This window comes from Muscardinus avellanarius, assembly GCF_963383645.1.
Source record: "Muscardinus avellanarius genome assembly, chromosome: 13".
NCBI classification, from domain to species: domain Eukaryota; kingdom Metazoa; phylum Chordata; class Mammalia; order Rodentia; family Gliridae; genus Muscardinus; species Muscardinus avellanarius.
Window position 1 is genome coordinate 30879244 of NC_137799.1, and position 72089 is coordinate 30951332.

At 34.9% G+C, this 72089-nt stretch overlaps 1 protein-coding gene across 1 annotated transcript; it reads right to left on the reverse strand.

Moving 5' to 3' along the window:
- Positions 1–18973: 18973 nt before the first annotated feature.
- LOC308272415 (olfactory receptor 13F1-like) lies at positions 18974–19933 on the reverse strand (the record flags this gene model as incomplete). The annotated part of the gene is made up of 1 exon (XM_080709214.1): positions 18974–19933. The coding sequence occupies one exon, from the start codon at positions 19931–19933 to the stop codon at positions 18974–18976; it is 960 nt and encodes a 319-aa protein (XP_080565340.1).
- Positions 19934–72089: the final 52156 nt, after the last annotated feature.

Below are 72089 nucleotides of genomic sequence, written 5' to 3' on the forward strand. Positions count from 1 at the left end.
ATATGAGATTGCATGAAACTGAAGAGCTTGTACAGCAAAGGAAACTATCAAGAACCTCAACTGAGAGCCAACAGAATGGGAGATTTTTGCCACCTTCTTCTCCAATAGAGGACTAATATCTAGAATATACAGATAACTCAATTTTCAGCACCAAGAAAACAAGTAACCCAATCAAATAAGGGCATGTGAACTGAATAGGCACTTCATAAAAGAAGAAATTCAAATGTCCAATAAATGCATGAAAAAATGCTCAACATCATTAGTAATCAGAGAGATGCAAATCAAAACTACCCTGAGATTTCACCTAACTCCAACTAGAATAGCAATCATTCAAAACACAAACAACAAATGCTGATGAGGATGTAGAGAGGTGGTAACTCTGATGCATTATTGGTTGGATTGCAAATTAGTGCAACCACTTTGGAAAACAGTATGGAGGATCCTCAGAAGAATGATCAAGCAATACCACTTCTGGATATCTACCCAAAAGAATGGAAACCAAACTACCAAACTAATGCATGCATATCTATGTTCATAGCTGCAAAATTTACCATTGCCAAACTATAGAACTAGCCAAGATGTCCATCAACAGATGAATGGATTACAAAACTATTTACTCAGCCATAAGGAAAAACAGTTATATCATTTACGGAGAACTGGATGGAACTGGAGAACATTGTTCTAAGTGAAACTAGTCACTCACACAAAAAATAAGAAATCAGATGCTCTCCTTAATATGTGGAAGCTGGGAGAAAATGGATTATAGGAAGAACTCTGGATGAAGAAGTAGATACTATACATGAGAAAATAAGGTGACTTACTGAGGAGTAGGGAGGGATAAAGAGGGAAATTCCCTAATGTACATGATGTATATTCCCAAACATATCAAAGTCAATCACTAAGCCAAACATGAGAAGGTGGGAGAGGGGAGGGAATGTGGTGGGAATTGGGTAAGGGTTAATTGAGTGATGTGTGCATGTATGTCCCTACCATCTTGTACACCATTAAGATATATGACTTCAATGCACCAATAATAAAAAAAAGAACAAGAGGAAATGTGTACTGTTTCATGGTTCTCTGGTGGAATCAACTCACTTGTGCAAACATCTCTTGTCATGTAGTTGCCTTTCTGTGGGGATAACATTATCAATCATTTTACATGTGAGATCTTCGCTGTCCTTAAGCTAGCTAGCTTGTCCTTAAGCTAGGGTATATCCCTCAATATTATTACCATGGTGATATCAAATATGACCTACCTGGTTTTTCCACTGATGGTCATTTTTTTCTCCTATGTGTCTACCCTCTACATCATCTAGAAAATGAACTCAGCCACAGAGAGACCTAGGGTTTTTCATCATATTCTAAGGTACCATCTTATTTTTATATGTAACACCCAGGCCACAAGACCTCCTTGGGAAAGGCAGTTCACATTTATACAGGAGTAATTTATGTGTTATATGGTATATTGACTTCCATGCTCAATCCTATAATCTACAGTTTGAGAAATAAAGATATTAAAGCTTTTATGAGTTATTTGCCATGTATTAAAGCTGTTAATAACACCAAAGAGAAATGTAAGCCTTCCATGCATAATTAATTTTATGTAGCCATTCCATAGTGCATGCATATATCAGAACATTATTTTGCACATCATAAATATATATCCTTTTTATTTGTAATTTTAAATAAATTTAAAAGTAGAAATGACATTATTGTGTAATCATAGAGAACCTTGTTTGTGGAAAGCAATATTTTGGAGAGATTTTTATTCTTTGCTCCTTTTGTCCTGATTAGCTAGATTCACTGAGAATAGTTTGCTATTAAGTAAGATTTTTAAAAAATGGTACTGGTAATGGAACCCAGGGGAATTGTGCCTCTGAGCTATGTACCTCCAGCCCAATGTTTTTTTGAAACAGGGTCTTACTAAGTTGCATAGGTCCTCTCAAAGTTGCTGAGGCTGATCACAAACCTGTGATCCTCCTGTCTCAGCCTTTCATGTACTGGGATTACAAGCATGCACCACTACACCCAACTATTAAGTAAGATTTTATAAGAGGTCTTGTTTATCATTTTCAAAGACAATGAATTCCTTTGGAATCATATCCCTGGTGCTATTCATAATGAGATGCTGGTGTATTTGTGGCAAGAAAGTGAGAAATATTACATGTAAGCCTTTAATAGATGGCAGGAGTATAAATTCTACTGTATCACAAACTACTTAAGTTGTATTAGGCAAGTTAGTCATCTTTTTTAAATTGTAGTTTTCTTATTTTCTAAAAGCAAGTGAATAATGCTGCTCCTAGTGTTACTGTAAAGACTCAATAAATTGCACAAAATATTCAGTATAGTGCCAAGTTCATAGTAATTCTATTTGTAGTGGATGCTGAGGTTGACTTCCTATGTTTAAAAAAAAGTTTTTTGGTCATACATCTTAATGGGGTACAAGATGGTAGAGGCATACATGCACACATTACTCATTTAGCCCTTCCCCAACTCCCGCTCCATTTCCTCTCCCCCTTCTCATATTTGGCTTAGTGATTGACTGATATGTCTTTGAATATACATAATGTACATTAGGAAATTTCCCTCTTCCACCCTCCCATCACCCATAGTTAGGTCTCCCTATTTGCTGATATATGGTTTCTCCTCCTTCTTTTCGAATTCCTCCTATGACCCCTTTTCTCCCTAGCTTCTGCATATTAGGGAGAACATCCAATTCTTTACTTTTTGTGAGTGACTAATCTCATTTAGTACAATATTCACCAGTTCCATCAATTTTCCTATTGACTTGCAATTTAGGAACTAACTTATCAGATTTGAAGATGAAGAGTCCTAGGTAGCACCTCTTACTTTTGTCACTTACCAATTGTTAAGAGTCTGGCATCTCCCTCTTTAACTCTCTATATTAATATAAAACACCATTTTTTCTTGCCCTTTCCTTGACATATTGATATAAAGAATCAACCACAAAAACTGGGAGTTCCATTGTTCTAATTCAAGTAAAACAAGGAGGTGCTGCTAAAGAGCCTTTTGAATATTGGGGTGCCTGTAAAGAAGGAGAAATGATCTTTGGCTTAATGAGTGGAGGTTTGCTGAGCTGTCTTGTAGGTTCTTGACTAGCAGAGATGTGGGATGAGTACATTAGAGCTGAAAATAACCAGACCTTTTTGAATTCACCTGAAACATTTTACTTGGTCTTATTTAAAAGACTTGTTTTTCCCATAACCAGACTATCATTGTTAACATAGAGAATAATGCAACTATCACCCAATTTGATGTTAGAAAACAGTGGCTCTGGGCAAAATCTGGCACACCACTTGGTTTTCTGTCCCCCTCTAATCTAAGAATGCTGTTTACATCTTAAACTATTTGATTAAGAGAATAGTAATACTTCATGACACATAAAAATTCTATGAATATCAAATTTAAATTTTCATAAAGTTTAAAAACCTGTGCTTGGAAGTAATTATAGAGTATTACAAAAGTAGTATCATATATTTCTTCCTACAGTTTCCCTTAAATCTGGCAATTTATTATGGTAGTAAATATAAAAACCACAAAAATGTTACTGGTTTGATATTATTAATTACATTACAGAACTTTTTCAGTTTTACTCCTTTTAAAATGTATTCATGTATATGCATGCTTATGTCTTTGTATAGTTATATGCAGTTTTATCTATGTTCATAGTCTTGTAACTACTAATATAATTAAACTATCTCACTCTTTTATCATCACCAAGGAACTCTTTCTGACCATTTTATGATGGTTAATGTAATGTGTTAACTGCTAGGCTATGATTCCCAGTTGCTCACTCAAGCACCAGTGATGTTGTAAAAGTGGATTTTAGATATGATGAAACTATAAATCAACAGACTTTGAGTAAAGTGTATTAGACTTCATAATGTGGGTGGAGCTCATTCAGTTTTTAGCATTAGAAGGAAAATAATTATCAGAAAAATCAGAGATTTCTAGAAGATCAAATCAGGAAAATAACTCTAGAAATAATAGAGGTGCTTCGAAAAGAACTCAGAGAGAGCCAAAAAGAGATAATGGATGCAATTAATGAAGTAAAGGCCTCAATTCAAAGCACAAACAACCGATTAGAACACATGGAGAACAGAATCTCACTCTTAGAAGATGATCATTCCAAAAATAAATGCATAGTTTCTAATCTAGGAAAAAATATCCGACAGCAGGAATCTGATATTGAAGAAATATGGGCCCATTTTAAGAGAGCTAACCTAAGAATAATTGGAATAGAGGAGGGAAAAGAAAGTGAAACCAAAGGGATCAACAATCTCTTCAAGGAAGTAATAGCAGAAAATTTTCCAAACATAGAGCAAGAGGTTGATACACAGATCCAGGAAACTTATAGAACTCCCTTTAGACAGGATCAGAGAAGAGGATCCCCACGCCACATATTTGTCAAAATGACCAATGTGGAAGCCAAGCAGAGAATCTTAAAGGCAACAAAAACAAAGGGCCAAATGACATTCAGAGGCAAACGAATTAGAATCACTCCAGACTTCCCAAACCAAGTCATGAGAGCCAGAAGGGCTTGGAGTAACATATTCCAAACTCTGAAAGAAAACAACTTCCAGCCAAAAATTTCCTACCCAGCAAAACTTTCTATCAAATTAGATGGAGAAATAAGAAGTTTCCATGACAAACAGAAACTGAAGGAATTTATGTCTTCAAAACCAGCACTAGAGAAAATACTCAAAGAGATTAACTACAAAGAAGAAATAGGTAACACACACCAGAACTAGAGAAACAAGATTTTCCATCCAACAGTCAACTAAGATTGGTTATCTGTGGAGATTCATTACTTATGTTAGTCTTTTACCTATCTCTAAATGGTATTGTTTGCCTTTATTGTTGTTAATTTTTAGGATTTCTAGTTGGAATATTAATATACCTTCAGATATAGCATTTGGAAATATTTTATCCCATTCTATTAGTAACTTAACTCTGTTTACATTGTCTTTGGATATACAATATTTTTTTTTTAGGGAGTTTGTATACTGTTCTGTTGCCTGTGCCATTGAAATCATATCCAAGAAATCACTGCCAATATCAGTGTTGTGAGGTTTTATGACCCAGATTTTCTCCTAAAAGTTTATAGTCTTAAGATTTATATTTAGGTCTTTTATCTATTTTGAGTTAATATTTGTATATGGGATTAGGTAAGGGTCCAACTTTATCCTTTTCCATGTAATTATTATGTTTCAACAATATTTAGTTAAAATATTATTATTTCTACCACCAAATGTTTGTGGAAACCTTGTCAAAAATAACTTGACAATATAGGGAAGAATTTAGCTCTAGGCTTTTATTTAACTCCAATGGTTTATATATCTGCCTTTAGAATAGTACTACACTGTTTCAATTATTGTAGCTTTATATGGTTTGAAATCAGAAAATATATATCTTCTAGCTTTGTTCTTTTTCAAGATCGTTTTGAGTATTTAGAGTCCATATTCCATATTAGGATAGATTTTTTTTCTGAAAAATAAATATATAAATATATGATAGTTTCACCTAAAAAATAGGAAAAATATTCTCTGGTAAGAAAGAAAGTAAAAAGAAATATTGAAATGTTATCTTTAAGTTAACAAAAGCTTGGTATCAGACAAATGAAACTGTTATGTGAGATTATCATTTTTAATTTTGGATAAATTGCTATAATACTAGATGTCAACCACTAAGCCAAGCATGGGAGGGAGGGATGGGAGAGAATGGGGTGGGAATCGGGTGGGGGCTGACTGGGCGATGTGTGTATGTATGTCTACAAAAGTTTGTATCCCACTATGATGTATGAATACAGTGCACTAATAAAAAAAAAATCAGCTTATGGCATCATGAGAAAGGACCGAGTTCCACTGAAAAGGAAGGATTTCTGCCTCCAGACTATCTTTATACTGGAGATTGCAACATGAACTTTTGCTGGAATTTCAGACTTGCCAGTCCTGACAATTGTATGAGCCAGTTTGTTAAAATTCCTCTCTCTCTCCTCTCTCTGTCCTCACTCCTCTGTCCTCTGTCCTCTGTCCTCTTTCTTCTCTCCTCTCTCCTCTCCCCCCTCCCTCTCTCCATTCTATTTACTCTCTTCCTCTGGAAATCTTTGACTAATACGTATCCCTTTATACTTATACCCTTAGTTACCCCATCCCCAAGTAAAACAAATTTTCTCTTCTCTGTCTCTGTAGTCATAAAATCTTTATTGAACATTACATTTATTGAGTTACATTATCATCTATGGTTACTTCTATGCTACAATAGCAGAGTTTAATAGTTATGACAGAACTATGTGAAATGCAAAGGCCAAACTATTTACCCTCTGGCCCTTATTAAAAAAGTTTGTTGCATGCTGATCTAACTAATAACACTTATTCAGGTTTTACCAATTTTCAAAACAGGCTCTTTTAAGCAAATCACTGTTTTCCAGGTTGAGAAAGCAGCCCAGAATAGAGCATTGAGTGCTCACATCTCTTTAGATTCCTTTCATTTATAATGGATCCTAGCTTGTCTTTATTTTTCATTACATAAACACACTTAGTCGCTAGCTATTTTATAGTATTTTCTTTGGATTGAGCTTTGTTTTATCACAATAAAATCCATGTTGGGTAATTATTGCCAAGAACAACAATTTTTTTTGTTCTCAGTACCTTATATTATCAAACATGTCCTGTTGATTTCACTCATTACTGGAAGTACTAACATTGACCACTGGTTGTATTGAGGACTATTTGTGCAAAATCCATATTTTTCACTTTTATTTTAAAACTAAAAGAAATTTAAATTGATAAGCACCATGAAGAGAAGTACACTAGTATTACATAAATATCTTATTCCCCCAGATTTGATAGCAACATTTTTCTTTCCTGAGTCCATTCTTAATATCATATGTCTTGGTGATTTTCTAGTTTAATCTTTTTTTTTACACTTATCTGTTGCTACTCAACTCTAGGGAGAAATTTGAAAATAAATCCTTTATTTACTTATTTACCCACTGACTGATTGATTTAAATCCATTTGGACTCAAAATTTCTTATTTTATTCAGTAGGTTATATCCCATTGTTACCATTATTAATTTTGATGCTCAAATTATCTTTACTTTTCCCAGAGCCATCTCTTCAAACTGGCTCCCATGATCTGTGTCTGTGGTTCTTTGAGTACTTTCTTACTTTGTGGTTAAAACAAGATGTTTCTAGCTCATCTTATGCTTTTCAGTCTCAGTTCTTGAAACCTGCCATTTATTTTATTTATTTATTTATTTATTTATTTAGTGATATTGAAGATTGAACCCAGGGCATATTACCTCTGAGCTACATCCCCAGCTTGATTTTATTCTATATTTTGAAGCAGGGTCTCACTAAGCTGTGGAGGGCCTCAGGAAGTAACTGAAGCTGGCCGTGAACCTGGATCCTTCTGTCTCAGTCTCCCAAGTACTGAAATTACAAGTGTGCACCAGCATGCCTGGCAGACACCTGTAATTTCTAAGAGACTTGATTTTTTAAATGGAATATATACTTAACAACCAAACCATATTGCTTCCAGAGCATTGTTTTCCTAGGCTGTTTCAATAATTACAGCTATGGATTATATGCATATATCTACATGTATATATATTTTCCTGTCTATTTCTATGTAATAGATGAAAACAGCATGAATTTATTCCAGTGACTTACCACATTAAAATGTCCACTTTACCTTACCTTTTGTATTTTATTGTTCATCTCCAACAGTGACATATTTACAGGGCAAATGTGCATGCTAAGGAAAATAAAAATCATCAGCAATTATAAGCCAAGAAATTAGCAGAAATCACATAGGCTTAGAAACTTTCTAAGTCACTCCCAGAGGTCAGAGTCTTTGGCTTTTTCAGTGCATATTTAGTAGAAAACTATAAGAGTCTCATCTTAGTTGTGGGGTTAATGTATACTTTTGTTAGAGCTTACTTTAGATTTGCCTTGAAAATTCTTTGGAAGTGTCTAGAAATAAGGAAGCTAATTTTCAAATAGTTGATCTGTCTGATAAAGCAGGAGGTTAATTTTCAAATAGTTGATCTGCCTGATAAAGCTAAGTGCAACACTTCAACATTCTTAAAAATAAAAAAAACAGCACAACCCATCACTCATTATGGTATATTACATAATACCTGTAAAAACTTTCAAGGCTTACAAAATAGCTAACCAATATAAACTAGCCAACAGAAATAATGGAATTAGAGAACAAAAGATTTAAATGAGCTATGATGAATACAATTAATGTGTTGGAGTATTTTAAGGGAAATAGAAATGTAATGTGAAGGGATATAGAGGAAACACTATTTCTAGAGGTAAAAGATTCAGTATGTGAAATTTTTATTTTCTCAGCATACTAAATTTTTACTGGATATGGTTAATAGGGTAGAAACTATAGAAATAATGCTCAGTGAAAGTAAAAACAGGGCATTAGAAAACATCCTAAGTCACCCTAAAAAGTAAAGGGCTGAATAAAAAGTGAAAAGTGCCTCAAGAACTATAACGTTTCTCCACTTCTCAAATTAGTATTTTGAAATGAGTTGAACATACTAGAATTGAGCCCTTATGACACGTGACTGATTTTATGATGATGCCAAACATAACATTCATTGTAAATATAAAGGTCAAATATTTTCATAGCATTTTAGCTTGTTACCTAAAATGTTGCAACCTAGGTTGCTCTAATATCAATTTGAAAAAGTTCTAAAGAAGAAATTATCACAAATCTTGCAAATTCCCTTTAAAGTCAGAATAAGGCATTACTGCAATGTGTGTAGCTCTACATTTTCTAATTTATGAATGATCCTAAAATTGGCTTTTTGCGACAGTGACCATCAAATCTGTTACATTATTCTGCAGAAGTAAAAAAAAAAAAAAACTTCACATGAAAAGATTAAACACAGAAGACTTAATATAAAAAAGACTTAAATTGCCCAAGGTGGGTAGAAAAGTAACAGTGATCATAATTTCAACCATCATTACCTCAGTCTGAAAATGAATCAGATTGATTGTGGCTGTTTGTGGTATTGATTATAATGCCTTCAGAATGGGACACATGGACAAATTGCATTGTCTCATCTGCAGCAGGGCTTTTTATTACAAGTAATCTACATTCAGTGTAAATGTCCATTCTGATTTGGTTTTCCTGAGCTATTCAAATAAGGTTTCAGATAACAAGAGGTGAGAAGGCTAAACAGAAATGATAATCTCAATTTGATCAGGATTCCCGTTTCAGAGCATAGTAAATATGAAAGTTATTAGTGTGTATTTTATTCAACAAATGTTTTTAAATGCCTAATCTGTAGGATATTACAGAGGTATTTAAATAAGTTAAGATTTACATTTGTGTGCAAATCCTTAATCTCACTGAGGTTAACTTCCTTATCTATCATATAAGGAGAAAAACACCTATATCCAAATTTATTTGAGGATTAAACAAGATAACCCGTGAGGTGTAATGTTCCTGTTCAATGAAAGCTTATAAAATTCAATATGTAAGGCCATCATCCCAGACTTTTCTATCCCATGAAACAGCAGAATTATTGGTTCCTGATCATTTATATTTCTTACAATAAGGAGGACACATAGCTCTGTATTCATCTCCATAAACCTCAGAAGGAGTATTATTAAGTACAACCATTTAGGGAGTGTCTAAGATTCACCAAACATCTTAATCTTAAAATGATGGCTTACAGGTTATTTTGCTTAATCTTTATAAAGCTTTGCAGGTTGATATTTTATTCCTATTTGGTATGTAAAGAAATTAATCTCAGTGAACTTTAAAATTTGTGCGTAAAACTAAAAAGCAGAGGCAATGTATGAAAGCTTGGATGGATTTTAATATATGAGTACTATTATATGTAATAGAAATTTAAGAATTTTTAATGTGTCAGAGTCTTGGAAGAATGAGGAGAACATCCATGCAGAGTGGTCAATGTGGCCTGGGATGTCAGAGCCTGAGCAGGGTGAAGAGGAGGATGTACCCATAAAAATTAATTGATTAATAAAATTAAGCCTGTGGCAATCTATTGAAATTGGATATATCAGTATGAACTAGTGATTTTAAGTATTATAAATATGTTTGTATACATACTAGTAAGTATGTCCATGTGTGTTTATTCTAGTTCTGTTCACTGACAAAGGCTGGGGGCAGTAACTGCTGATTCCAAAGAGTTTCACATGTACAAGGTCTCAAATCACAATTATCATCTTCATTAACAATACTGTCTGCAGACCCCTTTGCTTCCCATTTTCAAAAAGTATGTCATAATCTTTTAGATGTTCTCTCCTTTCTGACCTTTCCCATCTGATTCCCGGTAAAAGAAATAGTCATTGAAGGCTTCCCAAGATGATCTTCTTTCTTAATTCTGTGATTCTGCATATCCTGACTTCTCCTGCCATGTGCACAGCTTCTCCCATGTCTTTGGAGCCTGTGCTATTTTCTTCCATCTCAAGATGAGTTGACCTGAGGCTCAGTAGAGTCCAGTGTTCTGGTCATTTATAGACATATCATGTCTTCTGCTTCTTGCCCTCTGATTCCAATGAACATTGGCTGGATTTCTTTCTCTCTGAAATGAATGTAATAGATGTTCATTTGGACGGACCATCCTTATTCTAAACCTGTAATTTATGACATAGCTTCTTGCTGTCTCCTTGTCTCATGGTCATGTAATTCTTACATCAACTTTTGGGTTGGCTTCCTTCAGTGAGTGCTTTCTCCTATAAGGTCTTCAGCATTGTGCCTACATGATTAAATAATGCAAAAGTAGAAACTTAGGGCATTTTAATCATATTTTTTTCTTCCTAGGCTCCTTTTTAAGGTGCAAAGCTATTAAATTTTGAGTAGGGTACTTTTTCATTAAAAATAAATTAAGTCTTTCTAAATTTCTTTTTTTAAAGAGACTTTCAATAATACTTTATTTTATTGCAAACGGTATACATTTAAACTGCTTAAGTTTCTTTTTTAATGTTTTATAATTTTCCTTGTAGAGGTCTTTTATCCCCTTGGTTAGGTTTATTTCTAAGTATTTAATTATTGAGGGTATATCATGAGTAGAAGTGTTTTCTGAATTTCTTTTTCAGTGGATTTATAGTTGGACTATAGAAAAGCTTTTGATTTTTTAAGATTGATTTTATATCCAGACACTGCTGAATTGTTGATCAGTTCTGTAAGCATTTTGGTTGAGTTTGTTGGGTCTTCCTAGTCTCATGTCATCTGCAAATAGGGATAGTGTTAGTTTTTTTTTTTTGTTTGTTTGTTTTGTTCTATTTGTACTCCTTTGATTTGCTTCTCTTGTCTTATTGCTCTGGCTAGAGTCTGAAGGACTATATTTGAAAAGAAGTGGTGATAATGGACCTCTTTGTCTTATTCTGTTTTTAGGGTGAACTCTAGAAGTTTTTTCCTATTTAATAAGATGTTGGCTGTGGCCTATTGTATATTACCTTTATGATATTGAGGTATGTTTCTTCTATTTTGATTCTCTGCAATGCTTTTGGCATAAGTTGGTGTTGGATTTTGTCCAGTGGTTTTTCAGCATTTATTGAAATGATCATATGATTTTTGTATTTGGTTCTGTTTATGTGGTAAATTTCATAGATTGTTTTTCATATGTTGAATCAGGCCTTGCATCCCTGGGATGAAACCAACTTAGTCATGTGTATAATTTTCTTGATGTGGTTTTGAATGCATATTGCTAGTATTTTGCTTATCAGTTTTGCATCTAAGTTCATCAATGGTATAGGCCTATATTTTTTTCTTGAGCTGTCTTTATTTGGTTTTGATATCTCTACTATCATGTAACTCATTAAGATGTATGATTGCAATGCACCAATAAAAATAGTAAAACTAAGCTAAATGAAATAAAATAAAGAGAAAAACCAATTACATTGGTTTTTCTCTTTATTTTTTGGTTTTCCTCTTCATTGGTTTTTCTCTTTCAAAAGTACTTTTAAAATGTACTTTTTAAACAAACAGGCCTTGTTTGTATCTAGAATCAATGCTTACAAGTCATGAATTGGCAATTTGTTTAGTCTATGAGCTTCATTTTCCTCCCCATCAAATAATAATAATAATAATAGTAATAATAATAATAAATATCTTGTTTTAGGGTTATTGATAGTCTTCAGTGGGGTAGTATATATTAATTATCAACCATAGTCCTTGGAAAAACAAAGTTAAAATGCTACACAAATTTTTTTTGTTATTTTTCTTCTTATTATTAGGCTTTTACATTTTTTCTACCTCTGTTTTTCACCAGTTAGTTCATAGACTATAGACTATACTTTATGGTTTAATTTGGGAAGTTTATTTATCAAGACTGACTGCTTTGTTTTCTTAAAAGGATCTGAAGAAACCAGAAACAAAGTTCACATAGTTTTTTTTTTTTTTTAGTAATAATGCAAACTAGAAAGAATATGAACGCTTTAATTATAAAAAAGGCAATTAATTTCAGCTGTATGATTTTCTAGCTATAAAACCTTAAGAGAATAAGTTAATCTTGTTGGACTTTAATCCCATCATGTGTAAAATTGCCATATGTATATTTAGCATTTAGGGTAATTGTGAGAATTCACTTTAAGAATTGAGCGGGTTTTTTTTTTTCTCTTATATTTTTTCTCCTCTTTCAACCCTTCTTCCATTCTACTATGAACCAAATCAAAGTGTTCATCTGTATTTTGGTGATTGTTCTTTATAGTGGGTGTTGCAGTGCAATGCCAATGTTCTCTCACAGTGACTGAAGGACTCATTTTCCTAGATGTTGGATGTTTTAATAGCTGATGGTCCAAAATGAGTTCCTCTTTAGAGACTACCTTTAGCTGGAAAGCCCTGTAGTGCCCAAGTCTTTATCCCTCCATAGAGGAAAATTTCATCTGGTCACAAAAAAAAAAAACAAAAAAACCTTAGCTTCAATCTGGGATGTCTCTAAAGTACAGTCTGAGTTTTAGAGATTCCTCTGGGATTAGCTGAGGTTCCTTATGGTGCTGATCGCAGTTAATTTCTCTCTCCCTTTGACAGGTGTTTTTTCCCAAGGGCATTTCTGTGGTGAACTTCCAATTGCAATTCTCTATCTGAGCATCTGTTGGCTAGAAAACTGGCTTATGAGAGCCTTTTTTTCATTTTGCAGCCCAATAGACTAAGAAAAACAATTTTACTCATCTGTTTAGAAAATTCAAGGATGAAATAGTGTAAATAAATTCTAATTATTTGGCTTAGGGAGAGTAATTGTTGTATCACCTTTTCTATTAGGCCCACTAGGGAAATGATAGGAGACCCAGAAAGGCCATTTCAGAAGACAAATATTGTTCATACCGGTGAATATTTTGGCTCCCTTCTTTAGGACGTACACCTCCTTTAGCAAACTCAAAAGTGACATCTCTGATCCCTCACTAAGAATGAAGATCCTGCTTTGATTTTATGCAGACAATCTACAAACTCATGGAAATCTGGCATCTCTTCTGGGCTGCCTGTGTGGAAGCCAACATGACGAACGCACACTGGTAGGGCCCCATGGGGTCTAAACCCAGGAAAGTGCATATGTATGTGTGTGGGAGGTTTCTAGGATTTAATATTGTTAGCTCTGATGAACTTTCCCTTCAAACTATATTAAAAACTGATTTTCGTGGTCAGTCCTCATCTTTCATCTTTAACCAGAATTAATCTACCTCCATGACCTCAGAATGTTATTGCTAACAGTATACACTGAAGCCAGTATTGAACTCTTAGAGGTAGCCAAAGGGTGACTTGTAAATCCTGACTTTTGATCCATTCATTGTACTTCCAGAGATTTAATTTCTAATTATGTAAATATTTTCAGTCTTGCGGGTGGGTCCAATTCTTTTCCAGTGTATCTGAATAAACACTAATTAATTTAATAGTAAGATGAAGAGACATATTGAATGGAATATTGAAGCAAATGAGCAAAATAGTTGTAGGTAAAATATATTGTGAGAAAAATATATTGTTTTAGACAATTTAACAAAATAGTTGAATGAAACAAAAATAGTTTCAACCCAATTAAGTTGAGTTGAATTAGTATTGCAACTTGTAATAAAAATATATATAACAAGTATTACATGTATATATTATATTACAATATAATATATATTATATATTATATATATTACAAAATACATATTGTATATATGCTATATATTTTATTTATTTATTTATTTATTTATTTATTTATTTATTTATTTATTTATTTTGTGGTACTAGGGATAAAAACCAGGGACATTCCACCTCTGAGCTATGGCCACAGCTCTATGTTTTATTCTTTATTTGGAAACAGGGTCTCACTGAGTTGCAAAGGTCCTCACTAGTAGCTGAGGTTGTCAGTGAACTGAGATCCTCCTGTATCAGCCTCCCAAATTCAGGGATTACAAGCATGCACCACCATGCCCAGCTCTGTATTATCTATTTTAATAGAGGTGCAGCATATAAAGTAAAGTGATATAACCCCTTTATTTAATTAATTAATTTATTTTTTATTTTTTAAACAAAATTTTTATTGAACATAAATGGTATACATTTAAACTATATTTGGTGCCCTCTCCCCCCCAAACCCCCGTTTTCTCTCCCCCCCTCCCACCAGTGGTTGTCCAGGTTAACCATGTCATTATTTATGTTAGTCTTTTACCTATCTCTAAATTGTAATGTTTGCTTTTATTGTTAATTTTTAGGATTTCTAGTTGGAATATTAATATACCTTCAGATATAGCATTTGGAAATGTTTTATCCCATTCTATCAGTAACTTTTAACTCTGTTTACATTGTCTTTGGATATACAATATATTTTTTATTTTTTAGGGAGTTTGTTTACCCTTCTTTTGCCTGTGCCATTGAAATCATATCCAAGAAATCACTGCCAATTTCAATGTTGTGAGGTTTTATGACCCAGATTTTCTTCTAAAAGTTTATAGTCTTAAGATTTATATTTAGGTCTTTTGTCTATTTTGAGTTAATATTTGTATATGGGATTAGGTAAGGATCCAATTTTATTCGTTTTCATGTAGTTGCCCATTTCTTGATTGGGTTGTTTGTTTTGCTAGTGTAGCATCTTTTGATCTCTTTGTATATTCTGGATAATAGCCCACTATCAGAATGGTGGCTGGTAAAGATCTTTTCCCATTCTGTAGGCTTCCTCTTTAGGTTATTGATAGTTTCCTTTGATGAGAATAAACTTTTTAATTTGATGCTATCCCATTTGTTAATTCTTGCTTTAATTTCCTGAGCTTTGGAGGTTTTGTTGAGAAAGTTACTGCCTGTGCCAATACGTTGTAGTGTTGAACCTATGTTCTCCTCTACTAACTTCACGGTATCAGGTCTAATTTCTAAGTCTTTGACCCATCTTGAGTTGATTCCTGTGCATGATGAGATATAGGGGTTTAGATTCATCTTTTTACAAATGGTTAGCCAGTTCTCCCAGCACCATTTGTTGAAAAGTTTGTCTTTTTCTCCAGCATATGAGTTTGGCCCCTTTGTCAAAGATTAATTGAGTAAAGATGTGTGGATTTGTTTCTGTATCTTCTATTCTAATTCACTGGTCAGTATATCTGTTATTGTGCCAGTACCATGCTGTTTTTACTACTATTGCTCTATAGTATAGTTTGCAGTCTGGGATTGTGATGCCTCCTGCATGTTTCTTATTGCTGAGAATTGCTTTGGCTATTCTGGGTCTTTCTTTCTCCATATAAAGTTCGTGATTGATTTTTCTAGTTCTGTGAAGAATGTCGCTGGTATTTTAATGGGAATTTCATTGAATCTATAGATCAGTTTTGGCAGAATGGCCATTTTGATGATATTTATTCTGCCTATCCATGAGCATGGGAGATCTTTCCATCTTCCAAGGTCTTCTTCAATTTCTTTCTTTAATGTTTTATAGTTTTTGTTGTAGAGGTCTTTTACATCTTGGGTTAGGTTTATTCCTAGGTATTTTATTGGTTTTGAGGTTATAGTGAATGGAATTGTTTTTTTTTTGTTTGTTTGTTTCTTTCATTGTGGATTCGTTGTTGGCATAAAGAAAAGCCACTGATTTCTTTAGGCTGATTTTGTAACCTGCGACTTTGCTGAATTTGTCAATCAGCTCCAGAAGTCTTTTGGCTGAGTTCTTTGGGTCTTCCAGATAAAGAATCATGTCATCTGTGAATAAGGATAATTTTAATTCCTCTTCTCCTATGTGAATTCCTTTGATTTCCTTCTCTTGTCTGATTGCTGCAGCGAGTCTCAAGGACTATATTGAAAAGGAGTGGTGATAGTGGGCATCCTTGTCTTGTTCCTGACTTTAGAGGAAATTCTTGCAGTTTTTTCCCATTCAATAAAATGGATATAATCCCTTTAGAAAGCCACTTGGGGGTATCTATAAAACGTCATTTGATAAAGAAAAAGTCAATTTCTTTATGGAGAGCCTAAAATTATTCATTACTTTTGATGATGTAAGATCAGTCCTATAAGTTTGTCATAAGATATATGAAGAAAAGAAAATTAAACATAGGGAAGGTGTTCATGTCAGCATTAGCAGTCAAAGTACTAATTGGCAACAATAGTTAAGTTGTGAAATGATCAGTATATGCATTTTAAATTTATGTAAATAAATATGTAGGCACTAAATATAATAAAATAGAGAATGAAAACTATTTTATATTTACACATGGGGGATGGAAAGGCCACACAATCACGGCATTTCTGCACAGTGACAGACAAAAATCTGCAGTATGAATGAGGGCTTAAATTCTTTGCTGTCTTTTAAACTTTTATTGATACATTGTAATTATACATCATAATGAGGTTCAAAGTGTTAGAGACAAATATGCACACAACACTTGGTGTGTTTCCCTTCAGCCCCAACCTGCTAGCTACCCTCCCTGTACATCCAATGACATTTGTACTATGCAGATGTCAATCCCATCCTGTATCTAGTTTTTCTTTTCTTTTCTTTGTTTTCTTTTCTTTTTTGGACAAGATGATTCTTGCAGAAACACCTGATGTATGTGGTTGTGCTGAGCCAACCAGAGGAAGCCATATTCTTGGATTTTGCCTCTGGACAGTTTCTTGTACTGCTCCATTCCTGCTAGCAATTCCACACTCATCCACATACTTTAAAATTACTGACAGATAAAAACAAGTGAAGATGTCATATGGAGCAAATAAGACATAAGACTTTCACTTTGATACTTTTCAGACAGGTTTTCTCTTTTCCGTATATATTATATAATATGAATATGCATTTGCTCAATGCTTGGATTCCTTGGAACTCATATTTTTGTAAATTAGTGTGGAGACTGGATTGCTAATTGATTTAATAATCTGTCCTACTCTTCAACCAAATAACAACATGACACTGTGGTCACTGTTATCTGATAGTGAAGTTCTTAGGATGAAATTAAAAATAATTGTGTTGCTTTTATTCATAAAATAAATTTCTAACCCCTTTTTGGAGAAGTTCTGAATGAATAGAGCTGGGCATTGGATATCTGAAAAGTTTTCTCATGAGAACTATGGACACTTGGTTCAAGATCACCAGCAGAGTTCCTACTTACTAGAGTCTTTCCTCCTTTCTAGCTCTTTCCTCAATCCATTCACCAATGATTGTGTTATTTCTTGCAAGCTCTGCCTTGCTCAGGCTGGGACTTCATGTGAAAATTATCTTACTTTTCCTAAAACTAAGCTTGAGGAAGTTTCTATCAATGGAATTGAAAATTCCCTTTTATATAGGATGAATCCACCATCAAAATAAATCCAAAAAACTTCTCTGATAAAGAGGAAATAATGTATACACCTTGGCCTCCTTATTCTTCATTTCCAGTTATGACATGAAAGACATAGAAAAACACATCAATTTGCATTACAGCAAAATTATAATTTATATATAATTTTATTCACATATATTAATTATGTGAACAAAATATATTCCTTAATATTTTTATTAGTAGATCCTTTTGCAATGTAATCATTACAGGGTAAGGTTTTTTCTCAGCTCTAATTTTTTTCAAACTATCAGCATACTTAAGAGAAAATAACATTCATTGTGAAGAAATGTGTTGATAAATTCACTAGATAATGAAGTACAAGAGTATTTTGACTTTTGCCCTTAGATATTAAGATATTTTTCAATTGTAACACCTCTTCCCTTCCTAATACACAGAATTATAATTGTTCATGGCCTTGTATGATATCTTTGTACATTCACAGTTATCTACTCATCCGTTACATACACATTCCAGAAAAATAAAATGCACTGTTTCATTAAACCTAAAATTATATTTTCACATTTTAGAAACTAAGGAGAGTTCTAAAATTGATGGAGTTTGGTATTATTAATTATGATAAATATACTTTTAATTATATCAGTACTAATTTAAAACATATTTCTTTTAAATCCAGAGAATTAAAAATCACTAAGAAGAAATTATATCAAAATTTACATTCTTGTCATGTTACTTATTTCCTTGGGTGTTCCATAGCTAAACTCTGAGACCATACAGTAAGCCAAATATGAAATAACAGACAATTATCTATTTTTTAATGTTATACTAATATTCAATAAATGCTTACTGCTTTCACAGAAGCAATAATTCTATGTAAATGATTCATTAATACAAAGTTTTGTTTGCAAGGCAATTCAGGGTGGAGGACATAATGGTGAGCTTCTATTAAAAATGAGTATTGAGCTGAGTGTGGTGGCACATGCTTATAATCCCCGTGCTTGGGAGGCTGAGACAGAGGATCACACAGGTTCAAAGCCAGCCTCAGCTACTTAGTGAGACCCTGTTTCCAAATAAAATATAAAATAGATCTGGGAGTATAGCCCGGATATAGAAAGCCTCTGAGTTCCACCCCTAATACCACACACACAAAAATGAGTATTGTCCAGAGATTTGGTTTTGACTATTATGAAATATTCCAGAAAATGTTGAAAGCTATCTAGATGAGTGTGCTTTTTCAGTATTATTTGAGGATGGAGATCAAGACATTACTAAAAGGATTTCTAGCCAGCAATTTACTCACAGCCACTTTTACTTCCTTGTTTCGTAGACTATAAATAATAGGATTCAACATGGGAGTTAATCCAGCATATACCAAAGCCATGAATTTATCTATTTCCTGTGAATTTACAGCTGAGGGCTTCAGGTACATGGAGAGAGCAGTCCCATAGAACAGAACCACCACAGTCAGGTGGGCTGCACAGGTTGAAAAGGCTTTGCCTCGGCCATCCACTGAGCTCATTCTCAGGATGCTGGAGAGGATGAAGGCATAAGAGATACAGATGAGTAGCATTGGCATGGGAAGCAGCAGCACACTGATCACCAGCATGATCAACTGCACCATGGATGTGTCTACACAAGCCAGTTTCAAGACAGCCAGAATCTCACAAGTGAAATGATTGATAATGGCATTGCCACAGAGAGACAGCTGCAGCACAGGCACTGTTTCCAGCAGGGCAGTGAGGCAGCCTGTCACCCAGGAGCCAGCTGCGATCTGCACACAGACCCTACTGCTCATGATGAGGGAGTATCTCAGGGGCTTGCAGATGGCCACATACCGGTCATAGGCCATCATGGAGAGGAGTACACACTCAGTGGAGCCCATGGCAAGAGAGAAGTACATCTGAGAAGCACATCCTGAGAACGAGATAGTGTTTTTCCCTGAAACAAAGTTTATGAGCATTGGAGTGAGAGCAGAAGAGGTATACCAGATGTCCAGAAAGGAGAGGTTGCTGAGGAAGAAGTACATGGGGGTGTGCAGGTGGGAATTCAGGATGGTGATGGAGATCAGAATGACATTGCCCAGCAGAGTGCTCAGGTACATCAGCAGACAAAGCACAAATATGATGATCTCAACTTTGGGATAGTGAGAAAATCCCAGGAAGAAAAAAACTGTTACAGATGTCCCATTTGCTTGGAACATTTTATTATTTTATGTTCATTTGCCATGCATAGGTGAATTAACATCACATATTATTTATAAAGCAAAGGATTACTCTTAACATTTTCTGACATTTTCTTCTTCTTATGAATCAGTTATATCTGCTCAAATGCTCCTCTAGACTAGTGATATAATTAGAATATATGTTGAAACAGTCTGTCTTTATTATAATTCAAGCAGGAAATCAACAAAAATACAATTATTATTTTTGCTGCATGACATTTTTTGCAATGCAAAGGGGAAGAGGGAAGAAAACTTACTTAGTAAGCTTCATGAATAAAGGAGAAAAATCCTAATTTTTTGCTTCATTTCTTTTTCCAAAATCACATTTGTAACTGATTTATAGTTATTTCATCTATTTACCTTTGAACTTTTGCAATAATTTTCATCTAGTCTTCTTACTTGGGAAAATTGTGCTTTCCAAGTTCACAGTTCTGCCACTTCCAGAGATAGGTTGAAAATGATTTAGGCAATTCAGTGATTAAAAAGAAATAGATTTCTTCCAACAAAAATGAATTAACTGAAGACCTTGAACATTTAGACATAAACCCAGAGTTTCCTTTTTTAAACCCAGGAAGATGGTGATAAATTTAACCATGATGGGAGACACATGGAAGGTATATCTTTCATATTGCTAAAGTTCTTCTAATGACTGCACTGCAGAAACATCTAAAGAAAGGGCTAGCCACTGGCACTTTCAGGCAATTTAATCTATTTGTTGTTTTTGAAAAGTTTCCAACTAATGCACCAAATTAAAGGTACACATGTATTTGTTCAGTATTACAAAATCTGAAACTCCAGGGATCATGTCCCATAGATCCAATTATGCTTAGTAGTTTGTTTGGTCTAATTGTCGGGTTATTAAAGTGAGACACAAAAATATTCCTGTCAACACTCTTTGGGAAGAGGGACTTTACTCTTCTGATTATGTTGTGAAATCAATCAGTCTGGTTAACTTAAGGGAAATGAATATCATCGGCATTTTCTCTTTCAGGTTCGGGGTGGGGGGGGGTTCATACTATGGTCAACATCAAGTTGTGGTAGATGTAGAACCACCAAAGATCAGGCAACGAGAGCTTAAGTGACTCCTCTATTGTTCATTGTGACTTAATGAGAAGACTTATGAAATTAAATGTTCTTCTTGGAACATGAAGTTACACCTGCTTTCATATAGTTAGCTTTACTATATAAAGGCATTGTTTTTCCAGAACTGGGGCATTCTACCTCTGAAGTGCACCCCCAGCCCTATTTTTTATTCTTAATTTTGAAACATGATCTCACTAGGTTGCAGAGGGCCTCACTAAGTAGCTAAGGCTGGCTGCAAACCTGTGATCCTCCTGTCTTAGCCTTCCAAGTACATGTGCCACCATGTCCAGCTTAAAGGCATCTTGACCTATATGAATTCCACTGAAGACTCTTTTTATGAGTTTTATAATCCCTATTTATAACTTGACTTTTTTTCCAGGTAGCAGAATGATGGTTATCAGTTCTATGGTGGCTTGGGGAAAACATACTGTAAATTTCACCACTGTGCAATTGTGATTGAATATCTTGTTCTCTTAAGTAGAGATTATAATTATGAACATTACAAAATTATTTATGTTACTTATATGTCTTCATTCTCAGAGGGTTTCCTTTTTATTGTCAAGATTTTTAAATGCACAACTCAATCCCCTCACCACTATCTGGAATTAGTAATCAGAATGCATCTGTTAGATACAGGATGTTCCTTGAAGAGGTCATGTATTAATGTTCAGATTTAATCTAATTAAGTCATAAAATTATAATCTCATCAGTGGATAAATTCATTGTAATGGACTTAATGGGTGGTATCCTAGGCAGGTGGGATGTAGCTGAAGACGGTGGGTCCCTGGGGGTGTGGCCTTAGGGACTGTGCTTTTATTTTGAATCCCCTTGCTTTCTCTCTCTTTCTCTTTCTTTCTCTTACTTTTGGCCTTGATGATCTGAGAGCAGATCCCTTACTCTCTCCCTCTCTCTGCTTCTTGCTGCCATGCCCTGAGCTTTTCAAACCCTGGCTTCACATGAACTCAACCCCCAAATCTCCAAAAACTCTGAGCAAATATGTCTTCCTACCTCTAAGTTGTGTGGTCAGTTGTTTTTTATTACAGCAGTGACTGCATCCTTTGGCCCTTTTATTTACCCACTCCCACAGGGTTATAGCCTTTAAGGCTCTGAGATCACACATGTGATTCACCCTAACTACAACATAGTGCAGTTCAGTTCATAGGAAATTCCCTGGGTGTTAGTGCAACAAATTGTACTTCACTTCATTTTTGTCATCTAAGGCAAGTTGATGATCTTCACTGAGATTGAGCTTATTTTTAAAAGGATAATTCCAATATTTATTTATCAGGGTTGTTGTAAGTAATAGAGATATTTTATGTAAAGCAACTAACTAACATTAGTATCTAATTCATAGTAGATAATCGTGTACTTATGTGTTAGTTTTTTCTCTATTCTATCGTTTTTGTTTTTGGTTTTTACTTGCTTTCAACACAGCAAAAGTAATCATTCTTTATTCTTTGTTATCATTTTTTCCACACATCCAGTAAAAATCAGATCAGATCTTCCTGAAAAGCATATTTCAGACTTCGAGTAATATTGAAAATCCTACCGTTCAGTAGATTGGATTAAACTAACTGCCTCTCCTACTACTAATAAAAGTAGAAAGGACAAATATGATACAAATAATATAAGAGGATAAAATTAAACTGAAACATATTAGCAATTAAGCAAAATAAACTAAAACTAATTTAAAGACAGAGGGTGGTTTACAAAAAGGAGAACCAAATATATGTTACTGTTTAAGGATACTCTCCAAGCCAAGACACAGTTAATTTGAAGATAAAGAATAGAATACAATATTAAAAAGATGAAAGAAAGCTAATGTCTATATTAATAGCAGATAAATTTTCTTCAAGGACTGGAGTAATATTAGAAATAAATGATAAAAAGGTAAAATCAAGAACACATTAAGAGTTAAATGCACATGTAGTGCATAACACAAATTCACAATAAAGAGGAGAATAGACACATCTATAATCATGTCTACATATTTCTAACTGAGGAATGAATTTAGATAATTGAAAAACATTTATCAAACAAACTGATTTAATTGACCTTTATAAAACACATTCAGTATACACATTCCTTTCAAGAGAGTAAGAAAAATTCTTTAGAGTATGTGGTAGCGTGCGCACGTGCATGCACATACACACACACACACACACACACACACACACACATACAGTCTCAGATTTAAAAACATTGAAAACATATAGAGTTTTCTTTAAGCACAACAGAATTGAAATTGAAACCAATATCAGCATAAAAAGTAGAAAATTCCAAAATATTTTAAACTAAGTAATACACTCCTAAGTAACCAATTTGTCAAAGGAGAAACCACAAGTAAAAGTAAAATATATTTTGAACTGAATCATCATGAAAGTATAATGTGTCACATTTGAAAGGGATGAAGCCAAAGCAGTGTTACAAAAAACTGGTTTTAAATAATTACTGTAAGAAAGAAGGCTTTAAATCAGTTATATCAGTTATATAAAATTTCAACTAATAAAACTAGGATAGAAAGAGCAGAAAGTAACTCAAAAGAAGTAAAAGAAAGTAATAAAGGACAGAAGTAAAATAGAAACATAATACAATTGAAAAATGTACAGTCAGAAGTTGGCTATTAGAAAAAATTAATAAAATTAATAAATCTCTAGCTAACTTGTTAGAAAAAAGAAAAGTACAATTTGAAGATATCAGAAATGAAATAAAGGTAGTCTTGCAGTTTATACAGATATTTAAAAAAGAATAAGGAAAAATTTAAATATTTTATTCTAATTAATTCAACAATCTTTAATGAAACATTTCTAATCCCATAACCATCATATCAAAAAGTTATTATATCAGGAACAGGTTAATGTCATCTCAGTAAAGATACTCAGTAAGTATCTAAATACTTTACCAGGATAAGGGTAAAAATCATATAACCATGTTAATAAATGCATAAATGCAAAAAATAACATATACAAAGTTTGAACCCTAAGGAGAGTTCCACAGCATGATAAAGCATATCTATTAGAAACCTGGACCAGCATCACACATAATGCAAGAAGACGAAAAAGTTTAATTTTGGAAGTAAGTTGTGAACTTATCTTTTATTGATAATGATGTTTTGGAAGCCTATCTAAGAAATGTTTGCCTTCCCCAAGGTGAAAAAGATATTCTGATTAAACATTTATGTTTACGTATATGACCTACTTCAATGTGAGAGATGGATTTACAGTTGCTTCAGCATCCGTGGCTACAAAACTTGCCTTTCCCCAGTGAAGTGTCCTGAAGCTGTGTTGAAAATCAATTAAACATGTGCATATAGGTTATTTTCTGTGCTCCTTTATTCTGTTTTTCTTATCTATTTATCTTTATTTGGACATTGAAGTATGCTGATCATTGTAGATTTTTAACAAGTTTTATAATAAAGTAGTGTATATCCATTACTTTATTATTCTTTTCCATGATTGTGATTATCCTAGGTCCTTTCCATTTTTATATTAGCTTCAGAATCATGTTGTCAGTTTCTCCAAATTTTCTGCTTGTATTTTGAATAGGAGGACATTAATCTTTAGGTTAATCTGGGAATAAGTAATATTTTAATAAGATTGAGTTTTCTAATTTACAAACAAGATACCTTTAATTTTTGTATGTTTTAACATTTTGTACTGTTCTGTAGAATTCAGTATAAAATCTTGCACATCTTCTGTTCTTTTCTCTTGCATTTTTAGTTCTATTGAAAATAGCATTTTAAAATGAATATTTTACAATTGTTTGCTATTGGTGACTATAAATCCAACTGGTTAATGTGTTTTGACACATCCTTATAGCCTGGTAGATTCTCTTACTGATTTTATTATTTATTGTGTGGATTTCTTGAGAATTTTTTTGTAGTTGTTTACATATACAATCTGGTAGCCTTTGAATAATGATAGTTTCTTTCTTCCCTTCCAATTTTAACTCCTTTTAGTTATTTCTCTTGCTTCATTGCACTAGGTAGGACATCCAGCATAATGTTTCACAGAAGTGGTGGCTGAGCACATTCTTGCCTTGTTCTTGATCTTAGGAGAAGATCATTCAGTTTTTTAAGTTGTCATTATAGAACTATTTCACCTTGGACAAATCCCCATATTCAGCCTCTTTTTTTTGTATCTAGTCGGACGTGATTAAAGCATATTATCTTCCATATTTCTTTCAATTATAATGTCACTTTTCTAGGCATTTTCCAAGCTATATGACTCTTATAGAGCTGTATTTATGCATTGGATGATAATTTATGTATGGATACATACATAAAATAAAATTATATATGGTATATCTAATATCTATTTTCTCTCTTTATTAAATGTCTATTAATTTCAATATGTAAAATGAATACTAGAATATAAGCACTAGAACACAAAAATCAAAGACTAGGGGATAAATAGTCCTATAATATAACAGGGAGTCAGATCTATTTGAAAAATAATAGGTGGTGATTAAGACTTGAAATGGTGAAGATTCACCACTGGGTTGGAAGAACAGAATGAGTTATTGAGATCGGGCATGGTGGTGCATACTTGTGATCCCAGTACTTGGGAGGCTGAGATAGGAGAATCCACAGGATTGAAGCCAACCTCAACTACTTAGTGAGGCTCTCAGCAACTTAGTGAGACCCTGTTTCCAAATAAAAATATAAAATAGGTCTGGAAGTGTAGCCTGGAGGTAGAAGGCCCATGGGTTCCATCCTCAATACCACATACACACAAATGAGTTATTGGATACATTTGGTTGGCCATCCACTCAAAGAAAAGTCAGAAAAATTAAAGCTACTGACCTGGAGTGATGTAGTGTAATTTTAATCTGAACCTGAGAGGTGGGACTAAATAGTGACCTTGATATTACCTTCTATGCAGTAGCATTTAGGGCTCAGAGAAAGCCTAACTTTTCTAAAGCAGAGGTGGATGTGCTATGGTAGTACAGAGAGAAACTAGAAGGAGGCATCAAAATTGTACATCTAAATGAATTGGATATTTCTAGCAATACCATGCTGCCACAACTATGTGTTCCTTTCTGGTTGTGGCATGACAAGATAAAAGCTTATCACATACAAAAAATAAAAGCATGGGGTTAATAAAATGATCCCCTTCTAAGCAACTGAGCATAAAGATGAAGCAGAACCACACCTTTTGTCCTGGGCCACAGTTATAATGTATGAGATTCCAGGTGAGTCTAGTCATGTTCACAGGACCTGTTGAATAGAGAGGCTCCTTTTGCTTAAATTATACAGGGATTTCAAAATCAACATCCCTGATACTCCCACTCCAATCCTCCAACCCACCCCTAAATAAAAGGAAAGAAATAAAAGATAAAGAAAAAATACCCAAGAAAGCAAATAAAAAATATCATATTTTTCCTGCCTTACTTCTTCTTCTTTTTTTTTTTTTTTGGTGGTACTGGGGTTCCTGGAAGCCCTTCTACCTCGGGGCTACACTCCCAGACCTATTTTTACATTTTCATTTTGGAAACAGGGTCTCCTAAGCCAGCGCGCGGCTGGCTTCGAACCTGTGCGATCCTCCTGTCTCCGCCTCCCAAGCGCGGGGATTACAAGCGTGCGCCACCACGCCCGGCTCCTGCCTTACTTCTGATCTTAAATCATTTAATTTATATATACCAATTTTAAATTACTGTTAGGTACTAGAAATAAGAAGATAATAAAGACATAAACTTTTCTTGTCATCCTTTTAGTATAATAAGGAAAATGCAGTGGAATGATAGAAGTACTTGTCAGGCATGGGTGACCAAGTAACCTTTGCTATGGTCTGGGAATGGATTACAAAAGTCACCACAGAAGAATTGCTGCCACAGTTGCATTTGGAACACTTTTTAAGAGCAGCACAATTGAAAGAAAAGCCTTCCACGTAAGGGCAATAACATGTATTTAAGCCTGGCATTGTGAAATGTCATTTTGCCTTCAAGAAAAGATAAGTAGATTTGTGTGACTAGATCATTAAATGTGAAAGAGGGAGTAGCCAAGTGGTCAAAACAGATTTTTGTAGGGGGTAGTCTATGCTGATTGAAGGGCTCTGTAGTTAACACAAAAGAAAAGCAATAACAATACAGCTTGAATTTTTAATAGATCACTTTGGTGGGATTGGGAGAAAGACTGGGTGTGGTTAAAATGAAAATTAAATGTAAATGGGAAGATTTTTGGTCCTAGTGTAGTAAGACAGTTAGCATGTCTATTTCTTAGGTCATATTGTCCTCTGCTGTTTATTGTAGAGTACAACTTGATTCAAGGAGTTAAAATAATATAATCATAAGTAATTTGAGAGAACTAGAAAAATACTAAAATGAATTCTCAGCCAAGATTATACTGTGGACTGGCAAGTGCTTAGGTAGTAACTTACTTTGACTCACTTTAAAAGTTCTTAGAAACACTCAATAGACATCTATCAAAAAAAGAAATACAAATGGTCAATAAATGTAAGAAAAATATTCAAAAGCTTTAGCAACTTGGAAAATAAAAATCAAAACTACACTGACATTCTGTCTAACTCCAGTCAGAATGACGATCATCAAGAACACAAACAGTAATACATGGTGGCAAGGTTAATGGGAAATAGGAACTCTTATACATTGTTTGTGGGTTTGTAAATTGGCGCAACCACTATGAAGATCAGTACGGACGTTCCTCAAAGGACTAGGAAAGGGAACCACCATATGACTCAGTCACACCACTCCCCAACATCTTTCCAAAAGAATTAAGGTCAGAGTAATATAGTGATACATACAAATATATGTTTATAGCAACACAATTCATAATAGCCAAATTATGAAACCAACCTAAGTGTTGGTCAACAGATGAATGGATGATGAAAATGTGGTAGAAACTACTTATGAGAGACAATAAGAAATACAAGGGACGATAGATAGATAGATAGATAGATAGATAGATAGATAGATAGATAGATGTAATAGTGAAAGTAGTTTTGGGAAGGAAGGAAAGAAAAAAGGAGTATTGAGAGCTGGGCCAGGCCTGGTGGCGCATGCTTGCAATCTCAGCATTTGAGAGGCTGATACAGGAGGATTGTGGTCTGTGGACAGCCTCAGCTACTTAGTGAGGCCCTTTGCAACTCAGTAAGACCCTGTTTCAAAATAAAGAATAAAAATAGGGCTGAGGGTGTAGTTTGGAGGTAGAATGCCCCTGGGTTCCATCCCTAGTACCACACACACAAAACAAGTATTGAGAAAGGAAATTTAAATAATGCTATATTTATACATGAAGATATCACTGCCAAATTCACATGTACAAGGTTGGGAGGGGAGGGAGTAGAGTGGAATGTGGAAGGAAATACACTAAGTGCTGTGTACATTTACACTAGTATCAATTTGAATCTCACTATGATGTATAATTACAGTGTGGTAATAAAACTTCATAAAACAAGTTCCTAGCCAAGTGGGGTGATGCACACTTATAATACCAGTACTTGGGAGGCCGAGAAAGGAGGATAACAAGTTTGTGGACAGCCTCAGGTACTTAATGAGCACCTCCGCAACTTAGTGAAACCTCGTTTAAAAATAAAGAATAAAATATAATGTGGGGGATGTAGCTCAGAGGTAGAATGTCCCAGGTTCAATCTCCAATGCAACATTAAAAAAAAAAACATTCCTGGGAACAACACCAAAATATATTGATGAAGGGCATATCAGGGCTGGCTGCCTATTTCAGTAATCTGGAAGATTTACTTGCATGCTTAAATCAGGAGAGGAGTGATCTGATCAATTTGTGAAATAGAGGGAATTTATTTGATACTGATCTTCCATAAGGAAAATAATTGTTCATTCCCAGATGAATATATTTCTGGCTAAATAAATCCTTCTACCTTCCCAAAGATGAGCCAGCATCAAAACAAAGACAAAGACAACTTCTTCTTCCAAGACTTAATATAGTTGAAGATACTATGGAGCCTTCTAAATTTTCTAGAGGGAGAAGAGTGTTGAACCAAGATTAGGGTTAAAGGAGACAGTATTAGTTTGCTAAGGCTGCTATAATAAAATACCACAGCCTGAGTGATGAAACAACAAAGACTTTCCTCATACTTCTGTGTTCCAGAGCTCTTAGAGCCAAGGTGTTAGGCTTGGTTTCCTCTGAGGCCTCTCTCCTTGCTTGCAGACAATAATCCTCCTTGGATGTGTTCACATGGTCATTCATGTATATACATGTGTCTAGTTCTCTCTCTTCTCCTCTCTTCTCCTCTCCTTCTCCTCTCCTTCTCCTCTCCTTCTCCTCCTCCTCCTCCTCCTCCTCCTCCTCCTCCTCCTCCTCCTCCTCCTCCTCCTCCTTCTTCTTCTTCTTCTTCTTCTTCTTCTTCTTCTTCTTCTTCCTCTCTCTCCCTCCCTCCCTCTCCCGCTCTCTGCATGTTTACATGGTAAGGTACTGGGCTCAGGACTTTGACAAGTGGACTTTGAGAGTCAAAATTCAATCCATATCAGAGGCTATGGTCACTTGGCCTTGGGCATTTTATACTTCTTTAGGAATATACCCATGGCCTATTATTAAGGCTAGTACCTTGGATGTGGAGAAAGGTTTTTGATTCTGTGAGGTAACCCACAGATCCATGCTGATCCTTTCTTTAAGAAATACGTTTGTTTCTTTAGTATCAGAGAGCACAGCCATCTAGAAATCTTCCTCATGCCTTTATAGAACTGGAACACCAATAAAGTAGATGGTTTGGGTAGGGCTAGTAGTCATTGTTAAAGGTTGAGTTCACAGAATTGTGATTTAATTTTTATTTTTTGGCAGTATTGGGGATTGAACCCAGAAGAAGCCTACCTCTGAGCTACACCCCTAGCCTTATTTTATTTTATTTACTTTACTTTTTTAAAGTATTGAGGATTTAACCCAGGGGAATTCTACCTTTGAGCTACACTCCCAGCACTATATTTTATTCTTTATTTGGAAACAGAGTCTCACAAAGTAGCTGAGGCTGACTGCTAACCTGTGACACCCTGACTCACCTCTCATGTACTGGGATTAGAGGGGTATTCCATCACACCAAGCTCAGAATCATGATTTATATTGCATTTCCACACCCACTATAAAGAAGACATTGTCACAAGCAATAGGCCACAAGGTCCTAAGAGCAATAATAAGTCACTTCACACATGATTTGTTTTTGTTCCAAAATGTTACAAGGTTTTTCAACACGTGAAGTTTAGAGCAAGCAGGAACATTTTAGGAAATTATCTAAGTAAAGTTAAGCTAGTTTTGGATGCTGGGGGCTGCTTTGCCAAATACCAATTAACATCAAGCAATATACTTCACACTAACAAATCTAATAATTTAGGTTGAACAAGTATATTAGAAAATATATAAATCCTATAATTAGAGCACTTCAAATAATTAGCAAATAACACACTATAAGCAAGCAAGGGGAAGGAGATACAATAAAATAAATCCAGGAATGGAATAATAGATTCAGAAGTTGGTCCAAATGCCAAGAAGGCTGGAGAATCCCACTGATTCTCAGTTAGCATAGAGCGGGGCCAAAGTGAAATTTTTGGATTGGAGTCATATGTACAGAAGATTCATCAAGGCGTAAGTAATAGTTCAGCACATTGTGTATTGAAAAAGATGCATTTTTTGTAATAGAGCTTCTGTAGGTTCTGTCCAGTGTCCTTGGCAGTTTTATCTAACATTACAAGATACCTGTCAGTAATCACAAATGTATTGATGATGTAACTCCATCAGATGAGGAAGAAATTTATGATCCAAGGATCCAGTATCAACTCAGCACAGATGTGTTGTTCTGAGCCATGTGCTGACATGTTCAAATGAATTGCTTCATGAATTACTAAAGTTGTTTATGTACCATGCTTTATAAAATTGGCATGTCTGAACAAGTTATTTATGTTTCTGAAGCTGTTTGATGTCTTATGCTGTATACAATGTCTTATCCCCAGTGGACTTCAAGGCTTTGTAACATCATTTTTGCTTCCCTGTATAACTTTTGGTTAGGACTAAGGTTCTCTAAGTGATAACACAAAACTAGGAAATAATATATATATATATAATTTATGAATACATGTACAATATATATGTATGTATAATTTATATCTAGAAACACTTCTAAGAAGCAAGTCAAAAAAGTGGGACAAATAAATCATGAAAATAAAAAGCAGTTTACAGCCTGATAGAGGAACATAGGGTAAAGTCAAGGAGTTTGAGAGTCTTGGGAAATGAGGTCCAGGCAAAAGCAGAACAGGACAAAAGCAGAATACGTTTATTTAAGTACACTCTTCAGGTCTGATTTCGTGGGTCACATGATCACCTGTTTTGTGGATATGGTGTTTTACTCAGCTTTGTAAAGCTATTACAGTGGTCTGAATGCAATCATGCCCGAATATAGATTTATTAAATGAATGAATTACAGATTTCATCACAAAGGCCATGCTTCTGCAAAGAGGCACAGGGTAACAGACAAGGAAAGGCACTTTAACTGCCCTGTGTACAACAAAGGATGCAGCAATGTTTGAACTCTACTGCATTTTTATAAGTGTAGTTTTAACTATTCCTTTATAAGAATCAAGGCAATTTTTCCAGTTTATTTTTTATTTACTTTTATACTTTTATTGGTGCACTATAGTTTGATTTGTCAAGTACATCCCAATAAAACTAAAGGTGCAGGGGAAAGAGTTTAAATTTAAACTCTAGGATGTTATAATCCGTCATTGCCACTAGGTGGCGGGAAATACTCACTTGTCTTTGAGTCCACCATCCAGAACTGCGTTCTCAGAACAGAATAGAAATCCACTGGCTTTTCATGTTTACAAACAGAAAAAAAAAAAAAAAAAATCATTTAGGTTATATTCAAATTATTTTTTAAATAAACTATTGATGTGGGTTACTAATGTCTTAAAATTACAGGCTAAATTCTAAGGAATAGTTGTGTGCCCAGCATTGAGCTGGAGGCCGTAGGGAGCAGAAGTAAGTAGAAGCCTTCCTTCCCTGTCCTTGAACTGCAGTGTCTCTTATATTAATGAATAATTTGATGTCTTCCTTGCCTGGCCTTTGCTTATGGTAACTATGAGAATCTCTATGTGGAACAGTGGCAGTAACCCTCCTTCTCCTTTGAGTGTTCATGAGAGAGCAAGATGTCACACAGAGTTAGTTTCCATGGCAAGTGATCATCATCATCATCATCATCTCCTCCTCCTCCTCCTCCTCCTCCTCCTCCTCCTCCTCTTCCTCCTCCTCCTCCTCCTCCTCCTCCTTTTTCTTCTAGGTCTGGGGATGGAACCTAGAGACATTCGACCTCCGAGCTATATCCCCCAGCTCTATTTTTTATTCTTTATTTTGAAACAGGGTCTCATGGAGTTGCAAAGGTCCTCACTAAGTAGCTGAGGCTGTATACAAACTGTGATCCTCTTGTCTCAGCCTCCCAAATGCTGGGATTACATTCATGCACCATGCCTAGCAAGTGATTTTCAAAGCTTCAACCAAAGCAGCACGCAAACCTGCCCTTTGCATGATTTCAGCATGGGTGGAGCTTAGACAATGATGGGTACCATTGTTTCCAATGACTCCAAAGGAGGTATGTTAGTTTTAGTTTTGGGGACTGTCATAATAAAGTGCAACTGAGTATCTTTTAACAACAAATTTTATGTCTCAACAGCTGTGGAGGCTGGAAGTCCTGTTCAAGTATTAGCTTGTGAGGTCTGAGAGAGGGAATCTGCTCCAGGTTCCCAGCCTGGATTTGGGTTGTTTGCTAGTGTTTGACATTCCTTGATTTGAGGAAGCATTATCTCAGCCTCTTCCTTCATCTCTGCATGGTGCTCTTTCTGGCTTTATATCTTTGTGCAGATTTTTCCCTTTCCAGGGACAGGGCCCTAGATCTATTGGATCGGGGCCTGCACTACTCCAGTATGACTGCATCCAAATTAAGTGCACCAGCAATGACCCTATTTCCAAATTGCATTATGTTCTGAGGTAGCAAGGATTATGACATTAACATAGGAGTAGCGGGGCAACACAATTCAACCCACACAGAGGGCTTTAAAACTCTTGCTCTAGAGGGATACGTATGTGCTGGTGGATTTCTTTTGCTTTTCCTGCATGGGTGGTTACATCTTATGAGATGGAAATATTGCTCCAATATAGAAATGTATGAAGTGGATTATTAAAATCTTTATACTAAAAAGCAATTCTTTCCTTCCTTCCTTCCTTCCTTCCTTCCTTCCTTCCTTCCTTCCTCTCTTCCTTTTCTCCTTCTTTCCTTTCTTCTTCTCACAATAATCTGTGCTTATGTTTGGTATACAACTGGTAAGTACTGATTCAGTAAGAAATGAGGGGCAAACCAGTAGTATAGGGTAGAGGGGATAGTTTACAATTTGTCAAAATATTAGCACTCTTACTTCCTGTTTCAGAGAAAAATGACAAAACAGAGCCTTTTTGAGTTATGGATGATCAAGCTTCCCTTAAGAAATGTTCTCAGTCCTCTTGACAAATGGGCCAATTTTTTTGTTTTGAGTTTTGAAGAGTACTAACTGCTTACCTTCTAGACAAGGCAAGGAACTCCTTGGAATGTCATTCTGCATTCTATATGTTACCAAGATGAAGTCCATTAAGGAATGATGGGACCAAATGCTACTAGGAAGAATGTCCCCAAAGAAGATGTTAACAAGTGAGCTGCCTTAGGAAGAACATAAATCAACCACACTTGCATTGCAGAAGGGTCTTAGTGTTGCATTAATTTACCCTTAACATGTGTTCAATAACACGTTATTTACATCATCTATATTTAGAAAAATAATTTTACTCATTAATCCATACAATGCACTTTTTGCTTAGCTTAGAAAACTACGCTGGATAAGGTTTGATCTCTGTCTTTAGGAAGAACATCACTCCATGAAGTTGAGTTCTTTCAACAAATTGGAACAAGCATGTATGTTTCAGCACCATGAACAACCTGAATATCCACTAAGACCAGTGCCAGCATCCAGGGTGAGGGCCAGTCTGCAGGCGCTTGATGAGGTTTCCATGCCAGCATCCAGGTAATCACTTTGTACTTGCTGTGAACTCTTTTCTCAAACCTCATTGACTATTCTGTTGGCCCTGCTTCTGGGTCAGGCGTGGGAGGGTGGGCAGAACACCTGGATGTGTCTTTGCGCATATTTGCTGAGTATGATTGTCGTTGTGATGCATGTGTCCTCTTCCCCAATGAAGGACAACTCTTGAATTTCCTCTGTTAACCTCAATGTGCTCATTAATTTTTCAGTTCACCAGCATTCTCAGTACCATTATTTTAATACTTAACTCTTCTTCTTCTGGCTCACATTTATCTCCAAAATTCTCAATTTTGCTTTACTCGGTGGCTTCTTTTATATGTGTATAGAGCATGCTGCTGGGTATTGAACCCAGAGACATTCTAACTCTGAGCTATATCCCCAGCCCTTTTTATCTTTTGTTTGGAAATAGGGTCTTACTATGTTGCTGAGAGTCTGGCTATGTTGCTGAGACTGTCCTCTAACCTGCAATCCTCTTGTTTTGGCTTCCCAAGCAAGTACTGGGAATACAAGCATGCACTATCACACCTGGATCAATGGTTTCCTCATATATGGAACAAGATATTCCTCACTATAAATCTATTAATGACTATAAATTTATTAATCTAAGAGAGTTACGCTTCTATAGAAACAATTCTTTCTAATTCATATGCCAGATTAACTGTACTTTTGCAGAGAGCACTGGGTCTTTCAAATATTCTGGCACTGGCATATGTGTGAGAAGGACTACTTGAGAAAATACAAGTAAAAAAGCTGGGAGGAGAACCACCAGGCAAGCACATAATCCTAAAATCAGCAATAGAGCCTATGTAGTGAGACTTGAAAATCGGGGTGGGCACTCTGAAGTGAGATATAGGCCCACCATTCAAGGAGTCCCACGGGCTAAATAAGGCTTCTCATTTGTTTTCACTCACCCAGCCTTCAGCACACTATTAATACTCTATATGTCAACCAGTGATGTGACTAATCATATTGAAATAATTAACCCAGTAGTTTTGGAATTAGAGGCCTAAATAACTGCTTAAAGGACAACAATTTCTTTCTTTCCATTGTGAAATTGGTGATTGAACCCAGGTATGTTCTATCTCTGAGCTGCAACTGGTGCCCTATTTTTGATTTTTGATTTTGAAACAGGTTCACCTTAAGTTGCTGAGGCCCTTGCGAAATTGCTGAGGCTGGTGTCAAACCTGTGACTTTCATGTCTCAGTCTCCCTACTACTGAAATTATAGGTATGCACCACCATGCCTGGCTAGAACCAACAATTTATTTAACAAAATATTTTCCGGAATGTCATAGTAGACTGCAGATTCAGATGTTTTTAAGGACAAATAATTTAAAAATTGACAATAATTGAAGCATTGACCTTCACAATCAAACCAAACCAAAATTTTAATCTGTAAAGTTTTAAATACACCAGGAAAGTTGTATATTGTGGAATACATTTATATTCTCTGTACTCTTCACTTACTATTAATTAACATAGTGCTTAACATGGTGTGCCTGACCAGCACATAATGTTTTCTTGCATAATCCAGTACTAAGGTACCCTTTATTATTTGAAATTAAAAGAAATGTCCAAAAAGTAATCTTAAACTAAAATCAATGAGGATTCTTTAATAATAAAAACTTTACAGATAATATAGGTATAAAACTTTCATTCAGCAGTACTTAAATTCCTACTTTATAACAAACACGTCAACATACAACGTACCTTCTTTTCCTGAACTGTTAATTATTCAAGAATAATTTTAACCATGTTAATACAAAATTATACATCACTATAGAGACAAGGAGTTTTTAAAATTAAACTCTTACTAGAAAGAAAATCCTTCCCATTGTAAAAAGATAAAATAATTTCTAGTCTTTAAAATTATTTAATTTCATAAAAATTAAGGTCATGAATATTTCAGTTAAGAAAAATATGTAGTAGTTAGCTTGTTTAGGAACTAGGTAAAAAGCCATTTCAAAGAGACTCAATTCATGGAGGACATTAATTATAGCAAGAGGTCTTTGATAGTGACACCATGTTTGTGCTAAGGTCATAGACTCTCATTATACTTTAAGTATTTTGACATGTGCTGACATGTTTAACTTGCTGAAACACATTTAAATGTTTCTGTAAATCACCTACTAAAGGTGAAGACTACCCTTAACAATAAGTGTTCTTGAAAATGACTCTGACATTTACCATGAAGTCACATGACAAAGAATCTGAGTTGCTAGTCCTATTGGAGTGTAAAATGAGAATCTCTTATGTGTCCTGATTAGACCATTGTACTTTGGTTCTATACTTTCTATAGAAGTAATGATATGTGTACATGTATGTCATTGTCAACATGATTTACATTATGAGGTGGGACTAAAATGCACCGATAAAATCACATTAAAAAAAGAAAAAAAAAAAGAAGTCATGATATGTTCCTTCAATGCTTGTAGGTACCATCATTTGTGAAGGTATCTCACAGTATCTAAGACCTCAGTCATATATAAAAAAAAACATAGGGCTTCAAACTAGTACAAAAATGAATGGCTTATTTATAGACAGCTTACAAGCTTTTCTGAAGTAACCAGGTTCTAACAAGAGAAAGTTGTTTCTGAATTATCTGTACTGTGTACACACTCCTGTTAACAAAGGAGTAATCTCATCTGCTCAAATCTAGAAAAAGAAAAATTTTGTTCCAAATAAAGACAATTTATCTAAAAGACACACAGTTTGACCATTAGAAAATAAACAGGATTGGGGGACAAAGAAAGATCATTCACTTTTCTATGTCTCTTTTGGAACATTTTTCAAGAATATCCTATTTCTTTGTTCTGCTTTGTTTTGGGCTTGTTTTGTTTTTGTTTGTTTCTGAGCCACCTTCTGACAATACATTCATTTCCAAACTATCTTTGTAAGTGGCATCTAATAAGAAGAGAACATCATGGATTAAATGGGAGTATTCTTCCTGATAAATTAATAAATTTGTTTTACCACCTATTTCTTTAGGATTTGGTTGTTATAAAGTTATCCCTAAGAGATCAGTAGTTACCTCTTGGCACACTAAGTTCAAATTTCTAGGACAGACCAGCCAAGGGCCAGAATCTAGGTCCCTAAGAAGCCACAAGAGAGGTTCTGAATCCCTGTGAAGACTCACTGCATGTCTGCCTCTCTAATACAATTCTCTTCCCATGGTCTTTATGTTCTAATCATGACTATCCATTGACTAGTATGTGAATTAATGTCTCAGAAATAGATTTTTTATATTTAAAACAAATTTAAAGACCAAGGATGAGTTAAGATTCTCTTATAAATCTTGTAGTTTGCAAGGCATGTTTAGATACCCTACATCCTAGTATGCCATTTTATATCTTCCTTGTAAAGCTGGTCTCAACCAACTAGCACATCTGTCTTCCTGCTTGAATTCTTGCAGACTTTGTAATGAAAAGGGCTTGGCCAGGTACAATGGTGCAGTGGCTCACTATAACAGGGAAATTCTCTAATGCACATGATATTCTTTAACAAACATGTCAATCACTGAACCAATCATGAGAAGGAGGGAGAGGAGGGAATGGGGTGGGAATTGGGTAAGGGCTAAGTGGGTGATGTGTGCATGTATGTCTCCACCATCTTGTACCCATTAAGATGTATGACTACAATCCACCAATAAAAATTGAAAAACAGTAACAGCAATAAAATACCTGTGAATTATTATTATGAGCAAGCAAAGATGCTGGGTACTTTCATACATGCTTAATTATCTAATTAGATCTTTACCCTGTTAAACCATTTCCATTTTACAGATTAATAGAGGTTTTTGATAATTAAATAACTTGTCTAAAGTCAAGCAGCAGCAAATTTATAGTTTGAACCTAGACTTATTTGACTCCAAAATATATGTTCTTTATGGTATGGCCTGCTGACTCTCTCTAATTTATTAAGTGTGCTTTAATGGAAATCTTGTTTTTCACTAGTACAATAATCTTCTGGTAACAAAAAATCCTGCATTGCAAATGACCTAGATGTTACAAGGGACAAAGCTCACCAATTAAGACAGAAGAAAACAGAATGTAGCATGTAGCAATTGAACTGATTTGGAATTTCTTAATAGGATTCCATTATAGAAAAAATTTTGACTATTAATTAGCTTAGCTATGATTTGGCTGGTTTGATTGTGCTTCTCTCTAAGGCCCTCTACTTTGGCAGTCTTTTTACAAATACATTTAAAGTTGAGTTCATTAACTGCTGTTTGTGAAGGGCTACTAGATTTACCATGGAGACAGTATTTTCAATAGCTCAAGTTCTAATAAAAGAGATAAATATAATCATAATTAAATGTGTTGTTACAAGCATATTTATTTATTTATTTTTTGTGGTACTGGGGGTGGAACCCAGGGGCTTTTCTACCTCTGAGCTATGTTCCCAGACCTGGTTTTATACTTTATTTGGAAACAGGGTCTCACTAAGTTGCTGAGAGCCTCACTAAGTAGCTGAGGCTGGCTTTGAACCTGTGTGATCCTCCTGTCTCAGCCTCCCAAGTGTGGGATTACAAGTGTATGCCAACATGCCCGGCTGTTACAAACATATTTACAAATTGTTTTGAGAACCAGAAGGGAGAGCATTAAATCCTGGGCTTGTGGGAGAGTTTTAGCTGCAAGGAGATGCCATTTGTGTCAGGTCTAAAAAGAATAGGTTAGGACTTTGCCAGGTGAAGAATTGAATAGAGGGGAAGAGCTTTTTGGTAAGTGAACCCAGGTTCTGCAAAAGTATTGGTATGTAGGATAGAAGAATGGATCCAGGAGGAGGAAGGGGTTGAGGTTTGAAATGTCAAATTATGTTATGTGCATGTACAAATCCACCACAATCAAACTAATTTTTATTTTTTTAAATTTTTATGTGGATTATATTGAAAATGGCATACATTCAGACTGTGCTTGGTGCCTTCTTTCCCTGATGTATAATTTTATGCACCAATTTCAAAAGCTGCCAACTATGAGGCTTTTTACATAAAAAAGTATTGGCATGTAAGAATATTCTGTATGACTAGAGAAAGATGAGAAGTTCAGTGTAGTGGTTTGTTGTTTTTAATTTTTATTTTTTGTAATGATGAATACATTGCCTAGAGGTTAAGGTAGGTATTTTGTAAGCCAAAGCCAGATCATGATGTTTAACATACTGAAGTGCTTGACTCTCTGCTATTTTTATATTTTCTGTCAGTGCATGTGATGTCTCCATGCCTGCCACTCTTTTAATAAATATATACATATATAATATATGCATATATATATACTTTTATTGCTGCAATGTAATTATATGTCATAGTGAGATTCAAAGTGATACATATATGTGCATATCACTTGGATTTTTCTCTATATACACCCTCCTTCAGCTCCCTTCCTCCCTTTCCATACATGTTAATGAGATTGGTAGTAAAGCTTTCCTATAGAGATATAACCTTATTTTAACTGCTCCATTTCTCAGTCTTCATTTTTCTTCTACCCACTTCCCTGCCCCAGTGTCCTCCTCCCAGTAGTCTACTGGTATCTTTCCTCATTTAACTGAATTTGCTTTTATTTCCTGTTTTCATTCTAGCTTCCACATATGAAAGAAAACATATGACCCTTGACTTTCGGAGACTGGTTGATCTCAGCATAGTATTCGCTAATTCTATCTACTTCCCTGCAAATGACATAAGTTTGTTCTTCTTTATGGCTGAGTAAAATTCCATTGTGTGCATATACCACATTTTTGTTATACATCTGTCTGTTGATGGACACCTAGATTGGTTCCATAATTTGCTATTTTGAACTGGGCTTTTATAAGCATGGGTATGCAGTAATCATCTGTGTCTGCCACAGTAATCAGTGTCTGCCAGCTTAAGAAAGACACTCAGTGAGACACACTGAGGTCCCTCTGTTCACTTAGGCTCTAGATCTAAAGCCTGATTATCTCAGCTTCCTGGACTTTGAGTAGAATCTGCTTCAGGTCATTTGCAGTGTGTGCAGTGGATTCCCATATAATGTTTTTTTTTTTTTTTTTGGCTCTGGGGGTGGAACCCAGAGGCATCTGACATCCGAGCTACACACCCTGCCCAATTTTTTATTCTTTATTTTGAAACAGGGTCTCACTGAGTTGCGGAGGGCCTCACTAAGTAGCTGAAGCCATCCGCGAACCGCGATCCTCAGGTCTCAGCCTCCCAAATTCTGGGATTACAAGCGTGCGCCACCATGCCCGGCTTTATAATGTTCTTAATCAGGAGACTACCAGGATGTGGTTATCAGATCAGTGTAACTGCAAAATCTGGAAGGCTTCTCCAAAAGGCAGATTTCTTGTCCTAGGCTTCTGACATTATTGTTATAAGGTTAATGCTTGGGAATATAAGAATTTAACAAACATTATGTGGGATTCTGTTATATATATAAATGTGACCTATGGGATAAAATTAAAAAAATTAGCCAGGCATGGTGGCATATGCCTGTAATCCCAGTGCTTGTTAGGCTGAGACAGAAGGATGGCCAACCCCAGCAACTTGGCAAGACCCTCAACAACTTAGTGAGACTTTGTTTCAAAAACTAAAAAATAAAAAGGGCTGAGGGTATAGCACAGAAGTAGAATTCCTCAGGGTTCAATATATATAAAATTAAGAGTCTCATGCTCTACCAGCTGAGGTACTTAAACAAACATATCAAAGTCAATCACTAAGCCAAGCATGGGAAGGAGGGATATGGAGGGAATGGGGTGGGGATTGGGTAAGGGCTAACTGGGTAATGTGTGCATGTATGTCTCCACAAGCTTTTATCCCATTAAGATCTATGACTACAATGCACCAATAAAAAAATTTAAAAATAAACATATACTCTTCAAAAAATATAAAATTATATATATACATATATATCTTCTTAACTCATTTTCTTCACTTTAAGATAATAGACACTACTAAGCAATATATTAATATAGAATTATATGACAAGTTTCTAGATCTAAAAGATGAAATACAATATAATACAGACTAGATCAATGTATATTTATTCTTATATCTATTGAAGATTACAAAGTGGCAGTCCATTCAATTTTAATTTGCATGCAGAAGTTTTTGGTTTGGTTTCTAGACTAATCTCTAAGTTTAAATTATTTTCTTCATTAAACATTAGGATATTTCACACAGAACTGGAGCTGGTTAGGACATGCCTCTTTGGGAAGTGATCTAGGATCTTCAGTTTACTACAGACCCCACTTAACCTGCTCCACCCTGGGCCTTTGCCTGTCCTGAAGAGATTGTCCTTTGTCTGCCATGAGGCTGGTCCACATCTGACTACATTAAATCTCCCAGTTTTATTCCCTGCTCTTTCTGCTTCTCTTGCTTCAGCATTACCACTTATTGGGAGGTTGTTGGACAGAGACTTCCATCTCTGTGGCTTTGCACCTGTGCTTACTCAGCCCTTGCCTCATCAATGCCATGTTCTTGACCATCTTTTAAGACCCAAGGGAAGTTCCATCAACTGTGTGATTTTCCATCACTCCTCCCAGGCCACTATCGGGATCCTTCTCTGTACTCTCCAAGATCTTTTTTTAAACTCTCTTATACCTCTTACCATATCATCCTATATTTAGCTATTTATTTACATATTTCGAACGGTAAAACTTGAGTTAATTCAGCAAAAGTTGTGGCATCATTCTGGAAAAAATACTTTGACTTTACCTAAAAATGTTTAGGCAGAGCTCATAAAGTAGGCACAAAGTATTATTTAATATTTTATTATTGTGATCAGACTTCTGGAATAAAGTTAAATGTATTATAGGAGACTTAAAAGCCTACTTCATCAAAATTTTTTCTATCATAATGTACTTAAACTACATCTTAGCTGAATGCAATTTGTGATAATTTCTTAGAAGAAAATCTCATTTTATATATAAGTATAGATTTATCTAACATTGAAGTTACATTTAACTCTGAATTCTGTTTAATCTTGTTTTAGTAAATGGGCTATTGCTCTTTCTTAATGATACATTTCTGTTATTGACTATCACTTTCAACATTCTATTTTCCCCAAATATCATCTAAATTTCTTTTTCCTGTTCTTGAATATCCTTGCAAGTTTCTCCCCCTCTTTTTCTGGCCAAGTGCCGTGTGGGTTTTAATTAATTCCTTCTACAATGTTTGCATGCTATGATTTTCTTTAATTTATTCTATCTACACTCTTGCCTTATTTAATTCAAGGGAACATTTGGGGAATGGATATGGTTTGCATAAAGGATGCTATGCAAATAAATTATGCTGCTTCCAGCTGCCGGAATGGGAAAGCAAAACTTTGCAAAGCCATTTCTATAAAGTCCATCTGCAAACAATGAAAACACTTCTGATTAATGTAGGTGGAAGCTACACTTAAAAGTCATTAGTGTATTTCAACTACACTTGTGCACTTCCGGTTTTAAAAGGTAATGCTGGCTTGAAATGCTTAAAATGACTTTTTCAGTATCAGTTCCAACAAGAAAGTGTAAATCTGGCTCTGTTTGGCTGATAGTCCAGATGGAATTGTGCCTTTGAATTTATAGAACATTACAAGCTTGGAAGTCCAGGGATTATACCATGATGTTACAAAGATCAAATTCCTTTCCTTTGTAAGTTGTTGTTGAATTGATGACATTAAATATTTTGAAAATAATTTAAGTCCATTAAAACTAACTGGGTGAATTAATTTAAAGCATATTTCTGGAAGCTGTTAAGAAACAGAGTCAGCCTGAAGAAAGGGAGAAAAAGGATTAGAGGCAGTGGCACTGGCATAAAGTGACACTTAGAAGGGAAAAGTATTGATTAGAGGCTCCCAAGAGGAAAAGAGTATCTGTGTGGGGGGTTGACCAAGATGGAATGATATATTTTTTCCTTTATGGGTTATTTAAAATTTAATATAATTTAAATTATTCTTTAATTGCTTATTATCTGTCTCCTTTTTCTCTTACATTTCCTCTTTTATACATTTTTCAGTGCTGTACTATATATCATGGATGGTGAGATCCAAAGTGATATAAACAAATACATTCATCACTTGGTGTATTTTCCTCCACATTCTACTGCACTCCCCCTCTCCTTTCCTGTAGTGATACTGGTAGAGATGCCTCCATAGATGGACATAACATTATTTGAACTGTTTCGTTCCTTACCCCTTCTCTTCCCCCTTCCCCTCTTCTCTCCCCTAGTCCCCTTCACTATTCCACTCGTTTCTCTGCTCCTTTATCTGAAGTGCTTTTTGTTCCAGCTATACTACTCTCCTCTTGCTATCTTTTCAAAAGAATTAAAGTTAGAATACTAGAGTGAGATATGCATACTCAAGTTTATTGAAGTCCAATTCACAACAGTCCAGGTATAGAACCAGGCTAGGTGTCTGTCAAGAGATGAACAGATAAAGAGAATATTACATATATATATATATACACATATACATATATACATATATACATATATATACATACATATACATATATACATATATGTTGATACTTTACTCGGAATAATATTTTACTCAGTCATAAAGAACAAAGTGAGCCCTCTCCCTTTAGAATTCAAGTTTTAGCAATACAGAAACTATAATAGTTTAATTTTCAAATATATTACCAGTGACTATCTATCTCAAGAGGTATATTGTAAATTCCCAATAAATACTTTTCAACAAAATAATGCAAAACTGAGAAGTTAGTGCATTTGAAGTCCTGGAAGTATATGAGTCATAAAGAGCTGCACAGCCTAAGAAGGAAAGAATTTTCAAAGGCCTCTCAATGTCAAGTATAAAGAAATATGAAACGGCTTCAGGTTATGAAATTAAAGAAGAGAGTTGGGTGATTCGCCACAGACACAATATGACAATAACTCACAGTTTCTTAGGTGTATAGCTCAGTGGCACAGCATTTGCCCAGAAAATGAATTTGCAGGGCCCTGTATTCAATCCCCAGCCTTAAAAAAAACAGTCATTAAAACATAAAATAATTTCTTTGTAACAGATTAACATGAGTGAAGTAATAATCAGTATTAGTATGCATGTATATGAGTTTTATTTTGCAGTGGGAGAATAGAGAAAATATAAATAGAATAGTAGTGCAAACATAGTCATGATGGACACATCTATGAACAACTGTGGATTTCTTCTTTTGCTCAGTCAAATTAAATATTGTTTCTGCCACCAAAATTTAAAACAACATACAGCAACTTATCCATTGAGGTTAGAAAGCAGTATTATGTATAGTAGATATTTAAGGCTACCCCCTGTCATGCAAAAGATGGGGTGAATCCCACATCACTTCCTGATAGAGAGTAAGAAAAAACTTTATAAGGGAAATGTCACAAGGCAAAATAAGCAACAGAGAAATGTACATGGTCCACCAGTATCTTATCACTGTACAGAATGGTGCACCAAAACTAAGGCTTCCATTGATGAAGTTATGGGTCTTCTTTCTTTAAGGTAAACTTGAGAAAGTAGTCTTATCAAGGGAAGAATAAGCAGGCCTTTTGGATTTTGGGTTTCATATTTATAAGACTTGTCTAGAATGTTTACAGTACAGTATATGAAGATTAGGTTTTGGGATTATGTGGGAAAACAAGGCCCATGCACCTGGGATGCTGAACCTGGTGAGCTTATCTTAGTAGGAGCTCACCCTAGTTTCTCAGCTTTCTGGTTATCTAGGAAACATGGGCAGAGAAACTCAAGTCATGGGTGGTATTTTTTACTTCTTGTCAAAATGGTTAACTTCTCAAGGCAACAACTTCCTTATTTCAAAACAGGAATTAAGTGCATCTCATGAATTCCCTTAAAAAGTTAAGTCTTATTCCAAACAAATCAGGTGCATGTGTTCCTTACATGTGGCCATCAAAATCACAAAGTTATGTTTTCCAGGTATGTATCAGCTTTTGTAATTTACACCCAAATAATAACTATATTCTGATATGAATTAATATGAAGACTTAAATGGAGAGTGCCAGATTGTTGGGATTACTTCTAAACTTATTATTTATCTCCATGGGCTTGAATTTTAGAGAGAAAAACACCCAATGGTCAAGATTTTAAGAACGTTATATAGTTTTATTGCAGAATAATTTTAGCAGAGAAAAAATTAGGTGGAAGGACTGTTAATATAATGTCAATAATTTTTGAGTTTTTGCAATATAGTGAGATCATAATTTTCTGATTTTCCATAAAATTTTCATGAGGAATTTTGATTTCTATGTTCTTATCACAAATATTGAACTCAGGTAGAACAGTTTATATGGCTCTCTAGGAGAGGGAAGCTTCAGTGTAGTGTATCATGAAATTTACAGCTGCCGCCTGTGTACCAGGCATCATGATTTACCTTTCACACACATTATTGCATCACATTTTTACATTAGCTCCTATTTTTCTTCAGTGCTTCATCTACATAAATATAGATTACTAAATGGTACTAGGGCCAGGCATAGAGGTGTATGCCTGTAACCCCAGTATTTGAGAGGCTGAGACAAGAGATTGCAGGTTCAAAACCAGCCTCTGCAATTTAGTGAGACTCTCAGCAACTTCGGGAGACCCTGTTTCAAAATTAAACATTAAATAGGGCTCAGGATAAAGATCAGAGGTAGAACAGCCTTGGGTTCAATTTCTACTACCATAAAAAGGGGTACTCAATAGCTATCTGAAGAAGGGAAGATGCCCTCTATTGTATTGAGGAAATAGATTATTTTCTTTCTTTTTTTCTTTTTTCTTTTTCTTTTCTTTTTTGATGGTACTGGGGATGGAACCCTTCTACCTCTGGGCTACACTCCCAGATCTATTTTATATTTTATTTGAAAACAAGGTCTCTTAAGCCAGAGAGGCTGGTTTCAAACCTGCACGATCTTCCTGTCTCCGCCTCCCAAGCATGTGGATTATAAGCATGTACCACCATGCCCAGATGGAAATAGATTATTTTCAAAATTTTCCATGGATTAAAAGTTATAAGAAGTCTCAGAGACAGGTGATAGAATTTTTTTTTTTGTGTGTGTGTGTGTAATGTGTGTAATACTGGGAATTCTACCTCTGAACCATACCCCTTCCCTATTTTATTGTTTTATTTAGCAACAGGGTCTCACCAGGTTGAAAAGAGTCTTACTACTTGATAAGGCTGTCTTAGAACCTGTGAGCCTATCTCAGCCTCCTAAGTACTGGGAATATAGGCATGTACCACTATGCCCAGCTGACAGATTTTTTTTAATACAGAAATTAACAAAATAATAGTAAACTAAATTCTAAATGGACGAATAATGAAACAAAGAGAGCTTCAAGTATAATAGCCATATTATATTATTCTTTTATTTTGGTGAGAAGATAAGTTTACTGTCTGCAATAACAGCCTGGGTTGAGCTGTTCCAAGGCAGTGCTGGAATTCATCATTGAAGCTAGGAGTTCAGGAGCAGGAGTTAGATCAAGACTTTAGGCAAAACAGTTTCTCTAAGCATTCATTTTCTACTTATAAGATAGTAAAATGCATATTCTAAGCAAGATGGATTAATTTTGTTTTTACAAAATATACCTAGCATGACACTGGGTTCATAAACATTGTCAGTAGTGGTATTATTATTGAAATACTTATTATCTGGGCAAATATTTTTCATGGTACTAGGGATGGAACTCAGGGCCATTCCACCTCCAAACTACATATCAAGCCCTATTTTTTATTCTTCATTTTGAAATAGGATCTCACTAAGTTGCAAAGGGCCTCACTAAGTAGCTTAGGCTGTCCATGAACTGCAATCCTTCTGTCTCAGCCTCCCAAATGCTGGGATTACAAGCATGTGCCACCACACCCACCTATCAGAGTGACTTTTAAAGGGCAGGGTTCCTGGTGCCTAGGACTGAGTGAATCCTTGGTGTTCAAGACTCCTGTATCCCCTGTTGAAAAGCCAACAGTAGGGTCACTGTGTCTGACATCAGAGTTCCTACTACCAGGAATGCTGCAGATCTTTTCCCATTCATAACATAGAGGATCTTCAGAAGGCTGTCTCTACTTAAACCTGTCTAAATCAAATGACATATTTTCTTTTCTCTTATGAAGCAGAACATAGATTTCAAGCCAAAGTTCATAATTATGCAGATATGATATGAATATTTAAACTCAGAGGCATTATACCTTTGAGTTCTACCCCCATCCTATTGTATTTTTAAATTTTTGAACAGGGTCTTAGTAAGTTGCTGAGGGCTTTGCTAAATTGCTGTGGCTGGACTTGAACCTGTGATCATCCTGTCTCAGCCTCCTAAATTCTGGGAATATAGGCATGCACCACCATGTCCAGATGAACTATTGGTTTTAATAAACCATCTGTACCTTTTATTTTATTGTTTTATTAGTTTATTGTAATTATACAACACAGTGAGATTCAATGTGATACAAACATACATGCACACAGCTCTTGGTGTACTTACCTCTGCATTTTACCCTGCTAATGTCTTCTCTCTCCCTACAAATGCTAGCAAAGCCAGGAGAATACTATTAGATATTGCCAAAGCATTATTTGAACTGTTAACTTCTTCAATCTTACTTTTTGCTATACCCACTTCCCTCCCTCCATCTATTCTCACTATTCTACTAGTTTCATTCAACATTTACTCAAAGTTCCTTAATTTTCTTGTTTGTTGTGTAGCTTCCATGTATGAGAGAAAGCATACAACTCTTGACTTTCTAAGACTGGCTGATCTCAGCATAATATTCTTTTGTTCAATTTGTTATTCTGAAAATGACATAGTTTTGTTCTTTATGGCTAAGTATAATTCTATTGTGTGAAAATACCATATTTTATTTATCCATTCAAGTGTTGTTGACAGATACCTGGGCTAGTTCCATAAGTTGGTATTGACACTTAGTATTTGTGTATTAACAAAGTAGAATGTACATATTTGAGCAAAACATGGATATTACCTGAATGGGACTTCACAATAAGAGTAGTTAACTAAGCGGGACTTGGTGGTGCTCTCTTGTAATCCCAGCATTTGGGAGGCTGAGACGGGAAGTTTGCAGTTTGAGGACAGTCTCAGCTATTTAGTAAGGTCCTTTGCAATTCAGTGAGAACCTGTTTCAAAATAAAGAATAAAAAATAGGACTGGGGGTGTTGCTTGGAGGTTGAATGCCCCTGGGTTCCATCCCTAGTACTGCAAAAAAAAAAAAAAGAGTAGTTAATTGTTCATTCCTTACCATTTTTTCTGCTGTGATATTAATGTTTCCAAATGAAACACGATGCTACTTTTCTATATAATAGATTTCAAAGTAATTTGAACTACTTTAATAAGAGAAATAAGATTCTAATGGTTTACAAACACAAAAGTTAAAATACATAAAATCTTATGGGAGATTGTTTTTTTCTTAGTTTATTTTAATTATCTTTTAAGACTACAAAACAGTCAAAGTAGAATATAATTGCTTTTGCTTTCTGGAAGTACTTTTCCTTAGGATATTATGTTATTGTATCAGAGATATTCCTTTATATCAATTTGTGTGAGTTACAAATTAATGAAGATCTTGCCCTGGGACATTCTATATAAGATATTATAGGTTATAGAGAATAAGCCTCAAAACACATTAATTCTCATCCATTTAGACATCTTAAAGTCTTTTGTTATCTCGAAAGCCTCTTGAGAATTATTATATGTAGTTGACTATAAGTGAAGAGCAGAGTCCCAGAGGCTTTTCCAAGATATTTTAATCCAGACCTGATGTCACTAGAGGGGTAGCTAAGATTAATAAAAGACACAGAATTTTTCCAAATGAATTTAAGGACTGATTTTTCCATGTCCATAAGGAATGACCTTGGTAATTTAAAGGGTACTATGTAGAATTTGTAGGTTATTTTTGGAATTATGGCCATTTTGATGATATTTATTCTGCCTATCCATGAACATGGAAGATCTTTCTATCTTCTAAGGTCTTCTTCGATTTCTTTTTTCAATGTTTTATAATTTTCTTTGTAGAGGTCTTTTAACTCCTTGGTTAAGTTTATTCCTAAGTATTTATTTTTGTGTGTGGGACATCCTGAGTGAAAGTTCTTTTCTAGATTTCATGGTTTCTAATGTGTACCCATTATTGAGAACTTCTCAAACATCAACGTACATAAGAATCCCCGAGAATCATGTTGAAATGCAGAGTCTGACTCCACAGGTCTGGGGTGGGGTCTGCGATTCTGCATTTCTAACAAGCTTCAGGCTGAAGAAAGTACTAGTTATTTATAAACCATACTCAAGAGTTGAAAAGTATTTACTGAGACCTTGGTTTTAGAAATTCACAGGGCTCTGTGTGAGGATATAGGCGCTGCTAATGTAGCAAAAAAAAATGTGACTTGGGGCATTGGAGTGTAAGGGAGGCAGAAAGGGGGTGCTCAGTGGGAATTATGAAGGCGTTCTGGGAATGAGTTAGATGGATGGTTCTCAGGGTGACAACTTTTATTCCATGTTTTCCTTATCAGAATCCCATTACCCTTTGGAGAAACTTTGTCCAAATATCATCATTATCTTGAACAGTCATTATATACATGGAGAGGTACAGTTTTGAAGAAAAGTTTTAGATATGTTCCCTTATAAAATATCAGTGCCTGGATGAATTGGTGGTTCTGCTCAGTCTTGTCTGTTCAAGTGCTTTTATATCATAATGACTCTAGACATTTTGGAAGCAACATTAAGGGCAATGAGAGCACTTGATTGGATGCTAACAAATATTTATTAAGCACCCAATATATGCCCAGAACTTTCACTTATATTATCTAATTTTACAACAACTGTATGAGCCAAGTTCATTTTTCCTATTCTAATTTTGGAGTGAGAAAACTAAAACTAAAACATTTGTTTATCCAAATTGTTGCCTAAGGTCACATAAGTATAAAAGAACAGGGTTAGCATAGTCACATAATTTTACTATAAGTTCAATGTTCTTTCCATTTCAACTAGAAGAGTCTGAAATTGCCAAAATAGCAAGTAGGTTGAAAAACAAAAAATAAATAGGTATTTGATTGCACCAAAAGGTGGATAATAGTACATAGGTTATAAAAATATAGGAAAAAGCATTATATTTAAAGAATATGATAGACTTAGAGTTCAAAATGTAATCTTGAATGGCTGGGAATCTGGGTATGTCAGAGGTGGAGCACTTGCCTAGCTTGTATGAGACTCTGGGTTTGATCCCCAGTATTGCCAAAACATTTTTAAAAAGTGATTTTAAAAACTATGATGGTTTACTTGTAGATTATTTCAGTTAAAAAACACACACACACACCTGAATGATTAACAAAGAAATATAAAAATATTTTAAAATCTGATAAGATACTTTCAAAGTTCCTTGGCTTAAGAACTCCCCAGTGTTGAAAGCAATTTAAGTTTCTCTTGTGCATTTGCTCCTAACTGCATGATAGATTGAAGGTCTTGTGCAAAGTTGTCAGGGCCTCTGTGAGAGAAACACACAGGATATTACCCTAAGAATAGAGAGTAAAATATGTGTATATGTATTAGAAAAAAAGTTAAAAAATATAGTAGGCAATGGCATTTTAGCATTAAGACAAAAGAGAAATATATAAAAAGAAAATTTATCATGAAGAAGTAAACCGAACTAGGGATACCTACATAATTCCAGGGACAGAGGGATGAGTATATGCTAATTACCATCTGTTTCTATACCTTGAGCTTAACTAAGTAGACCTTGCATTTGTTTTTTAGTTGTCAGTTTTATTTTGAAACTCCAAAATTCCTTAGTGCATTAGGACTATCAGTAACTATAGGGAGGCTGAAGGAAGACACTAGGAGTAAAATCTCAATAACATTCAATCTGTAGTAAATTCACTCCTACTAAGCCACACTTGAAATTGGTGTTGATCACCCAAATAGATGGGTCACTCCAGGAAGCCAACCTAGATGACTTAAGGCTCCATGTGTTTCTGATTTGTAACCATAAAATGAATTGAATGGTTGAACTTTATATTCTTAATTTCACCTTCTTGTCATAGATCATCAGATCACTTTTTTGATTTGCATCTGGCATACTTAGTCACTCACGATGTGCCTCCTAAGATATGTGTAAGCTTTAATTCATTTGTTTAGTGAATATTGAAGAATATTCTCTTAAAATCAGGCCAATGGGTCAAAGTCTGTACCTTTGCCTTTTAGATGAATATACCTTGGCATTGCCACTCTCTTCCCCCACATTCCTGTGTAATTCTAAAACCTGAGCAGCTGAAGCTGTTGGGTTAAGGCAGTCTTATTTTGTGCTGAATTCCACTTAATTTACAATGGTGTGATAGGTTTCTCATCCCAGGACAAAGAGAAGAATGCTTTGGTATAGCCATCTATGAAAATAATATGAGTTTTAGATCATGCAGAAATAGATACACTTTCAGTGGTTGTGCTAAATGCCAGTCTAAAACCTCATGTGTCTACCATATTTCTGCCTAGGATAATGTCAGCAGTGGGTTTTTTCAGCAATGACTCTGAACTCTCCTTATCTTGCGCTCTGATACCCTCCTTCACTCTCATATTGCTTTTTCATCTCTGCTTCTTCCAGAGATGAAAAAAGTTGTGGGAGAATTTTTTAAAAGCATGCATGGTAAAAACACCATGTCCCTGAATGCCGCCTTCTCTATTCCCATGTAAAGGAAGCCCTGAGAGCAAGCCTGAAATGGAATGTTTAGATACATGTTATCTTGAGGCACATTGGCTTTCTTTTATGCACACTGAGAACCAGAGCAAGTGAATGTTATCTGTAGAAAGCTGCTTTCTTTCATGTACAACAGAATAGTTGTGCCTTAGGACACTGGTCACACAAGCTGACTGAGCAAGCTGATGCTGATGATGCTACTGCGTCTGCAGCCTAACATATAACAAACACTCTTCTCAGTGGTAACTAGAGTAGAGCCCAGAGTACTGCAGAGAGAATACATGCCACCTGTCCAGCAGACGACCACTGAGCAAAAGGCTAAGAAGGAGAAGAGGCATGGCTTGACAAAGCACAGTAAAGGAAACACTAATGTTAAATTAATGTAGGCATTTCTCAATAAAGCCTTATGCCTTGAACACAGCAACTATCTATCATCCATCCATCTATCTATCTATCTATCATCATCATCATCACCATCATCATATATTTATCTATTGTTTCTTGGAAATCTATCCCATTGCCCTGGCACAACTGAGCTGTGGATGTGATGCCTGACTTCTGAATTTGGATTGATTTTGTATCACTAGTGCTTGGTGTATGGCTCTGGAATGGTTCTCCTCCCTGGTTTAACCCCTCAGAATTTATCCCTTGGCACCAGGTTTTAGCTATCCTCTTGTCAGGTCCTCCCTTCCTTCAGGAGAAAAAGAGGCCCAGATAAACATATTGTAATTATAATTAACTGTGTTAAAGGTACTCTGAAAACACTGGATGTTGATATGCAAAGAAATATTGAGTAATAAGATATCAAAACAAATATTCTCATCATGAATGTATAGAATCTATTCTGATAGTATAATTGAAAACTAGAAAAGTCAGGGGAAACTCAGTCTGCTCCATTTATACATTTTGATGTAAAACTAAGCCTGATTGATTTTTTTTTTTTTTTTTACTGTCAATGAATGGGCTATTGCTGAGGATGTGAAAGACCAAGTAAGAAGGAATCTGTCAAAACTGATTCAAGCCTAGGTTTTTCTTTTAATTTTCTAGTTTTTATTTTTACTAGTTCTAAACTTAACCATGTTATAAAACTTAGGGCAAATTTTAAGGATAAAATTCAATAATTGTGTACCTGATCTCTAAAGCTAAGTGCTGGATATTGTAACAAAAATATTCTCTAGGTCTGCTTCTTTAATTTCAGTAAAACAAAAGCACAGCTAAAATTAAAATTAAATCTGCATTTATTGCAATTGCTTTTTATTATTTAAATGTAAATTTTTATTCTTTACATTTAAAGAAAAAATTTTATTTTTAATTTTTTGTAGTTTACATTTATTTATGGACATTTCCTATTTTCTATACTTTTATGCTTAGTGAAATTTTTAATTTTTCATACTAAATTCAAATATTAATCAAAGGTATTCTGATCTGACTTTACTACTTCTTGACAAAATTAATAACTCCATTCTATATTTAGCCAGAATACTTACTACATATGCCTTTATATATATTATTTTATTATACCTATTTACATTATATCTATTATGTTTTATATTCGTTACATAAAAATATTTATCTCTTTTACATGATTTTTATTTTATTTTAATAATAATAAAGACCATATATAATCTCCAAGGACACCCCCCAATGAGTCCTTCCACAACCGAGCCATACCTCCAACATGGATGCCTGTTTCCATGAAGGCTAGGGAGACTAAATCCAAATGTTACAGGGCTCAACAGTGATACCAAACGAGAGCTCTAGCTGCAAAAGAGCATGCTGGCCCTGTGTTGAGAAAGGATGATATACATTCTTTTTTTTTTTTTTTTTTTACTTGTGAAAAAAATATGAGTTTTATTTATCTCATGGTTTTGGAAGCTAGAAGTCCAAGATCAGGGAGCCATATCTTTTTGACCTCCAGTTAGGGCCCCCTGGCATTCTAAGTGAAATATTTTGAATCTTTATTCCTCAAGCTATGGGTATTACATTTCTTTTTCTGCTATAACAAATTACCACACACAGTAGCAAAAAACAATTCAATTATATGATATCATAGTTCTAGAAGTCAGAAACATGGCATGGTCTTACTGGATTATAACCAGGGTGTTGGTAGGGTTGCATTCATTTTGGGGAGTCTGTGGGGAAGAATCTATTTTCTTACTTTTGTCAGCTACTAGAAATGGCCTGCATTTCTTGGCTCATGGCCCTATTCCTTTATCTTCAAAGCCTGAATATCAAGTTAAATTCTAACATTATATAACTCTGTCTTCTTCTTTAAGGCAACTTATGATTACATCAAACCCACTTGAATAGTTCAAGACAAATTCCTTATTTTAGTTTCAACTGATCTGCAAACTTAATTTTATCTGCAACCTTAATTCTTCTTTTCTATATGACCCAACATTTGCATAGGTCCAGAAGATTAGAATATAGACACTTTTTAGAAGCCATTCTTCTGCTTATCACACAATTGAAGCACAGACGTCTCTCTAAAACATCTGTTTATACTCTCATGGCCATTTATGATTTCTACTTTCTTTGTCCACTGAATTTTCTTCTGCTTTTCTGACTCTTGCAATGGCAAGTCCTTATCTTTGGGCCAACAAAAACACAAAACAGAGTGCCTTTCTTTAACTATACCTCCATCCTCCAATATATATGATTACTATTATTGTGTATGTTGGGGCTTTATGGGAGAATTTGTGAATGATGAGTGAGGACATAACATGTAGCAGCAATTTAAATATATATAGTAGAAATTTCCAATCTTACTCTGTAGATCATTCAACTGCTGGAGTTTCTCAATGGGCACTGACAACTTCATGATCTGTTCCCAGCCTTCCTCCATTATATTCACCCCACATTTGTCTTCCTCATAGTGCTATTTTTTCCCTTTCTCCTGTCCTCACTCTCAGATGCATGACTGATTCCTTTCACCTATTATTTTTTTGTGTAGAGACACATGCCCATCCCTTCTACTATCTTAACTCTGGAAGACTCCCATGGCCTCAGGTTCTTGTATGCTTCCATAAGAGTTTATTACATTATTTTTCTAAGAGGAATTTTGATAAGAGTGAGTGTTATGGTTTAAACTGGAATGTCCCCTAATACTTCATGTGTTAGGCGATGCAGCAAGTTTGAGAGGGGAAATGATTGAATGAAGGATCTACATCATCAGTTAGCATAAAACATTTCTTGCTATTATTTGAGCAGCAAACACATCACCAAATCCTGATTATAACCTTCTTTCACAAATGCTCAACTCTCTCCCTGGGTCATTAAGCCCAAGCTGAGCATGGTGAGGCATGCCTGCAATCCCAGTGCTTGGTAGGCTGAAACAGGAGGATCTCAGTTTGAGGCCAGTGCACAATCCCAGCATTTGGGAGGCTGAGACAGGAGGATCACGGTTCATGGACAGCCTTAGCTACTTAGTGAGACCCTTTGGAACTCAGTGAGACCTTGTATCAAAATAAAGAATAAAAATAGGGCTGTGGGTGTATCTCAGAGGTGGAATGACCCTGGGTCCAATCCCCATTCAGTACCACAGACAAAATAAATTATACATTAAACCTCTCAGTAAAATAGGGATTTTTATAAGTTAACATCTGTGGTGAAATTTTGAAATTAAAATGTTTCAATATGATGAAAATCATATCACAAGACTATTATCTGAGGTGAATATGTTGTATCTCAGTCTCAACTTCCCTCTTGCTGCCATTCTTTTTTTGAGCTAGGAATCCATAAATATTTTCATAGCTTTTTGGGGGGCTAGGATGTCATAGGAAAATAATTTGGCCAACCAGATATTATATTTCTGACCAGTATTCTATATTTATTTACTAGGACTGCCATAACAAAATATCACAGGTATAAACAAGAGAAACTTAATTGCTCAAAGGTTTGGAGGATGGAAATCCAACAGGGCTGGTGTCATCCTGAGGCCTCACTCCTTGCTTTACAGATGCTGCTTTCTTGCTGTGTCTCTACTTAATCCCTCCCTTGTGTGTGCACAGAACCACTGTCTCTTACCTGTACAGATTTACTCTTCTAAGGACACTGCTCAAGCCCATCCATAAGATCTCATTTTACCTTAATTACTTATATATTAGTCCCATCTCTAAATAGAGATATATTCTGAGTTACTAAGTGTTAGGGATTTAATATATAGATTTAGGGAGATAATAATAATAATAATAATAATAATAATAATAGTAATAGTAATAATACTAAAAATAATAATAACAACAATAACAGTAACAGCAATAATAATAATAGCTCATAATAGCTGCTAAATTTAACTCCCCTGAGAGTAGTATCTCCAGGAGACTGAATTTTAATCGAAAAGGACACATAGCTACCATGACCCCTTTTTTCTGTCTTTTTCCCTGACTGAATAAAAATGTGACAGATGGAGCTAAGAGCAGTCATCATATGATCCTACAGTAGAAGCTAGGTGAGCCTAAGAGAACTCCAGACCTACACTATGGAGTCTAGAATTAATAAGTAGCTGCCTACTTCTAGACTTCTTCTTATATAAAATTAATAAAACCTGATTAAGTATTTTGAATGAGGTATTTCATTATTCACTGCTAGATACAATCTCACCTAATATACTTTCTGTGCTAGAGATTTTGTAAATATCTATTATTAAAATACCACATTTAAATAAGAATCTCAGCAGGAAACAGAATTCACCCCACATATTTCAAATACATAAAATTTAGTGAAGCATTTACATATAGCGGGTAAGGAGGTTACTAAATTTATTTATTTGGCTTACTACCACCTTTTCAGAAAATAAAATTACTCAGCATGACTCTGCCTGTGGGATATCTACCTTCTTTAAGTGGATGAATAGAAAAATGCAATGACAAATTTGAGTGCTTCTGTGTATCTGTACTTTGTTCTAGCACCATCCCCAGGGGGTGAGGTGCTACGGTCCACTTTGGAAACCTAAGAATCAAGGAAGGATGAGACACTCAGAGATGAGAAGCGGGAGAAAACAGTGGTCACTTTTAAAATGATGGAGAGCTGAACCTATAGGGTGGCTACAGGAGAGCCTGTACACACAGAGGGTCACAGCCAGCCAGAGGCAGGAGAGGAAATGGAAGAAGCACAGAGAAGAAAGCATGTAGCCCCTTTCCCAGCCTTCGGGCGGCCTACCTGTAACTCCAGTGTCCACACTCAGCTGCAGGCTTGTTGACAGGGAAGCCTGGTGAATGGAGTCTATGAAAGCCAGTCTCCCAGAGAACCTGCCAGGCAAGAAAAGGCAGGGAATGAATCTTGGAGAGGAGTAGGAGAGGTTAAAAATCATCAGCACAGCATGCTAGAAAACTTTAGCCTCAATTGGACCATTTTTTTATTTCCGTTACTCTTGATATAAACAGGTCAGTAGCTCCTATCTGATATCAGATATCTATACTTGAGCTTAACTTGAAATGCACAAAACTATGAATTAAATTTTACTCTTTTTGGGAAATGAGATTTGACTAAAACATCTATAAGTGACGTGTGTGATAATAATTGAAAAACTATATCCTGTAAGCAGTTATCATACATCAGAATATTTTTTGGTGGTACTGGGAGTGCAACCCAGGGCCTTTTCTACCTCTAGGATATACTCCCAGACCTATTTTATACTTTATTTGGAAACAGGGTCTAAGTTGCTGAGAGCCTCACTAAGTAGCTGAGGCTGGCTTCGAACCTGTGTGATCCTCCTGTCTCAGCCTCCCAAGTGCTGGGATTACAAGCGTGCACCACCATGCCAAGCCCATCAGAATATTTTTAAAAAATAAAATCATAGCTTTACCCTAGGTATATCTTGGTTTTAATTCAATTATAATAAAAGTGATGTTTAAAAGCAATTAGGAGGGCTGAGAAAAGTTTCAATTTTCATCTCAGTAAAATGAATGAAACTAATTTCATAAATTACGTTATATGACTCTGAAAATAAATATATGACTAGCCTAACATATACATAAATATTAGGCTAGAAATGGAGAAATATAATGAATACAGTAATAGATTAGAACAAAGACTATATGTTGAAGATAGCCAAAATTTACTAAACACTTCTGATATGTGGGAATACCTTCCCCTTCCTTCCTTCCTTCCTTCCTTCCTTCCTTCCTTCCTTCCTTCCTTCCTTCCTTCCTTCCTTCCTTCTGTCTTCAACATTCCTTCGCTTCATGGTAGCTGTTGAAAATACCAAGCTATGGTAGTATAAAGAAAAGCTCATAGCCTAAGCTGGGGGCAGGAAAAAATTCTAGAAGGTAGTGGAATCTGATGTGAAATGTAAAGATAATGCAGAAACTAGTTGTGGGAAAAAGTGAGGGAGATATACAGTACACATAAAAAATAAAGAAGGCAAAGCATATTATTCTTTAAAAACACTACACATATGTAAGTGGGCCAAGAAAAAACAGGGTGGAGAACAGAGGCAATCAAGGTGTGCCAGATTGTAGATCTTGGAGAAATTAATATGATTCATTGAGGTTTAGAAATAAAAGTATTAAAATCACTAAATAATTTGTCATTCAAACTGGAGGGAGAATGAGAGTTGGTGCTGTTACTAATTACTCCAGGACAAAAGGTATAAATTGAGAGTGTCCCTGGGCAAACTGGGATTTATATTTACTAAATATTAGAGATAATTAAAGAGTTTTAAGGAAATATGTGGATCAATGAGAATTTCCCTTGAAGACAAACCTGTTTAGATCCCAATTAGAACAGTTAATTGGATCAATACTGAGGTCCAAATCTAAGTTGGACACAAAATACTAGATCTGAAGATTTCAGAGCAAGCAGTATGAATGAGACAAGAAATGGAGGATGAGGAAGAAATGTCGATATCTTCTCGGTCACTCATGCAAACCAGCAGTCTCAAATTTTTGATAATTGTTTGATATCCTTATCAACTATAACTTTAAGAAAACTTTATAACTATAAGAAAAACTTTCAAATTATAAATCAGATTATTTCTTGCTTAAAATTGCTAAAGGACTTCCTATTCCTTTTATAATAAATCCCAAACTCCATGCCGCCCAAAGATTCTATGTGGTCCAATGATTGTTTGTCTCTTAGCTACACATGATATCATTCTTCTTTGTTAACTCAGCATCAGGCATGTTGGTTCCAGTTCTGTGACTTACATACTCCAAGTTCTTTTGAACTTAGAAATGTTTTACAGACTCTTCTTTCTGCCCAGACTCTGTCTAGTGAACTCTTTACAGGGCTGGTTTCATTTGTTTTTTTCAAGTCTTCATAATTGACCCTCTCTGTAGAGGTGTCCTTCTAAATATCCATGCACAGTAGATTGTTCAGAAATTTTTTTGATCATTATGTTTATACTGATAAAAAAAAACTTACATGAGTAAAAATGGCGGTCAGCAAATTTGAAATTGTTTAAAAGTGGCTGGAGCATCATCTCTTCTCCACATAGCCCTAGACTTATTCCTAAAAAATAAAGAAAAATTCCCCTCCAGAGTTCTCCTGCAATTAGAGTGAAATGGAAAGACCTTACATTGGCCTTCATGGCACTGCATGGCCTGGCTCTGGTCCCTTTTCTGGCCCCCTACAGTTCTTGCTTTTACTTAGCCTTTCCCAGACCCTCTGACTTTCTTGCTGTTCATCAAATACTGCAAATAATACTCCTACCTCAGGGACTCCATACTTAGTATTCTCTTTCCTGGGAAGTTCTTTGCACATTTACTATGTGGTTTGCTCCCTACGATCACACAGGTCTCTACTCACAAGCCTCCTTTTCCAAGAGGCTTCTCTGGAACACTTCCTCCCACTCACTCTTATCTCTACCTATACTTGATTATTTATCACTACTTGATTTTATAGCTATATGATTATGGTTATCCTCTAACAGTTTGTAAGCCATGTGAATGCAGGAATGTTTTATTTGGTTTATTATTTGTTATCCAGGAAATACAACAATGAATGGCATATAGTCAGTATCTAGGGGTGAAAAATAATCAGTCCATGGATCTTCCTCAGAATCTTCTCAGGCTAAGCTTTAGCTGGAAAGACAGTTGAGGTTTATATAAAAGGTGTTATAATTAAATGAGATCAATATCAAGATAATCCATTGGTTTACTAGCCTTCCTTCAGATATATAGTTTAATAGTATTTGTCCTATTTCAAGAAAAGCCAGTGGGGCTCAGAACTTACTTATCTGATATCTCACATCTTGTCCAAGCTGATTAGAAACTCTACTTTCCCATATTTGATCAGAAAACAACCACATGATAGCATGTTTGCTTCAGGGCAAATATGTGTTAAGTGATTCATTCAGCAAAACTATCCCACATATACATATGCAGCTAAGAAAGATTAACTAGCCCAAGCACACACATCTATTAAGTCTATTAGACCACAGAGTTGGAATTTTGTCGCATGTTCACCTGGCTTTTCAGCCTTGTGATGTCCAAGAGAGCATCTATTGTAGTGGTATTTAATATTGGACCTTAAAACTCTTGGTACTACCACTCATCTTGGTGGCAAGCTCTGAGTGAAATTTATAAACCTGTTAAAAATTGATAGATAACTCCCCAAAATAAAGTAATGAAATAATAATCATGGAAGATAAGAGATGAGTTTGAGATCTTCAAGAAAGAAAATAAGGAGAACTTCCTGACATAAACACATATATTTCTATTCAAACATTATAAGCATGCTAGCAGAGTCAGATGATGGTATTAATAAACATCAATTACTTAATTGGCACATTCACTCAACAAATATTTACTGAACAGTCTGTGTGCATATCATGTTACCAGCAGTGTAAGATGTTGAGACACAAGCTATTTTCTCTAGAAATTATGGATCCAACTGGGAAGAGTAAACATATACAGGTCAAAAAAAGTTTTTTCTGTGGTACTGGGGTTTCTGGAAGCCCTTCTACCTCCGGGCTACACTCTCAGACCTATTTTATATTTTTATTTGGAAACAGGGTCTCTTAAGCCAGCTTGGCTGGCTTCGAATCTGCATGATCCCCCTGTCTCTGCCTCTCAAGCACGGGGATTACAAGCGTGCACCACCACGCCTGACCCCAGATAAAAAATTTTAATATGCATTTGCTGGTGCTTTATAATTGTGCATCATAGTGAAGTTGAATGTGATATAAACATACATGCACGGAGCACTTGGTGTGATTCCTCTGAATCCTACCCTACTTCTTATGCTCTCAAACTGGCGGTGATAACTTCACATATGGACATGGCATTACTTGAACTATTTTCTTCATCAAGCCTTCTTTTTCCTCTCCCCACCTCCCTCCCTCCAATCCACTCCCACTATTCTACTGGTCTCTCTGTTCATTTCTGAAGTCTTTTTGTTTTCTTTCTTTCTTTTTTTTTTTTTTTTGGTACTGGGGTACTGGGGGTGGAACCCAGAGGCTTTCTACCTCCAGGCTATACTCCCAGACCTTTTTTATATATTTTATTTAGAGACAGGGTCTCACTAAGTTGCTGAGAGCCTCACTAAGTAGCTGAGGCTGGCTTGGAACCTGTGCGGTCCTCCTGTCTCAGCCTCCCAAGTGCGGGGATTACAAGCGTGCGCTACCACACTCAGCTAGTCCTTTTTGTTTTCTATTTCTATCTCTCATATATGAGATAAAACATATGACCTTACCACAGGCCGAATTTGAAGATACATTTGTGATAACAAAAGAGAAGACCTTCAAAAATATGAGTAATACTTTATTTAAGTCAGTTGTTTACATTTTTCCATCCAAACCTTACGGAACACCAAAAAGATACAGAACAGAATATCAAATAGATACTAGCTTGCTGAGTTGGGGTACTGTATTAATATATACCCCATTATTTAGAATGTGTTTTAGGTGGTCACACACATGGGGCAACTAATAAACAAAAATAAAGTAAGAAAGTTGAATAAATCATAAGCCACCTTTTTTCATTTATTCAAATATCTACTGTGTACCAAAGTCACACTGGGTTCTGGAAATACAGGCAGGATAATACAGACATTGTTCCTGCCCTGATGGATTACTGATCAATTAGAGAATACAGTCATAAGATATAGTTCCCTGAGACTCATGTATGGGTAAAAATAAAATAAGAAAAATCATGGATGACCAATAAAGTTTGTGTGTATTCTGGACATTTCCTGCCTAATTCTTATCACTCACAACCTGTATGGTATTAAGTCCTTGTCTTAATCTCTAGATAGTTAAGTTTTCTCATCTGTAAAATGGGGATAACAATAGTTTGTGCTTCCTAGCATTATTTTAACTATTAAGTGAGATATTATGTTTTGGAAACCATAAAATGTACTCTCAACTATTCTTTTAGTAGACACATGGAAAAATTTTCTATAGAAAGTTGCCCCTGTCTGAGATGAATCAAGGAAAAAAATGAGATTTTTCTAGATTTGGGTGAACATTTGGGGCAGATAAAAATCATGAAAGAAAAATCATCATGATAAAGATGCTCAAGGAAATATAGGTGTTTTGATAGAACCAGATGTGGGAAGCATTTGGTTGGAAAACAAATAGAAACCAGATGAGGCATGTATGACATACAAAGTGATTTGGATTTTGTCAAGACTGCAGTGTAGGAAAAATAATTAAATCAGAGAAGTCACATGGTCAAATTAGACTTGGATATTAGTGTAGAAATGTACTGGAACAGAAACAGGCAGCCAAAAAGCAGCATAATGATAGCAGTAATAGTTCTGGTAATGGATTGTAATGTCTTGAAGGTTTTACCTGTGAGAGTAGAGAGAAAGGCAAGATACTGGGAAATTTTAGAAGGTAAATTACATAGGATTTAGTGATTTATTGAGTCTGTGGAGTGATTAAGGAGGAAAAGTCTAGGCTGATTCACAAAAATGTCTACAAAGTGAAAAGAAATATTCTTCCAGAGAAGTTAAGTGATGACTATTCCAATTATTGCTGTAATTTGTTTTTACCACCCTTACCCCTAGGTGACTAACAGTTTCCTTACTGATCAAGAATGTACCTGATTGAAGATGGGGAAGCAAAGGATTGATTCTTAAAGGGATGCAGTCATTTCTGTGCTGAACCATTCAGGGAAGCTATCCTTTTTGCTACAAAAATGAAAGAGTATAATTCTATTAGCAGTATTTATAATAAAGAAAATCAGGGCTAGTTGAAAGAAATCCATATCTTGAGAATGAACTTTGTGTTCATTTCTATTTCCAAAGTTTCAAAGCTCTGAAGGTCATTCAGTAATGATTTTTACTCCTTATGCCATCAGTGTTCTGGAATATCCTTGAGGTTTATAGCTGCTACATACAAGCCAACAGAACACAATATTTTCAGTTTTTAAAATACTTTTATTAGCACATTGTAATTATATATCATAGTGAGGTTCAAGGTAATACAATTGTACATGCACGTAGCACTTGGATTCCACCCTGCTCCCCCACCAAATATAATGGTGAGATTAGCAGTTATACCTTCATATATGAAAATAATATGATTTAAACTGTTTTCTTCATCAAGTCTTGTTTTTCTCCTCCCAAACTCTCTCCCCAAATTCCACTATTCTACCAGTTTCTTACCTCATTTATCTTAAATCCCTTTTGTTTTCTATTTTCTCTCTAGCTTATACATACAAATATGACCCTTCATTTTCTGTGACTAGCTTATCTCACAAAAAAGTCTCTCTAGTTTCATTGATTTTTCTGCAAATCATATAATTTTGTTCTTATTTATGGTGAAGTAGAATTCTATCATGTATATATGTCACACTTTATTTATCCATTCATTTGTTGATGAACATGTAGGTTAGTTCCGTAACTTGGCCATTGTGAATTGTACTGCTATGAACATGTATCAGTATAATATTCTGACTTTAATTCTTTTGGATAAAAGATGAGGAGTGGTATAGCTGGGTCATGTGGTGGTTCCATTCCTAGTTTGGAGAAACCTTTTGAGAAACCTCTATAGTTGTTAAACCAATTTGCAATCCTAGCAGCAGTGTATAAAGTGTTCCTATGTCCTCATATCTTCACCAGCATTTTTTATTGTTTGTATTCTTGATGATTACTATTTTAAGTGGAGTTAGATGAAATATCAGTGTAGTTTGATTTGCTTTTTATGGCTTTGAAGACCTTCATGCTGGGAATGTCTAAACTTGTCATAGAGGAGTTATAGTTTGTGCTTATAGAGTAGAATTTAAAATAAACCTGTGCTAGGTCTTGTTCTGCTTCAATTTGTTCTGCTGCTTAGACAACTTATCACTTCTGCACTAACCCATCAAAGGTAACAATCCCTAGAGCCAGAAAGCACTCCTTTTTGGTTTAAGAATAGAGGGTAAGTTTTAGCCTCTCTTTATCTAGCACAAAATGGAATGATATGTATGATATTCTACTCTCCTTCCAAGTACTGTTTCGTTCTTTTCATATTTGCTAAATATAATTTACATGGCTTAAGCCTTTTCATTTATACATATAGCTATTGGATGTTAATGAAGGCATACATTATTTAAATAGTATATTGCATACCAAGATATCAGTGTTGAATAGATGTATCTGGAATTTCTCTGATACTACTTAACAATTATAATGACCCAAAATTAATCACAAAAATAATGCTTAATAATTGATATTGTCATAGAAAGAAATACCAAAACCTTTTAGCTTCATCTCTTCAGAATAATCTAGCTTCTTATTTTGTTCTATGAGTTGTTTTATTGGAGTAAATCTGAATTAGGAGATGATTTAAAAAGTATTTATTAAATATTCAAAGGCTTACTATACCTAAGTCTTGGGGAAATGTTTACTTTTTAAAACTAGCTTAAGACTTTACAATTTCTATTCCAATTTCAAATTTTACTCAAAGAAACCATTTAAGAAAAATAATCCAAAATGTTAATCCTGAGATTTTATATGCTTAAGAAGCTTATGAATGATGAAGTTTGGATTTGAATCAGCATTTTCAGTCTATGTTTCAATTTTTTTAACTACAAGAATAACCAGAAGCAATTATTAGAATGTGTAGTCATAAGCTATCACTCTCATATCTACTAAGATTTTTCATTTCAGTAATATGGCAAAACTTCCCTTAAAGCCAATCCCTATTGTGTGTGTGTGTGTGTGTGTGTGTGTGTGTGTGTGTGTGCGTGTTATATACTTTATTTAGTAAATCATTACAATTTTTGGTTCACAAGTAAACTTTGGCAGGCTACTGTTTTTTTAATGTACCTTTGCTTTGGAATTCTGCTTCTCTAAACAGGTTCATTTTAACTTAGTCATAGGGTACCCAAAGCACAACTTTGATTATTCAAAATGCTGAGGGATAGTGTGAGAAATAAAAGTTGTTACAGAAGGAAAACAATACACCAAAATGAACAAATAATGAGTTCATAGATATATGTGAGATAAAATTTTTGAAAATAGAATGATTTTATTTTAAGTTATATAATAACCTTTGCAATGGTATAGGCAAAGATAATATGTTAATACAACTATTTTTCTAAGAATCTCTTCATATAATAAATAATTAACAATCATTTTATTCCAATTTTATAGTTATAGGAGATAAAGTAGGATTTGCTTTAGCATATAACCCTAGAATTTTTGTTTTGGGTTGTAACTTACACCAAAAATACAAGTGAGGGGATTATGATGTAGCTGGAAATGCAATTTAAAAGAAATAGCAATTTGGCCAGGTGTGGTGGTGCAAGCGTGAAATCCCCACGCTTGGGAGGCGGAAAAAGGAGGATCGCGCAGGTTCGAAGTCAGCCCCTCTGGCTTAAGAGACCCTATTTCCAAAAAAAAAAAAAAGAATAAAAATAGGTCTGGAAGTGTAGCCCAGAGGTAGAAGGGTTTCCAGGAACCCCAGTACCACCACCACTAAAAAAAAAAAGAAAGAAAGAAAGAAAGAGAGAAAGAAAGAAAGAAAGAAAAGAAATAGCAATTTGAAGATATAAAAATTTAGTTCGTTTATTGTCAAACATGGTGCAAAACAGACTTTACCTCATCACTGATCCTTTCCAGTTCCTTGTTCCTTCCCTCTGTTTTGTTCATTCCCAAACCCTTGGAGTGAAGGGAAGAATATACAAAAGCTAAAGAACAAAAACATTATCTGCATTTTACATATCCTAATTATTGAAAAGTAAATATTTCACTGCTTTTAAGTAGGTTAGAATCATGTTTGGCATATTTTTCTAATATGGCAAATGGATGAAAATTTCTAAGCACATGAAGCCTAAGAGAGAAAAGTATAGAAATACATGAATCAACTTGATTCCATAAAATTTATTCTAAAATTTTAGAAATAAAATTTTAAACCAATACCAACCTGTCTAAAGGACAACCTTATCAGAAAAAAATACTTTATCATATGGACTATGGCATATTAAAAGTTAATATTTTAATAAATGAAAGGCTATCATGTATCACTTCAAAATAGAATTCAGAATAAATAACGCTGATGTGCTGTTTGTCTTTATTAGATTGGCAAACACTGGAAGCTAGGTAATGCCAAGTGTTTTTGCAGAAGTAAGAGTATAGGAAGCCTTAGGGCACTGGCAGTTATAACATGGCTTGGTATAACCATTCTGGGCAGAAATCTGGTAGTAAGGAGTGAATTTCAGCGTTTATATACCCTGTGATCCAGAAATTTTACTCATGGGCAAATACTGTGGATAGATAACTTAATACACATCTGTAAAGGAGGATGTTCAAGCTACTCATGGCAACTTCATTGGGCTGGAGAGAAGAGGAATAAATCTGAGCATGTAGGTAACGTGGCAGGCATGGATCACAGAGTTCAATCCAGCAGAGAGGCTGTACAGAAAGCAGTAAGGCAGACCTTAAAAACAGTGACCTATGCTAGGCACACTTGTAATCTCATTACTTGGAAGGCTGAGACAGGAGGATCACAGGTTAAGAGCCAGCCTCAGCAAACTTAGTGAGACCCTGCTCCCAAATAAAACAAACACACAAACAAGCAAACAAAAAGCAAAAGAGACCTCCATTTCACCATAGTGTAGGAAAATGCTTACATTTACATTTACAGTGGTTGATTTCATACTACAAAAAGCTGTGAGAAAATTACTGTCAGTTTTCCAACTCAATTATAGCATCTTCTCTTCTTTCTCACTTGATGTCCATAATAGGTTTTATATGATCCAACTATAGAGATTGAAAATACTATATACTTACATGTCCAGTTTCTATGATAATTATAACTGCCAGTCTGAACTTTTATACCTGATCAATAAGATATAAAGAGAATTCCGAAAAAGCCTTTGTTTTCCTGACAGAATACAGGTAAAAGTTCTAGCTTTGCTCTTCCCTCTTTTTCTGCTTTGATGCTAAGTGTGATTCCTGAAATTGTAATGTCATTATCACCACGAGGCATCGTGAAAACCCAACACCCAAGAATAGGAAAGCATAAAACACAAAAATTTGTGGTGATTTCACACAGTTACTCAACCAACCAGCAGTGACAATCTACTTCTAGAATTACTATGTAAAGAAACCAAACCCCTATTTATTTAAGTCATAGTTAGTTAGGTATTCCGTTATTTCCTAAAGGAATCTGAATAAGAGCTTTGGAAATCTCTGGCATAGTGAGTTCTGAAGGCCACATAATCACTAGTCAAAAGAAGTGTCAGAAATATAGATATTATATTATTTTGAGAAGTACATTTCTTACCTCAATACACTCATTTTTATCAAAATCTAGTTTGTATATCATTGCCTTTGATAAGAGATGGTTATACTTTACCCCAAAACTATGGGTAGATATTGGGAAATAAAGGAAACAAAAAAGTCAAATGAAAAGTATACATCTAGCCAGGAGTAGTGGCATACACTTGTAATCCCAGCATCGAGGAGGCTGAGACAGGAGGATGTCGGTTTGAAGACAGCCTCAGCTACTACTTAGTGAGGCCCTTTGCAACTCAATATAAAGAATAAAAAACAGGCCTGGAAGTGTAGCTTGGAGGTAGAATGCCCCTGAGTTCCACGCCCAGTACCACAAAAAAGTACACATCTAAAGAAAAATTACTTCAGGGAATTTAAAATTTTAGACAAAAAAATTCTTTCCTTAAAAAAATGTAAAGAAAACACATATTTGTTACAAAAATTTCAAAAGAAAAGGTACACAAAGGGAAAAATGTTAAAGCAGTAGTAGAAAGAAGATAGCAGAATTCAAAGAAATGAAAGATAGGAAAAAATGATTATCAACATGAAGATTCTTTAGAAGTATCTCAAAGTAAAACTAATCGAGGCCAAATACCAGGCAAAAGCACAGGAGATTTATTAAAAATAATTTCCCAAGTAAAATGTGAACAATAACAAAGTGATCAGACTATGGTGATAGAATATGAAAACTGGTTGTCTTGGAGGAAGAAGAGACTTGACTAGGTGGGAGCATGGAGAAAGTTTCTGGACTGATGGAAATATTCTATATCTTGGTTTGTGTGATAGCTACATGTAGATACACCTTGGTCAAAAGCCAAAAATCTTAAATACCTAAGATCTATGCATTTTTCAGGAAATAAATTTATTGTATATTTAAGGAATACAACACGATATGATAAATATATATTAAAATGCTACTACAGTGAAGCAAAGCAACATATTTATCAGCATACATATTTACCCATTTATTTTTGGCAAAGGCTTATTTAACAAAATTCTCAAGTACAGTATAATTTTGTTACCTAAGTAGTCATGTTGTGCTTCAGACTGCTACACTTGTTCATCTACAGATTTGTATACTTTTGCAGTACACTAAGAAGAGAATGTAAATTAAAAATTATGCCAAAGTGATTAGAGAAAATGGTAGATATGAATGACAAAAAAGAACAAGCATTCACAGAATTGGACCACTGAATAAAATTAAATACAACTGGAATAATAAATAACATAGACATATTCCATAGGAAAAAAGTTTCCTATAACAGAAGATCAGAATCTGTACCAAAGAAGAAGAATATACTATATTCTAGGGCCAATGAGCTCCAGATCAAAAGGATAATTAAAAAGCCCTATAACTGTCTAAAAACACCTGGCTTCTGAATATTACAAAATTACTTTCTTAAACTATAAATCTAAGTTCAAACAAGCAAGTAGTCAAAACTCAAGCTTAAGAATATCTCAGAAAAGTGATTTTTAAAATACTCTTTATTAATACATGAAGCATGACTAAAACTAGATTGAGAAAATGTTTCATCAGTTTCAACATGTTACTAAGAGCAGAAACAAGTAAAATATATTCAATTTAAATACTAAATTGAAACAGAGTTAACAGTTACTAATAGAATGGGATAAAATATTTCCAAATGCTATATCTGAAGGTATATTAATATTCCAACTAGAAATCCTAAAAATTAACAACAATAAAGGCAAACAATACCATTTAGAGATAGGTAAAAGACTAACATAAGTAATGAATCTCCACAGATAACCAAGAAATCACTGCCAATTTCAATGTTGTGAGGTTTTATGACCCAGATTTTCTCCTAAAAGTTTATAGTCTTAAGATTTATATTTAGGTCTTTTATCTATTTTGAGTTAATATTTGTATATGGGATTAGGTAAGGGTCCAACTTTATTCTTTTCCATGTAATTATTATGTTTCAACAATATTTAGTTAAAATATTATTATTTCCACCACCAAATGTTCGTGAAAACCTTGTCAAAGATAACTTGACAATATAGGGAAGAATTTAGCTCTAGGCTTGTATTTAACTCCAATGGTTTATATATCTGCCTTTAGAAGAGTACTACACAGTTTCAATTATTGTAGCTTTATATGGTTTGAAATCAGAAAATATATATCTTCTAGCTTTGTTCTTTTTCAAGATCGTTTTGGGTATCTAGAATCCATATTCCATATTAGGATAGATTTTTTTCTGAAAAATAAATATATAAATATATGATAGTTTCACCTAAAAATAGAAAAATAATATTCTCTGGTAAGAAAGAAAGTAAAAAGAAATATTGAAATGTTATCTTTAAGTCATCAAAAGCTTGGTATCAGACAAATGAAACTATTATGTGAGATTATCATTTTTAATTTTGGATAAATTGCTATAATACTAGATGTCAACTACTAAGCCAAGCATGGGAGGGAGGGATGGGGAGAGAATGGGGTGGGGATCGGGTAGGGGGCTGACTGGGCGATGTGTGCATGTATGTCTACAAAAGTTGTATCCCACTGTGATGTATGAATACAGTGCACCAATAAAAATAAATAAATAAATAAATACTAAATTGAAATAAATTAATAACTGAATAAACAGACAAACAGGCAAAGCCAAGGAAAGCAAAAGAATCAATGAAGTTAGACATTATTGAATCAGAAAATCAACTAACCAAACAACAAATGAAAATCTTTAGCAGAACCAATACATAAATTCAGAAACATTATTAGAATTAATGCAGCAAGACAGATAAACCATTACCTACTCTAACTAAGAAAAAATAAAATGCCAATAAAAGTACAGATGGAAATGGGAAAATAATTACAAGTATGAAGAAAATTTTTAAAATAGGTTTTTGAGAAAACGGCTAAATATATCAAAGTTGATTTTTAGAATTGAATGAAATCACTGATATTTTAAGCAAGGCAGTAGAGAAAAATGAACCTCAAAAGGGAGATAAAATATTTGAAGGCCTTTCAAAGAGTCAAGTGTATCAAAATAATTACTTTAATGCTTCTATGAAAAAGATGCTTCTCTGAGAATACTCAACATTTCTGAGACTATTTTTTTACAGTAGGCTTTTTATCCCTATGAAATTGTCTCAAATGAGCAAGAATGTTCATTTTCATTTTTAATCTTTTGTTTTTTAACCTGTTCTCTTTATATATATATTGCAAATGGATGCTTATAAAGAGCAAATTCTTCCTGGTCCCTGATTTACACAACTAGTTTGGGAATTTTTGTTCCAACAGGGAAGTTCACATTATTTTTATCATATTCAATAATAATTGATAACATATGTTAAACATTCTATTATATCTCAGGTGTTTTGGTATACTCTTTACAATAATTTTACTATTTAGTTTCCAAAACTTCACTATGAGGCTATTTGCATATTTCATAGAATTTGAGAATTACATCTTTTTCACATTTAAATGTTATTAAAATTATGTCCCAAGCTGGGTGTGGTAGCACATGCCTGTAGTCCCATTACTTGGGAGATGGGGACAGGAGGATTGCAGGTTTGAGGACAGCCTCAGCAACTTAGTGAGAGGTATAATGCTCCTGGTTTCTATCCCTAGTAAAGCGCACGCACACACACACACACACACACACACACACACACACACATACATCTCTCATAAGAAACTACATTATACAATTATAATAGCAATAGTTTTTACTAACATAGAAAAAATTTGCTACTTAAATTGATGGCATCATGGATTAGATAAAATGCATAATAACCCTTTCACAGGTGAAGAAAAAAGACTCATCAGGGTTTAGCAGTATGCCAAAGGTGACAGATCCTCCCATGGCATTTCAAGATTGTTACATCCATAAATGAAGCACATTGTCCTCTATCCTATCATTGTACACTGGCTATACGTGATTTCTTGCTGTATCGTTTTCTATATTTTGTTCCATACATCCTGGTTTTTAGCTTTTATTCTCCCCATCAGATGGGGTATCATTTATCCTGTTAATTATGACAATAAGAACTAATAATAGATATGAATTGAGCATTTGAATATGAGGCTTTGTTAGTAAGGGCACACACAAAAATAGTTTTTCCCTCTTGAAAATAAAAAAGGACACTTCCCCTCCATTTAGAGCATTTGTTCACCTTAGGAAAACTTGGAACTGAAGTTCTCTGTGTCTATGAGGTGCATATATATCTTTTGAAAACCAAATAAGCCTCTTTCTAGCTATCACACAGGAATTCCATTTCAAAAACCTGGGAACCTTCTCTTTGAACTACAGTCATGAAGGAAGATAGCAACCTTACTTCATAATAGGGGAGGATAGGAACCTGCTTTTAGCAAATGTCTTAACTCCTAGTTGCAAAACTACTTCTTGTCACAAAGATACTGGAAATTTATTTTTCTTTTATTTATTTATTTATTTATTTATTTTATTGGTGCACTGTATTCATACATCATAGTGGGATACAAACTTTTGTAGACATACATGCACACATCGCCCAGTCAGCCCCCACCCGATCCCCACCCCATTCTCTCCCCATCCCTCCTTCCCATGCTTGGCTTAGTGGTTGACATCTAGTAATATAGCAATTTATCAAAAATTAAAAATGATAATCTCACATAACAGTTTCATTTGTCTGATACCAAGCTTTTGATGACTTAAAGATAACATTTCAATATTTCTTTTGCTTTCCTTCTTACCAGAGAATATTATTTTTCTATTTTTTAGGTGAAACTATCATATATTTATATATTTATTTTTCAGAAAAAAAAT